We start from the raw sequence: 72,089 nt of genomic DNA, 5'->3' as shown, positions 1-72,089 counted from the left end.
TGAAACTGGTTGAGAGACACCCTGGGGCAGTGAACTGTTAATCTGAATTGAAACTGGTCTGTGAAACCAGAGACTTTATTTTTTAGAGCCATCCAAAATCAAAGACAATATTGGTCATATATGAGTTTTTGGAAGGCTTTTATTTTGTAATGCAACATCAGACAGTCCTGAAACTGATTGAGAGACACCCTGGGGAAGTGAACTGTTAATCTGAATTGAAACTGGTCTGTGAAACCAGAGAGTTTATTTTTTAGAGCCATCCAAAATCAAAGACAATACTGGTCATATATGAGTTTTTGGAGGGCTTTTATTTTGTAATGCAACATCATACAGTCCTGAAACTGGTTGAGAGACACCCTGGGGCAGTGAACTGTTAATCTGAATTGAAACTGGTCTGTGAAACCAGAGACTTTATTTTTTAGAGCCATCCAAAATCAAAGACAATACTGGTCATATATGAGTTTTTGGAAGGCTTTTATTTTGTAATGCAACATCAGATCGTCTTGAAACTGGTTTAGATACACCCTGGGGCAGTGATCTGTTAATCTGAATTGAAACTGGTCTGTGAAACCAGAGAGTTTATTTTTTAGAGCCATCCAAAATCAAAGACGATACTGGTCATATATGAGTTTTTGGAAGGCTTTTATTTTGTAATGCAACATCAGATCGTCTTGAAACTGGTTGAGATACACCCTGGGGCAGTGAACTGTTAATCTGAATTGAAACTGGTCTGTGAAACCAGAGACTTTATTTTTTAGAGCCATCCAAAATCAAAGACAATATTGGTCATATATGAGTTTTTGGAAGGCTTTTATTTTGTAATGCAACATCAGACAGTCCTGAAACTGATTGAGAGACACCCTGGGGAAGTGAACTGTTAATCTGAATTGAAACTGGTCTGTGAAACCAGAGAGTTTATTTTTTAGAGCCATCCAAAATCAAAGACAATACTGGTCATATATGAGTTTTTGGAGGGCTTTTATTTTGTAATGCAACATCATACAGTCCTGAAACTGGTTGAGAGACACCCTGGGGCAGTGAACTGTTAATCTGAATTGAAACTGGTCTGTGAAACCAGAGACTTTATTTTTTAGAGCCATCCAAAATCAAAGACAATACTGGTCATATATGAGTTTTTGGAAGGCTTTTATTTTGTAATGCAACATCAGATCGTCTTGAAACTGGTTTAGATACACCCTGGGGCAGTGATCTGTTAATCTGAATTGAAACTGGTCTGTGAAACCAGAGACTTTATTTTTTAGAGCCATCCAAAATCAAAGACAATACTGGTCATATATGAGTTTTTGGAGGGCTTTTATTTTGTAATGCAACATCATACAGTCCTGAAACTGGTTGAGAGACACCCTGGGGCAGTGAACTGTTAATCTGAATTGAAACTGGTCTGTGAAACCAGAGAGTTTATTTTTTAGAGTCATCCAAAATCAAAGACAATACTGGTCATATGAGTTTTTGGAAGGCTTTTATTTTGTAATGCAACATCAGACAGTCCTGAAACTGATTGAGAGACACCCTGGGGCAGTGAACTGTTAATCTGAATTGAAACTGGTCTGTGAAACCAGAGAGTTTATTTTTTAGAGCCATCCAAAATCAAAGACAATACTGGTCATATATGAGTTTTTGGAGGGCTTTTATTTTGTAATGCAACATCATACAGTCCTGAAACTGGTTGAGAGACACCCTGGGGCAGTGAACTGTTAATCTGAATTGAAACTGGTCTGTGAAACCAGAGACTTTATTTTTAGAGCCATCCAAAATCAAAGACAATACTGGTCATATATGAGTTTTTGGAAGGCTTTTATTTTGTAATGCAACATCAGATCGTCTTGAAACTGGTTTAGATACACCCTGGGGCAGTGATCTGTTAATCTGAATTGAAACTGGTCTGTGAAACCAGAGACTTTATTTTTTAGAGCCATCCAAAATCAAAGAAAATACTGGTCATATATGAGTTTTTGGAAGGCTTTTATTTTGTAATGCAACATCAGATCGTCTTGAAACTGGTTTAGATACACCCTGGGGCAGTGATCTGTTAATCTGAATTGAAACTGGTCTGTGAAACCAGAGAGTTCATTTTTTAGAGCCATCCAAAATCAAAGACAATACTGGTCATATATGAGTTTTTGGAAGGCTTTTATTTTGTAATGCAACATCAGATCGTCTTGAAACTGGTTGAGATACACCCTGGGGCAGTGAACTGTTAATCTGAATTGAAACTGGTCTGTGAAACCAGAGACTTTATTTTTAGAGCCATCCAAAATCAAAGACAATACTGGTCATATATGAGTTTTTGGAGGGCTTTTATTTTGTAATGCAACATCATACAATCCTGAAACTGGTTTAGATACACCCTGGGGCAGTGATCTGTTAATCTGAATTGAAACTGGTCTGTGAAACCAGAGACTTTATTTTTAGAGCCATCCAAAATCAAAGAAAATACTGGTCATATATGAGTTTTTGGAAGGCTTTTATTTTGTAATGCAACATCAGATCGTCTTGAAACTGGTTTAGATACACCCTGGGGCAGTGATCTGTTAATCTGAATTGAAACTGGTCTGTGAAACCAGAGAGTTATTTTTAGAGCCATCCAAAATCAAAGACAATACTGGTCATATATGAGTTTTTGGAAGGCTTTTATTTTGTAATGCAACATCAGATCGTCTTGAAACTGGTTGAGATACACCCTGGGGCAGTGAACTGTTAATCTGAATTGAAACTGGTCTGTGAAACCAGAGACTTTATTTTTTAGAGCCATCCAAAATCAAAGACAATACTGGTCATATATGAGTTTTTGGAGGGCTTTTATTTTGTAATGCAACATCATACAATCCTGAAACTGGTTGAGAGACACCCTGGGGCAGTGAACTGTTAATCTGAATTGAAACTGGTCTGTGAAACCAGAGACTTTATTTTTTAGAGCCATCCAAAATCAAAGACAATACTGGTCATATATGAGTTTTTGGAAGGCTTTTATTTTGTAATGCAACATAAGATCGTCTTGAAACTGGTTTAGATACACCCTGGGGCAGTGATCTGTTAATCTGAATTGAAACTGGTCTGTGAAACCAGAGAGTTTATTTTTTAGAGCCATCCAAAATCAAAGACAATACTGGTCATATATGAGTTTTTGGAGGGCTTTTATTTTGTAATGCAACATCAGATCGTCTTGAAACTGGTTGAGATACACCATGGGGCAGTGAACTGTTAATCTGAATTGAAACTGGTCTGTGAAACCAGAGAGTTTATTTTTTAGAGCCATCCAAAATGAAATAGAATATTAGGCATATATGAGTTTTTGGAAGGCTTTTATTTTGTAATGCAACATCAGACAGTCCTGAAACTGATTGAGAGACACCCTGGGGCAGTGAACTGTTAATCTGAATTGAAACTGGTCTGTGAAACCAGAGAGTTTATTTTTTAGAGCCATCCAAAATCACAGGCAGAACAGGTAGAATATGAGTTTTTGGAGGGCTTTTATTATGTAATGCATCATCAGACAGTCCTGAAACTGGATTGAAACTGGTGTGTGGAAACAGGGAGTTTTCTTTTCATAACTATTTGAATATACAGATAAATGTGGTTATATGCAAGTTTTGAAAGGCTTTTGTTTTTTATTTTGTTGTTTCTCATCAGAGAGGTATTTTCATATTATTTGGAAATTCTACATTTAATATTACTCAACGTTTTCGTTTTATCAGACCGTTTTTTAAACATTTGTATTATTTTAAATGAATTGATTTCATTTATTTGTTCATTTATATATTCGTTCATTCGTTTTTCATTATTGACAGAAACTGGCTCAATAAATGAATGCCAGATATTTTTACACGCTATTACCGCAACGCCTTGTATATGCGCGCAACACAAAATAACATGGCGGCTAGAATGACCGTGTTTTTCAAAGTGGAGGCTGGCTTGACCGCAGTGTCCAGGAAGGGTGCGTAGAGGGACATCGCGCCACCGGAGATGTGAGCTGCAGAACCCGCGGTCCGGGAGAACGCCGCACCCGTATTACGGCCGTCGGGCCAGGATGCCGGGCCGATCAAGTCCCGCCAAAGGCCGAGGAAGAAGAGGAAGAGCCGCCGCTCAGAAGAAGCCGCCGCCTCAGAACCGGACCAGAGCGGGAGCGCTGCGGCCACCGGACTCCGCCCCTTCCCTGGACCCTTCCCCTTTTGAACACTGCCCTCCTTCACGAGCCCCGCAGCACAACGAGGACACCAGATGTGTCTGTCGTTGGCTCCTCCTGTCACAATATATATTTATTATTTATATTTTTTTATGCAAACTTCATAACAACATTAGGCAAAACACTTTTCCTTTGTTAAGACATTTATATAAATGTTATTACACAGAAACTGCCTTTTCGATATGCACCTAAAATCATTTTAAAAGGACTTATGAGCAACTAATCATTTCTATGCATAACTCCATATTATGTATATAACCCACACATTTGACTATCATGTTCTAATCACTCATTGTGTATGTCCTTTTAATAAATATTGAATAGCTTAAGGGTTTATATTCATGTTTGGTATGTATGAGCGTGAAAAATCATGCTTTAAACGGTTCTATCAATCAATTCTTTGTCAAATGTATCATATTCTGGTTATAGAAATCATGTCCAAAATTATACTCTGCAAGAGCGGGAAAGTTCAGACCATGTGACTGATAAGATAACAGATGTGTTCGACTTGAAGCGGCGCTGCGCAGAATGATTAGTGTATGACATCAAAGTACCGCGAGAGCTTTTCGAAAGCATAAGGATCCATCTGCTCTCTTATCGCTCTCGCGGTACTTTGATGTCATACACTGATCCTTTCTGCGCAGCGCCGCTTCAAGTCGAACACACCTTACATCATAGATTTACGTATTGGGAGGAGAAGTGAGTTTTTGCTTGAAACAAGCAAAATAATCTGCCAATGGGATAAGAAAAATAATCTTGTTTTCTGTTTGACATGAGATTATTTTTCTTACCCCATTGGCAGATTATTTTGCTTGTTTCAAGCAAAAACTCACTTAATTTTGGCTAGTTTTTTCTGAAAACAAGACAATAATTTTTACTTGTCTAGAAAATCCTTCTTGATTTAAGAATTTTTAGATATTTTGGCTGGAAACAAGACACAAAATCTAAGTAAGAAAAACTTTTTTTTGCAGTGTATGCAATAGCACATATTGCTATAAACTTGGGATTTGGGGCCTCTTTCTAGGAATATTCATCCATTTGCAAAAAACCTGGGTGTATTTTTTGACTCAGAGCTGAATTTTATCAAACAAGTAAATACTGTGGTGAAAACTAGTTTTTACTATTTAAGGTTAATATCTAAGATTAAACCAATGCTCTCATTTAGAAATCTGGAGACAATCATCCATGCTTTTATATCATCAAGAGTGGATTATTGTAATGTTTTGTATTTAGGAATTTCTCAGTCTTTGATAAATCGATTACAGCTTGTCCAAAATGCTGCTGCCAGACTATTGACTGGTAGGAGAAAGAGGGATAGAATAACTCCAATTTTAGCATCCTTGTATTGGTTACCTGTTAGACACCGGATTGATTTTAAGGCCTTAGTAATAATTTTCAAAATTTTAAACGGTCTCACACCTGTGTATTTGTCAGATCTGGTTAATTTGCATAAACCTGTGAAAAATTTGCGATCTGCTGACAAACAATTGCTCCAGGTACCGCGGTCCCGATTTAAGCGGAAAGGGGATCGGGCCTTTTCGATTGCCGGTCCTCGGCTATGGAATAATCTACCTCTAGACATTCGGGATGCCCCCTCAGTGTTCGCTTTTAAAACGGGTTTGAAGAAGCATTTTTATGTTATGGTGTTTGAATCCGACTTAGGAGAGACGTAATATATGTTTTCTTTTTAAGATGTTGTGTTTGTCATTGTTATGTGTTTGGTTTTGCTGGAATGCATTGTACAGCACTTTGGGCTGCTCAAAAGGCAGTAGAAATGTGCTATATAAGAAAATAAACTAAACTAAACTAAACTAAACTAAACTAATTTCACATTTTCATTCTCTTAAACTTATCTTAAACTGAGACATATCCCCAGTGAAGACCTTGACTAAAATACAATAAAATTAAAAATATAACTAAATAACTAAAAATACCTAACTACATAATACTATTATTGTTAGAAATTGCAACAATATAAAAATAGAAATATAATACATTTATACATTTAAAATTTTAATTAAAACATAATAATATACAAATATGAAAAAATGAATAAATACATTCTACAATAATAAATAGTATAAAAAAAATATATATATATATATATAGAACTGGCCCCCCGACTGAGCCTGGTTTCTACCAAGGTTTTTTTTTTTTCTCCATTCTGTCACAGAGGGAGTTTTGGTTCCTTGCCGCTGTCGCCTCTGGCTTGCTCAGTTGGGGACACTTAATTTCTAGCGATTATCGTCGATTTGATTGCACAGATACTATTTAAACTAAACTGAGCTAGACAATGACATCTCTGAATTCAATAATGAAATGCCTTTAACTGAAAATTGAGTGTTTAATCTTATCATTATACATTACTGACACTCTATCCTCCAATTTGATACTGTTAAGTGCTTTGACACAATCTGTATTGTTAAAAGCGCTATATAAATAAAGGTGACTTTACTTAAACTCATCCTATCCAGTGCAGAGTTGATGTTGTACTGGATGTTGTACTGAATCGCTGGCCGACTCAGTGATCAGCCATAAAACTCAGCACCGCCGCCGAGCCATTGGTTCGATTTCATAGCGCTGTACGAACCAATGGACGTGCAGTTTCACTGCGTGATTGAAAAGGCTTCAGTTGAAGAGGAAAAAAGGAGTTTTTCCCATACAGCGTCTCACAGACGCAGTACTCGTTCCCATATCACAGGGAACCGAGGTTACGATAGTAACCGAGCACATTTCCATTAATTGGGCTCCTTTTATTATTAATAGTTTATTTTCTTTGGCAGCTGTGACAGTGTGTTTTACACATTTGCAGTACATGATAGTTTGCTGTTGATGGTTTCACAGTTTTTGCGTAATGAATCCATTTGAATCATTTGAATCCCAAAGCACTGTAATTTAATGCTTTTACATTACAAACTCTGTGTTACTGCAACTTGAGTCGCAACATCGGTTTGAAGATTAAAAAAATAAAAAAATAGTGAAAAGCACTGACACACACAGATGTCAGCAATCAGCATATGAATCTAAACAATGGTGACAAAATATTAAATCGGATCAATTCTGGACATCACAAAAAGCTGCTAAAAGACACAACAAAAAGCAGCAAGGGCTGTGGTTTAAGCCAGTTGTAGTTCTTGAGTTTCTTTTTTTCTGTTCTCTTCTTTCCTTCAGTGATTTTGCTTGTTAACAAGCTTAGACAAGCTGAGAGGACTCTATAAATACTATATGAAAATTTGGGGCTCAGATAAGGTCCAGTGGGATTTATTTCTTTGCTCTTGACTGACATGTGGCATTGCTATGGCCTGCTTTTGGCCCAGATCTGGCAAACAGGAGCGGCCCACCCAAGTGCCATTATTCCACGCTACATGTGGTCCAGATCATCATTCCACATGTGCCAGATGTGGGCTGGATCTGGGCAGACAATATGTTGCTATCTGGGTAAGTACCCATTTAACCACTATTCCAGATATATTAGAGTTGTCCAACTGATGTACATACTTTCACTTAGGTCTAAATCACCTGTAGACCTAAGGCATCATAGAACAATTTTAAAACATCCAGAAAGACAGTGTTGCATCTGCTTAGGATCAGCGATGATCTTGGGGCTTTATGTTGTAGAGACCCTTTTAGCCTTTTGACATTTGCATATAAATTACTGACCTGGCCCCATATTCTACAGTTATATGGGTGCTAAATTACCAATGGTTTCCCCCCCATTATCAAGAAGATGCTAAACAGATCAACTCTCTTGTCTCCCCATCGGACTTCAAACACATTCCAAAGAGAAGTAAATGACCCCCAGTTCCAGGCACCAATGGCCTGGCTGACTAGTGGACTACCCCTATGATTGCAATACACATATCACACACACATAAAGACATTTTCTTTATTTAGACTATAATTAATCAGTAACAAATGTATCTGGTATATGCATGTGTTGTTGGTATGTTTCCCTATTATATTAGCCTAGTTACCACTCGTTATTTGTATTAGTTAAGCTCTAAATGCTTATATTCAGGTGTATGAATTTATCTCTGGTTTAATATCTTCTAGATGTTTCTACGATTCTTGGTATCAAAATGATCTGCTCTTTATCCCTCAAACAATGATGTACACTATGTGATCGTAAAATGCATCATACTATTTGTACTATATTCTGGGTAAAACTGCACAAGCCATAAATGGAGACAAAGAAAACTTCTCTCACTAAAAAATTCACGCCTGGTATTGGCGGGTGTGCCTAGGAACTATTAAAAGTCCCTAACTCAGACTAATCATTGCTCAAAACCCTTCTTCTTGAGACGGACACTCTCCAAGATTCTTCAAAAGTCTCCCCTTGAGTTTGATTTTCCAGCTGTTTTTTTGTCTTCAAGTAACTTTGTCGATTCGTTGTGGACTTTCCTATCATCAGAAGAACCAGAGGAAAACCTCCAGCTCACTCCTAAAGAACTCACCAAGAACCTCTTTTGTCTACCGCATAAGGACTCTTGATCAGCAACAAACCAATGCAAGTAACCGTTTATCACTATTTAGATGCGTGTTTAAGTTTGAGCCCCTTTTTAAGGTGATTTTTGATTCTCTGATAATTGTCATTAGGTTGTGGTTAATTGATGTGAAATATTGCTTTTGTTCTTCTCTCTTTCTTTCCTTTCTTTCCTTCATTCTGTATATATGTGTTTTGCTTAGTTTAGTTGTATTTTAGCTATAGTTTCATTTATTAAATCCCTTATATTCACAATTGATTGTCTCTGTGTGCTGCTCACAATTCGAAGTCACTGAATGTTTATCCTTTCTACATGCTAAACTACTGCTAGTACTGCATAAAGTAGGAAAGCTATTCTTCCTTGGCCAGGAAAATAATCTTTTCTAGAATTGATAAAATATTATATTGTCTGCTCGGTGGACGGACAGATCAAATAATTGTAATATCGATTCTGCTACAGTTAATTCTAAGATCTAATCTAAATATTTATGTAACGTCTGTTTAGGATCAGTGATGGCTGATTACACTTTGTTTTAAAAAACCCTTTTAGCCTTTTTACATTTGCATATAAATTACTGACCTGGCCTCAGCGTTTACATTTATATGGGTACTAAATTGCAGATGGTCTTTATCACTATCAAAAGGATGCTAAACAGATCGACTCTAGGTGTCTTTATCAAGCTTCAAACACATTCCACAGAAGGGGGGATGACCCCCCGTGCCAGGCACTAGACCAGTTGTCTGTCTCCACAATTTCCAATACACGTCACACACACACCTAAAGACATTTTCTCTATTTAGGCCATAGTAAGCAGTTATAAATGTATCTGCTATATGCATGTGTTGTATGTATATTCCCCTATTATATTAACTTAGTTAAAACCCTTTACTTGTATTAGTTAGACGTTAAATGCCTATATTCAAGTGTATGAGTGTATCTCTGCTTTAATATCGTCTGGAGGTTACCTTCTTGGTATCAAAATGATCTTCTCTTTACTTCTCACACAATAATGTACACTATATGATCGTGAAATGCATCAAACAATTCTTACTATGTTTTGAATTAAAAGCTGCACTAGCGGTCCAGATCAGCAATAAAATGCGAATGGACCATAAACGGAGACAAAGGATGTCTCTCCCGCTCAAAATGCATGCCTCTGATTGGCCACTCCACCCACCAAATGGGTGCGGCAATGAACTATTAAAAGTTCCGAACGCAGACTAATCATTGCTCAAAAAACTCTTCTTCTTGAGACAAACACACTCCAAAACTCTCCTCTTGAGTTTAACCTTCTGGCAGTGTTTACCTTCAAGTAACTTTGTGGATTTGCTGTGGACTTCTTCAACTCACTCCTAAAGAAATCGTTGAGAACCTTGTCTACCGCATCAAGACTCTTATTCAGCAACAAACCAATGCTAGTAACCATTTACAACTGATTAGATGCGTGTTTAAGTTTGAACCCCTTTTAAGGTGAATTATGCCTCTGATGATTCTCATTTAGGTTGTGGTTAATTGATGCGAAATACTGCCATTCTTTGCTCTTCTCTCTCTTTTCCTTACTTTCCTTCATTCTATATATGTATGTTTTGCTTAGTTTGTTTGTATGTTAGTTATAGTTTCATTTATTAAATCCCTTATATTCACAATTGATTGTCTCTGTGTTCCGCTCACAATTCAATGTCACTGAATGTTGCTCCTTGCGGAGTCGGATTTGTAACGGATTTGTAGGTGGAGGGAGTGAATGACCAGCACCTTCTTCCACCTTCAATACCATGACTGAGGTGAGACGCTTGAGCAAGGCACCGAACCCCCAACTTCCCCCCAGGTGCCACAGCAAAAATGGCTGCTTACTGCTCCATGTGCGTGTGCATTTGAATGGGTTAAATGTAGTGCACAAATTCTGAGTATGGGACACTATACTTGGCTACATGTCATGTCACCGTCATATAATGAGCACACCCGCACCTTAAAAACAACAGTCCAGCTGGAAGAAAACAAAACTAGAGGTGTTTCATATTGCATGGCTGTAAAATATTTGTGTTTATAGAAAAGCTAAAAAAAAAAAATCCTAGATCTGCTTTTTGTCTCTCTTAGAAGAAAACAAATAATCCAGGCATTTATTCAATACAGTGGATAAATAAACAAAAAATAAAGCATCAATAGATGCAGACAGCACTGCAGTAATGACTTTATGAACTTGTTTACTTCCAAGATCGATACTATTAGAGTATTACTATTAGGATACTATTCGTTTTTGATGTGTGTCATGGTGATGTTTCGTGGTGATAGATATGGAATGCGAATGCACAATTTACGTGATTGAAAAAGCACAAAAATCTGACTAAATCTCCTGTGACAACTTGCAGTGTTATCATCGAGGCTGAGAAAAGAACAAAACCCTACAGACAACAGACAAATGCAGTTATCGATGTTTTCCATGTTCGTGAAGTAAATTTACATGGCTTTTTTTAAAAAGGGCAGGTTTTATATGCGTTTGGCCAATCAGCGTGCACTTACGCAACTGGTAGTTCCTGTAGAACTGTTTTAGACTGAAGTAGGAGCTAATTTAGTTCCCCCAAACAGAGTTATTACAACTTGCAGTCCTATTTCCTGTGGTGCGAACATGCCAAAAAGCGGGAATTTCCACCAATAGTTCTAGGAACTATGAAATGTTTCCTCCTCTGCAAAAGTGCCTTAAGATGCTAAAAGAGTTGCTTCCAGAAGTCATACATCCTATTCTGCCTATTATTAATTCATTAATGGCATTAGGATATGTCCCAAATACCTTCAAATTGGCTGTTATTAAGCCGCTCATGAATCCTAGAGAATTAGTTAGTTACAGATCTCAAATCTCCCTTTTCTCTCAAAAATACTAGAAAAGGCTATGCTCAGCTATGTTCCTTCTTAAAGAGAAATGTATCTGTGAGGATTTCCAGTCAGGATTTAGATATCCCCCAAATAAGTCGGCTACAGTTTGAAATTGTGACTACTACTCTTACCAAAGGATGGATGTTCTCTGTTTATTTCAAACAAAAACAGAGAATGATAATAAAAATAATTTATTTAAAAATGTTAATAATTAGGAAGTGATTGAATTGGTTAACAATTATGAGCTCAGGTTTGTGTCAGTTCAGTATGCCTTCGACTCCAAAAGACCTACCTTTAGTGACAGTAGGCTGGGGAGGACTTTTCTTGAATATAAATAATGATGTTCTCTTGACAAAAGCAATTCACATCCTTAATAAAGGCATCGACTGCTTTTATATTGTGTTAAGCACAAAACTGCATATTCCAGATACTTATTTTAACTTATTAACTTACTTAGTAATTTTAAAGAGTGGTTAAGGTGTTTTTCACTTAAAATAATGGTGCAGATCACTAGTAGTTCCTGCAAGCTGACAAGGTAACGTTTCAGTAATTAGTGAGGGGTTAATGTATTTTTCACTTCAAAGCTAAAGTGCTACTAAGGAACTACTAGTGATCTGGACCATTATTTTAAAGTGAAAAACATGTTAACCCCTCAGTAATTACTCACACATAAATTAATAAGTTATTTAATGTTTTATATCTGACACATGATGTAGAGTCATACAATTGTGTGAGGCACTAATGATATTTTACCAGTAGGTCATTTGGAGTGGGATACATATTGAACTGACATAAAACAGAGTTCATAATTGTGAACTTATTCAATCATGATCTTGTCAGCATCACTTCCTAATTATTAAAATTTTTATGTGAATTGTCGTTTTTATTATTATTCTCTGTTGTTGATTGAAATAAACAGAGAACATCCATCCTTTGGTAAGAGTAGTAGTCACAGTTTTAAACTGTAGCCGACTTATTTGGGGGATATCATATTCATAAATTAGTTTCGACAAAGAACCCAATTATTCACTTTTAAGACGTTACTGTTGTGATTAGTAATTAATTGGTTATTCTTTATTAATTGGTTATAGTTTGCAAGTAGTTCTCAATGAGGGAGATTTTTATTTAATAATTATCACATATCTAATAAGGAACTACCTTTGTCCTAAAATTGCTTAGTTAATCTTGCTTCTCTATTAGTTAATAGTATTACGTTAAGTGTTAATGTAGTACTACCTATTACTTCCTGCATAGTTACTTGTTAACAAAGGACCATTATTCTAAAGTGTTACCAGTATTTCTTCTGGACTTCCGGTCTACGTCTTTTAGAAAATGGCCGCATAATTCATTCACCGCATAAGTCGGTGCTCCAGAGCCAGATATTAGCAACTTTTAAGTGCTGACAGAGTTATGGATGGGGCAACTATGGAGAAAAGGGGAAGACCAAGAAAAAACACTACAAAAGACGATGAAAACAACCCAAACGTACTTGAGCAAATTAGTGCGAGCGGCAACAGAGCACATGAGGGAGAGCAAATTATCCTGGCGAAGATTCTTAACGAGATTAAGGACTTTCGACAAGACAGCCATAAACAACTTTATGATATAAAAGAAGAACTGAACAAGTCTAATAAAAGAATCGAAGAGGCTGAAAATAGAATTGATGAAGCGGAAATCCAAAACCCAAATCCAAAACACTGAAGAAGTGCTGGAAGAGATGCTACAGCTAACTGAACAAATTGAAGCCAGGATAAATGACCAAGAGGGTCGAGCCAGGCGGTCAAACATCAGGATTTACGGTTTACTGGAAAAAGCTGAGGAAATCTCTTCTGACATGATTTCTTTCCTGGAGGATTTTCTTAAATCGACCCTGGATCTGAACCCACTAGTGGACCTCCAGATTCAACAGGCTCACAGAGCAACCTGATCTCACAGAATTCCGTGTAATGTTCACGGACTTAATTAACCCCGAATCTGTGGTGGCATCACGGAATCGCCGAAAATTCCGTGATGGGCTCACAGAAGGCATCAGCCGTGGTCCATGCACGGATTCACTGGTTCAACACCAGCGCTGCATCGGACCACGTAAAAAGAGTGACTTCGATGCAGTTATACTTTCACTGGAGTACCTGACCCCACCCCTACCCTAACCCTACACAGTTCTGAACAATAACGATGACGATAAATTCCCCAGTATCGCGTCGGCATATTGATGCTAACGGTTTCCGTGCATGGAGCACGTCTGATGCCTGTCAATGACTTACATTGGTATCACTTCTGTGAGCCCATCACGGAATTTTTTCTGTGAGCCCATCACGGAATTTTCGGCGATTCCGTGATGCCACCACAGATTCGGAGGTTAATTAAGTCCGTGAACATTACACGGAATTCTGTGAGATCATGTTGCACAGAGCCCTCGCGCCTAATCCATCAACCGCAGCTAAACCACGCTCGATAATCAAATGGAAAGGTAACAGGATTTTTTTCGATCATGACTACGCCCCCAATGTGCTGTGGAAACGGAGGAAATAAAGCAATATCCAGGCTTAAAACAAATAAGTCACCGGGTCCAGACGGTTTTTCATCCGAATGGTATAAGGTATTTAAACAACAACTTATCCCTATTTTATTACCAGCTTTTAATTATGTTTTACATGGAGGAAAGTTGCCACCCTCGTGGCGAGAAGCCATAAAATCAAACAAGACTGTACAGCTTAAAGACCAATCTCTGTCTTGAATATGGATTACAAGTTGTTTGTCTCAGTCCTTGCTAAAAGGCTTGAATTGATAATGCCAGAACTAATTAACGCTGATCAAACTGGCTTCATACGGGGTAGGCAAACGCAAGACAACATCAGACGGACTCTCCAAATTATCAATTATATCCAAGATTCTAATTTACAAGCTGTCCTCCTAAGCCTCGATGCCGAAAAGGCTTTTGATGGGGTGTCCAGGGGTGTCCTCTGTCCCCTCTGCTCTTTGCATTGTTTAGCGAACCCCTGGGGCAGTGGATCAGGGAAAGCTCAAAAATAAAAGTTATTAACATTAAAGATGACGAACATAAAATAGCACTACTTGCTGACGACATATTAGTTTATCTAAAGGATCCAACCGAGTTGTTGGTTGAGCTATTGGAAACATTACAAACCTTCGGGTCTTTTTCAGGATTTAAATTGAATATTCTAAAAGCACAGGTATTGACCTTTAATTATAACCCCCCAAATGAAATTAAAAAAGATAATTCCTTAAAATGGGATCTTAAATTTATGAAATATTTAGGAATAAATATCCCCAAGGATATGAACAATTTAGAAATGCTTAATTTTAATTAATAAAAAAATAAAACTTGACATTGCAAGATGGAATCTTCTACCATTTTTCAACATGAGATCTAGGATAGATTCAGTCAAGCAAAACATACTTCTGAGATTGCTCTTTCTGTTCCAGTTGTTACCAGTTTACTTGCCTAAAAAGCAATTCTCAGAGTGGGATAAACTGTTTTCCAGATTCATATGGCAAGGCAAGAAGCCATAAGGGTAAAATTTAAAACCTTGCAACTGAGTAAAGAAAAAGGAGGGGTGGCCCTTCCATGTTTACAAAAATATTTCTGGGCAGCACAGATTAATTGTGTGTTGGTGCAACCCAGAATATCAAGCAAGATGGAAGGACATAGAGATTGGTTGGTTTGACGAGATCCCTATTCAAGCGATCATTACAGATGAAAATTTAATCAAAAATAAAAAAGGAAATCAATGGATTAAGGTAACTTTTAAAAATTGGTTTGAGATTATTAAGGATTATTATTTAAAGGATTATGTGAATGTATTGAAATGGGCTTCATATGATTCGGATTTTAAACCAAATACTTTAGACATGCTGTTTAGACTATGGGCTAAGAAAGGGATCACTGCTTATTGTTCGATCGATGGCTAATATTCTAGTAATATGCATGCTAATAAGCAACTAATAGGTGTAACCGTAAAATAAAGTGCTACCAAATATTCTCTTTAGTTTACAAGGCTGAACCAATGTTAAAGACTATTACTAAACTATATAGAGCATTGATGGATTTATAAGGAGATTAATCTCTGTACATTAAGGAGAGATGGGAGAAAGAAAGTGGTATTACCATCTCAACTGAGTACTGGGAAAATATATGTAAACTACAATGGGCAACTTCTCGTTCTTCTAATTGGAGAGAATTTTGCTGGAGAAATACTATTCGGTTTTTCCTTACTCCAAAACAGAAAAATACATTTCTAGGCAACTCAAATTGTTGGAGACGTTGCGGCTCACAGGATGCTAACCATTTTCACACATTTTGGGGTTGTCCTAATATCAGAAGTTTTTTGAAAGATATACATGATGTATTAGAAAAGATTTTAGACATTTCAGTTGATTTCAGTTTTGAGTTACTTTCATGGGAAGGTGTCAATGGTTTCCTGGGAAAGGAAAAACAAATATATGTATAGAATAATTCTTGCTTCAAGTAAAAAAGCTATTACTTGTTATATACTTGTTATAAGCTATAAAAGTATTTTTATTATGGAGAAAATTACATTATGTATAAATAACCAAAAAGATATGTTTGTTGACTTTTGGTCCAAATGGATAGTTTATAACTCCTTTTGAACCAAATGTTTTTTTTTTTTTTGTTTTTTTTGTTATAGAACATATGTTTTGTGTTTATATATAAATATTGTGCCTACATCCCCTTTCTTTTGTAAATAGTTTTTGCTATAATTGGAATATAATTTAAAGAGATATATTTATCTGTTTTTGTCATGAAGAACTTTTTAAACAGGGACAGTAGTAGGAAAGGCAGAAAACGAGCAAATTTTTAACGAAAAAAATCCCCCAGAGTTTTGACCTTACATTGTGATAATGGAAGTCATAGAGAGAGAGAATGTGAACGTAGAAAATGCGCTCATAGTCAAAGGCCTTACGTTGACCGAGGCAGACGATGAGCTGGTAACCTTCTTGCAAAAGTATGGTTCAATTAGACGTAATTTGATAATTGATGATCAAACTTCTGAGTTCCATTAGCAGGCTATTGTGGAATATGTTCACAGCTCTGCGATGCTGAATTTAACGCCAATGTTACCCTTAACCCTGGGAAGCCTCTTGAACCCAAGTGTTACATTCCAAGTACGAGCTCTGGCTAGCATCTGTAACCGGACGGCTAGTGATGAAGTTACTGAGGGGGATATTGGAAAATTGAAGGCCCTTGCTAAAGAGAGTGATGTTCTTCAGGAGGAGTTTTGAAAAACTCCAAGAAGCTCACTCTGCTAACTATACTCCAGAAAGAGCACAAAATGCGAACTTTGATTCCCGTAGTGCAGAGGCGTGTTGTTCCTCGAACTCAGTGTCAACCAATGCAGAAACAGTAGGAATGCGAACCCCAGAATCTAAAGACCCAACCAAGAGACGGATGGCCCCTATGGCCTTCCCAAATCCAGAAACCACTGTTGATGGTGTTACAGTGACTACTAGCTCTGGTTTCCCTGTGAACGTTGCAGACCCACCGGCTATTCAAAGAATGGTAGTAGAGCACATAGTGAAGACAGCTGATGCTGCAATAGTACAGCAAACCTCAGTTCGCCTTAGGATTTTCTCAGGGAGGTGCCCGCGCCCTCCAAATGAACCTGATTTTGATACATGGCGAGCAAGTGTTGACCTCCTGCTAAGTGATCCGGCTGTTTCAGATTTGCATAGAGTACGCAGGATCTTAGACAGCTTGTTGCCTCCCGCTGCAGACGTAGTGAAGCATGTGCGACCTCCAGCCTTGCCTGCGGTATACCTTGAGTTACTAGAGTCAGTGTATGGTTCTGTAGAGGATGGTGATGAACTGTTGGCCAAGTTCATGGGCACCTTACAGAACCAGGGTGAAAAGTCATCAGATTTCTTGCACCGGTTGCAAGTTCCTTTGAGTTCAACAATCAGGAGGGGAGGCATCGCGGAGAGAGATCGTGACCGTTGCCTCTTGAAACAGTTTATGAGAGGGTGTTGGGACAATGGTCTCATTGACAGCCTTCAGTTAGGAAAGAGTGAGGCGCAGCCACCCACTTTTGCTGAATTGGTTGTGTTAATTCGAACAGAGGAGGGTAAGCGTGCCTCCAAGGAAGAGCGGATGAAAAAGCACCTTGGGCTGTCAAAAGCTCCTATTGCTTATCCGAGACCACGAGCTGCCACTCAGCAAGTGTCTGTCTATTCACATGAGATGCCAAATTCTGACACTTCTGAAACTGACATTCTAAGGAAACAACTTGCAGAAGTGCAGGCCCAAGTTGCTACTTTAGGTCAAACGCCAGGCCAGAAGCGCCTAAGTGGGTGCTCTGAGAAAGCAGAGTTGAACACTTTGAGGAAAGTAGTGGAGGAGTTGCGCACTCAGGTAGCCACTATGAAAGCATCCATGTCCCAAGAAGTGAAGTGCGAAAATTCTAATGACTCAGAGGTCGCTAAGCTGCGACGACAAGTTGCTGAACTGCAAGCTCAGAGTGCTGCTCAAAGGAGTTATAGAGACTACTCCCGGGAGACTGCTAGTCCCCGAGTTTTTCCGCCTCAGAATTTGTTTGAGACTGACACTGGTAGAGGTGCTAGAAGGGCCCAAACAATGGCCAATCGGCCTCGCCCTGGATATTGTTTCCGATGTGGAGAGGATGGCCATTTGGCTGTGTCCTGCGATAATCCTACAAACCCCCCAAAAGTTGAGGAAAAGCGCCGAAAGTTGAGGGAGCAACAGGCCCAGTGGGACTCTGTGCATGGGAATTCCTCCTTGTCTTTAAACTAAGGGATGTCTCTGTTGCGGGGCATACGGATACAAGGTGTAAAAGTAGTCGCCCTAAATGTTATAGACAAGTGCCTGTCATGAGCAATCATCATAAGTCACCCTTAAGAGATCTGCCGAAGGGGTTAGTAGGAGTAAAGTGCACTGCACAGATCATTATCGGCGGAAAAGAGGTGGGTTGTCTCCTAGACACAGGGTCTCAGGTTACTACGGTCCCCCAGTCGTTTTACGAGGCACATCTGTCTGATCACCCGCTGAAGTCATTAGAAAATTTGTTGGAGGTGGAGGGAGCCAATGGGCAAGCCGTTCCATATCTGGGTTACATTGAGTTAGTCTTGAGGTTTCCTAAAGAGTTTGTAGGCGTTGAAGTCGAAGTCCCCACTTTAGCTTTAGTAGTTCCGGATCTAAAGAGTTTGTCACAAGTTCTTGTTGGTACCAACTCCCTGGATGTGCTTTACGGCCACTGCATTAGGGAGAATCGGGGTAACCCTTGTTCGAGCCTCCATGGATATCAGGCAGTGCTTAAAGTCCTTGAGGCAAGATGGAGGCAAACTAGCAGTGAAGCACTGGGGCACGTGAAGCTGATGGGGAATTTCCCTGAGGTTGTGCCCGCCGGGAACACAGTGGTCCTGAATGGCTATGTTCAGCTTAGGGAACCTTGTTTGGAGAAGTGGGTGACTCTCGAGCCACCATCTGCCCCATTCCCAAGCGGTCTCCTAGTTGCAAGCTGTGTTCACACATTGCCTTCTAGACGACCTTCTCAGCTGTCAGTTTTGCTTAAAAATGATACTCAATCAGATATAACAATCCCTCCTAAAGCTGTACTGGCTGAGATTCATGCTATACAGAGGGTTATAGAGAAAACAGCCCAGAATTCGAGGGAAGTTGAATCACCAGCACCTACCCATGCCAACCTTAACTTTGATTTCGGAGAATCCCCTTTATCTTCAGACTGGAGGGAGCGGATATCAAACCTGTTAAATTCCATGCCTGAGGTCTTCTCTTTACACGATCTTGATTATGGCTGTACAGGTCAGGTGAAACATCAAATCAGACTAACTGACGAGACACCCTTTAAGCATAGGGCGCGTCCGATTCACCCCCAAGACATTGATGCTGTTCAAAATCATCTTCATGAACTAATGACTGCTGGAGTTATTCGTGAGTCTGAGTCCCCCTTTTCTTCGCCCATAGTGGTAGTCCGAAAGAAAGATGGCTCGGTACGGCTCTGTATCGACTTTCGGAAGTTGAATTCCCAGACGATCAAAGACGCATACTCTCTGCCCAATCTAGAAGAAGTCTTTACTGTACTTACAGGCTCAAAATGGTTCTCAGTGCTTGATTTAAAGTCTGGTTTCTACCAGATTGAGATGGATGAGGCCGATAAGTGCAAGACTGCTTTCGTATGCCCTCTTGGATTCTGGGAATTCAATAGAATGCCGCAGGGAATCACGAATGCGCCAAGTACGTTCCAAAGGTTAATGGAGCGGTGTATGGGTGATCTCCACAGGAAACAGGTACTAGTCTTTATTGACGACTTGATAGTCTTTTCAAAGACCTTGGAAGAGCACGAGTCGCGGTTAGTACAGGTCCTCAATCGACTTAAAGAGTACGGGTTGAAGTTGGCGCCTGAAAAATGCCGTTTCTTTCAGACATCGGTCAAATATTTGGGGCATGTTGTCTCGAGGGATGGGGTAAAGACTGACCCAGCTAAGATTGAAGCTCTAAAAACTTGGCCAAGGCCCACAAATTTGAAAGAGCTGAGAGCTTTCTTAGGCTGCGGGGTACTACAGAAGGTTTGTGTGTGACTACTCGAAGATAGTCAAACCTCTCACGGGACACACTGAAGGGTACCCTCCGCTTCGTAGGGGCCGCAGTGGGAAACAAGAGGGGGGTGAGTACTTCAATACCAAAGAGCAGTTCGGTGATCGGTGGACTATTGCATGTCAGGATGCCTTTGATGTTATAATTTCTAAGCTGACCTCTGCTCCTGTCCTGGGGTTTGCTGACCCCAAGCTCCCGTATACGCTTCGCACTGATGCCAGTACTACGGGGCTTGGTGCAGCATTGTACCAGGAGCAGGACGGGCAGATGCGGGTAATAGCGTTCGCCAGCAGGGGATTGACAAAGAGTGAGGCAAAATACCCTGCACATAAGCTTGAATTTTTGGCATTAAAGTGGGCTGTCACAGCCAAGTTCAGCGATTATTTGTATGGCACAGACTTCACTGTTGTAACGGACAGTAATCCCCTGACGTATGTTTTGACTTCCGCGAAGCTTGATGCTACCAGCTACCGCTGGTTGTCTAGCTTGTCGACTTACACCTTTAAGCTCCAATATAGGGCTGGGAGTCAAAATCAGGACGCAGACGGTCTTTCTCGGCGCCCACATGGTGAGCCCTTGGATGATCTAATCTCTCAGAAGGAAAGAGAAAGGATCAAGCAGTTTACACTTCACCACCTTGCGGAGCCTGGAAACGAGTCTGATGTTCTTATGGCGGACTTACTGAAAGCCATTTGTGAGAGGCATCAGGTGATTGGTTTGCCCGAAGGTCCTGGTTTGGCACACTCTCCAATTACATTGGTTGAGTCCCTCACTCATTGTGTTGATGCTTTGCCGAATGAGTTGCAACACGAGGCTGAGCATGGTCTACCTGATCTCCCTAATCTCTCTGAAACCACATTAGCAGAATGGCAAGGGAAAGATCCAGAGCTTGAAGTAATAATTGAGTGGATGAGGAATGGGACTAGGCCAGGGACTCTGAGGGGCCAGCCACCTGACATAGCATTGTGGTTAAGGGAGTGGAGACAACTTGAGCTGAAGAATGGGGTGCTGTATAGGAGGCGGCAGGAGCATGGGGTTTCTCACTATCAGCTAGTGTTACCAGTTGGGCTAAGGGAAGTTGTGTTGCGCAGTCTCCACGATGACATGGGGCACTTGGGTATTGAGAGAACCCTGGACATATTGGTTATCACAGACCATTTCACGAAATACGCCGTGGCGATACCGACTCAGAACCAAACAGCTCGTTCCTGCAAAATGTCTGTGGGAAAATTTCTTGGTACACTATGGGTTTCCTGAGAAGCTACATAGTGACCAAGAGCCTGATTTTGAATCCCACACGATCAAGGAGTTGTGTCATGTTGCGGGTATTCGTAAGATTCGTACCACGCCTTACCACCCCAGAGGTAACCCGGTAGAGCGTTTCAACCGGACACTTCTCCAAGTGCTGGGAACGTTAGAGAACGAGAAAAAGTCCAAGTGGAAGGAGTTTGTGAAGCCCTTAGTACACGCATACAATTGTACGCCCAACAATACAACTGGGTATGCTCCTTATGAGCTCATGTTTGGGCGGCTGCCCCGCTTGCCAGTGGATTTGGCTTTTGGTTTGCCAGCAGAAGCTTCGGCTAAGTCTCACTCCCAATACGTGAAGGATTTGAAAGATCGGTTGCGAGAGAGCTACGCGATAGCTAAGAAGAACTCCGTTAAATTAGCAGAACGTAACAAAGGAAGGTTCGATAAACTCGTGGTTGTTTCTACTTTGGAGGAGGGTGACAGAGTCCTGGTGCGCAATGTTAGGTTGCGAGGAAAGCATAAGCTTGCTGACAAGTGGGAGCAAGGCATCCACGTAGTAGTCAAGAGAGCGGGAGACTTACCGGTGTACACTGTCCGACCAGTTGGGCAGAGTGGTCCCCTCAGGACGTTACATCGTGACTTGTTGTTGCCCTGTGGATTTTTGCAGTCGGATCGATACGAGCAGCAGCCTAAGCAAAGAGTTCGCAGGCCCAGAACTAGAGCCTGTGCAGATAATGATGATTCACAAGAGCCAGAGTCTGGGAGTGAGTATGAGTCTGAGGTTGATCAGTTCTTTAGTCCTGCACTTGGGGATACGCTGGACTTAGAAACTCGAGTTCTGGTGAGTCCTGGGCAATTACCCTGCCCGAACCCTCAGAATGTCCCAATTGACTTACCTGTTGTTGAACCTGCAAGAGAGAGCATACCTACCTGTGAGTTCTCAGAGGAGAATCCAGAGGAACCTTTAAGGGAAAGCTTACCTGAGTCTGGAGAAGTAGAAATCCCTTCTGTTGAGCTGGAATCTGGTCATACTGGTTCAGGGGTTCCAGTGAGGGAAGAGCCAGGATTGGATCTCTGTTCTAAGTCTGTAGATGAGTTTCCTTCTCAAGAGGCAGAAGTTGATTGTGAGGTTGAGGACAGAAGTGAAGAGAATCCAGTTCTGAGTGAAACTATGAATACTAGAGGTGATCAGAGTGAACGAAAGAAAGACGCTGAGTTCGAGGAAGGAGTTATTCCCAGGCGCTCGCAAAGAGAGCGACGGCCTGCAAAAAGGCTTGAGTATCCCCAGTTAGGGAATCCACTTACCGTAGTGATTCAATCGCTGTTACAAGGTCTAAGTGTGGCATTCAGTACTTCTTTGGAGGAGGTGAATGTTTCTCCTATTGATGATATGCCTGTGGTTGTGATGCAACCCCAAAAATATGCAGATGCAGCAGGACGTGCATGTATTCAAGAGGGGAGGGTGTAACCCAGGTCACTAAAGAAATCCTGTAGATGTTAGAAAATAAAAAAAATGAAAATACTAACACTCATGAATATATATATAAAAAAGTTATTTTATGAATAGCTGTAAAGAGAAAATTAGAAAATGCATAATTAAAAACCATAAAACTCATTTAGAAAAAATGATTCAATTTAATAAGATGAAGATTGGTCCAATTAGATGAGTGAATATAGGCCCGCCTAAATGGGTGGAGTCAAAAAAACGCAGATGATGCAACACTCCTTGCGAGAGAGAGAAGCAGCTAGCGCGATCCTAAAAAGAGAATAAAAAATAGAATTAGAACGAACAACTAACAGTTGTATCAGAGAAATAACAGAGAGACTTTGAGATAAAAGTGTGGATTGAAGTTCATCAGTCAATGAGTACGGGTGAATGTGTGATTACACGAATGCTACAGAGAAAATACAGGCCTAAAGTTGGGAGTTTTGCCTTTTTGAAACTTCATAATTGAGAAAATCGAATTCTCTTGGTAAGTGAAGTTAATACATTTTATTACTGAGGTTCTTTTTGTGTAAAAGTTTGATAAATGGTGTTAAAATGCTAAATGCTGATGTGTGCAGTTGTGTGTAAAAGACGCATAAGAGTTTAATCTGTTTTAAAATGTGAAGATTTTTGCGTGAATGTGTTAAATAACTGTTTCAGAGGTAAAGAGATACTCTGAGCGTTAACAGATGTTAATTCAATGGTTTTGGTCGTGTATTCGAGCTATGAGTTAATGGCCGATCATGACGCACATGTGATACGGGCAGATGAGGCCTAAGTGCGTCATTTAAAAAGTTTTTCCTTTTTGCACATCTAAGTAAATTCAATGTGCCAAAGTTAGACAAAAATAAAGGCAAAATGTTTAATGTTGTTTACATGCAGACTGACTGTTGTAATGATGTATATTTTTGAAAGGAATGTCTAATTGTGTTTTTGGCCTTGTCTTTTGCAAGGTTGGGTCTTTTTCTTTCTTTCTTTTTTCCCTTTTTCTTGTTTTTTTTTCCCCTTTCTTTTCTTTTTTCATAATTTCCTGAGTCGTATGCTGTACGTTTTCTCGACTGGACGATTTCCGAAGATTTTGAACGTCCCTGCTTCACATCGAAAAGCTATTGCGAGCAGGAACTGGTGAGCCATGCCCATATAAGGACCGAGATTTGTGGATTGAGAAACGAACCGAGTTGGTAGGATTTTGCGTATGTTTTTCCTCAATTTCTGACTGAACTGTGTTCAAACTGTCTTAATTTCTAGCGATTATCGCCGATTTGATTGCACAGATACTATTTAAACTAAACTGAGCTAGACAATGACATCTCTGAATTCAATAATGAAATGCCTTTAACTGAAAATTGAGTGTTTAATCTTATCATTATACATTACTGACACTCTATCCTCCAATTTGATACTGTTAAGTGCTTTGACACAATCTGTCTTGACTTGACTTGACTTAGCTCAGTGCTAAAGCATGCTAGTAATGCACTGAAACAGGAAGTTGCTGTAACTCAGGCATGCAGTGTTCAATCTGCCCCAAATTTCACATGTTTGATTACAGTCCTGGCCTGAAGACATCTACATGCTCACATTCGGTTATAGTGATAGCGCAACCTACTGACAACAGGAAGTGACATGTTTTACACTGTGATGCACTATTAGCAACACAGTAAAACATGCTATTGTGTGCTAAACATGCTCAAACATGTTAGCAACACTTAGCTAAGTGCTAAAGTATGTTATTAATACCATGACACAGGAAGTTGTTGTAACTCATGCATACAATGTCTTATCTGCCCCAAACTTCACACCTTTCATAATAATCCTGGCCTAAACACATCAAAAGGCCAATATTCAGTTAAAATTATAGCGCCACCTGCTGGTGACAGGAAATGACTTGTTTCACACTAACTTAAACACGCAATGTCTGATCTGCCCCAAACTTGACATATTTGATGAGTCCTGGCCTTAACACATCTGAAGGCCAATATTCAGTTATAATCATACTGCCACCTTCTGGCAACAGTAAATTACTTGTTTTACACTAACTTAAATATGCAATGTCCGGTCTGCCCCAAACTTCACATGTTTGGTAAGAGTCCTGGCCTGAACACATCTTAAGGCCAATATTCATTCATAGTGATAGTGCCACCTGTTGGCAACAGGAAATGACTTGTTTTAAACTAACTTAAACATGCAATGTTCAATCTGCACCAAACTTCATATGTTTGATAAATGTGCTGGCCTGAAGATATCTACATGCCAATTTCCAGTTATAGACATAGCGCCACCAGCTGGCAGCATGAATCTACTTGTTTCACACTAACTTAAACATGCAATGTCCGATCTGTCCCAAACTTCACACGTTTTATAAGAGTCCTGATCTTAATACATCTTAAGGCCAATATTCAGTTATAAACATACCGCCACCTGCTGGCAATAGGAAATGACTTGATTTACACTAACTTAAACATGCAATGTCCAATCTGCACCAAACTTCATATGTTTGATAAGAGCCCTGGTCTGAAGCATCAAAAGGCCAATATTCAGTTATAATTATAGTGCCACCTGTTGGCAACAGAATACGTCATGCTTTGCACTAACTCAAACATACCATGTTCAATCTGCACCAAACTTCATATATTTGATAAAAGTACTGGTCTGAAGACATCTACAGGCCAATGTTAAGTTATAGACATAGCGCCACCAGAAGGTTTGGCACATATAAATGACTTTAACATTTTCCTCTATATTTGGCTTTTTAAATGCATATTGCTCACCGTTCCCTGTCTTTCTGAAGCCACCGTTGGCGGTGAGCCCGGGTGCGAGGGCCCGTTTATCGCTGCTTTCAACTTTAATTAGGGCCCGAGCACCGAGGTGCGAGTGAATCGCATTTTGGAGGGCCTAAACATGCTCCAAAACTCATGAAACTTTGTACACGGGTCAGAACTGGCGAAAATTTACATCTGATATGGGTTTCAGAAGTGGGTGTGGCAAAATGGCTCGATAGCGCCACCTATAATATTTCAAAAGAGTGCGCCTCGAGCTACGTTTTATGTACATGCACGAAAATCGGTACACACGTGTAACACACCATTACCTACAAAAAAGCCTCTTGGTACAAAATCCAAAACCCAACAGGAAGTATGTTATTTTGAATTTCCTGTTCGATTTTTGTGCAGTTTTTGCAATTTCCAGGCTTCGTACTTTGACGAACTCCTCCTACAGTTTTAATCGGATCGTCTTCAAATTTGCTGAGTGTAATCATAAGGCTTTTGCGATGTTAAATTGCGAAGATCTAGAGTTTTCGTCAAGGGGCGTGTCCCTGGCGGCCTGACAAAGTTTGATGTTTCGCCATGAAACAGGAAGTTGCTGTAACTCAGGCAAGCAATGTCCGATCTGCCCGAAACTTCACACGTTTCATAGGAGTTCAGTCCTGAACACATCTACATGCTCATATTCAGATATAGTCATAGCGCCACCTGCTGGCAACAGGAAGTGACATGTTTAACACTGTAATGGACTCCTAGATGCCTATTAAAAAGTGTCAACAAGTGATAAATAGGCTGGCAGCATGCTACAAGCATACTAAAACATGCTAGCAACACTTAGCTAAGTGCTAAAGCATGCTAGTAATGCGGTGAAACGGGAAGTTGCTGTAACTCAGGCATGCAGTGTCCAATCTGCTCCAAATTTTACAAGTTTGATAAGAGGCCTGTCCTGAACACATATACATTCCCGTATTTGGTTAAGTCATAGCGCCACCTGCTGGCAACAGGAAGTGACATGTTTAACACTGTAATGGACTCCTAGGTGCATATTAAAAAGTGTCAACAAGTGATAAATAGGCTTGCAGCATGCTACAAGCATACTAAAACATGCTAGCAACACTTAGCTAAGTGCTAAAGCATGCTAGTAATGCGGTGAAACAGGAAGTTGCTGTAACTCAGGCATGCTGTGTTCAATCTGCCCCAAATTTAACAAGTTTGATAAGAGGCCTGTCCTGAACACATCTACATTCCCGTATTCGGGTATAGTCATTGCGCCACCTGCTGGCAACAGGAAGAGACATGTTTTAGACCGTGATGCACTATTAGCAACACAGTAAAATATGCCATTGTGTGCTAAACATGTTAGCAACACTTAGCTAAGTGCTAAAGTATGCTACTAACTCCATCAAACAGGAAGTTGTTGTAACTCAGGCATACAATGTCCAATCTGCCTTCAACTTCACATGTTTGATTACAGTCCTGGCCTGAAGACATCTACATGCTCACATTCGGTTATAGTGATAGCGCCACCTACTGACAACAGGAAGTGACATGTTTTACACTGTGATGCACTATTAGCAACACAGTAAAACATGCTATTGTGTGCTAAACATGCTCAAACATGTTAGCAACACTTAGCTAAGTGCTAAAGTATGTTATTAATACCATGACACAGGAAGTTGTTGTAACTCATGCATACAATGTCTTATCTGCCCCAAACTTCACACCTTTCATAATAATCCTGGCCTAAACACATCAAAAGGCCAATATTCAGTTAAAATTATAGCGCCACCTGCTGGTGACAGGAAATGACTTGTTTCACACTAACTTAAACACGCAATGTCTGATCTGCCCCAAACTTGACATATTTGATGAGTCCTGGCCTTAACACATCTGAAGGCCAATATTCAGTTATAATCATACTGCCACCTTCTGGCAACAGTAAATTACTTGTTTTACACTAACTTAAATATGCAATGTCCGGTCTGCCCCAAACTTCACATGTTTGGTAAGAGTCCTGGCCTGAACACATCTTAAGGCCAATATTCATTTATAGTGATAGTGCCACCTGTTGGCAACAGGAAATGACTTGTTTTAAACTAACTTAAACATGCAATGTTCAATCTGCACCAAACTTCATATGTTTGATAAATGTGCTGGCCTGAAGACATCTACATGCCAATTTCCAGTTATATACATAGCGCCACCAGCTGGCAGCATGAAATTACTTGTTTCACACTAACTTAAACATGCAATGTCCGATCTGTCCCAAACTTCACACGTTTTATAAGAGTAATGGTCTTAACACATCTTAAGGCCAATATTCAGTTATAAACATACCGCCACCTGCTGGCAATAGGAAATGACTTGTTTTACACTAACTTAAATATGCAATGTCCAATCTGCACAAAACTTCACAAGTTCGATAAGAGTCCGGGCCTGAACACATCTAAAGGCCAAAATCCCATTATAATCATAGCGCCACCTGCTGGCAACAGGAAATGGCTTGTTTTACACTAACTTAAACATGCAATGTCCAATCTGCATCAAACTTCATATGTTTGATAAAAGTGCTGCCCTGAAGACATCTACATGCCAATATTCAGTTATAGACATAGCGCCACCAGCTGGCAGCAGGTTTGGCACATATAAATAACTTTGACATATTCCTCTATGTTTTCCTTTTTAAATGCATATTGCTCACCGTTCCCTCTCTCCCCGAAGCAACCGGTCGGCGGTGAGCCCGGGTGCCAGGGCCCATTCATCGCTGCTTGCAGCTTTAATTAGGGCCTGAGCACCGAGGTGCGAGGACCCTCTTGGAATTGCTCCGTTTATTCTTCTTCTTCTTCTTCTTCTTCTCTAAAGTGAATCGCATTTTGGAGGGCCTAAACATGCTCCAAAACTCATGAAACTTTGCACACGGGTCAGAACTGGCGAAAATTTACATCTGATATGGGTTTCAGAAGTGGGTGTGTTAAAATGGCTCGATAGCGCCACCTATAATATTTCAAAAGAGTGCGCCTCGAGCTACGTTTTATGTACATGCACGAAAATCGGTACACACGTGTAACACAACATTACCTACAAAAAAGCCTCTTGGTACAAAATCCAAAACCCAACAGGAAGTACGTTATTTTGAATTTCCTGTTCGATTTTTGTGCAGTTTTTGCAATTTCCAGGCTTCGTACTTTGACGAACTCCTCCTACAGTTTTAATCGGATCGTCTTCAAATTTGCTGAGTGTAATCATAAGGCCTTTGCGATGTTAAATTGCGAAGATCTAGAGTTTTCGTCAAGGGGCGTGTCCCTGGGGGCCTGACAAAGTTTGATGTTTCGCCATGAAACAGGAAGTTGCTGTAACTCAGGCAAGCAATGTCCGATCTGCCCCAAACTTCACACGTTTCATAGGAGTTCAGTCCTGAACACATCTGCATGCTCATATTCAGATATAGTCATAGCGCCACCTGCTGGCAACAGGAAGTGACATGTTTAACACTGTAATGGACTCCTAGGTGCATATTAAAAAGTGTCAACAAGTGATAAATATGCTGGCAGCATGCTACAAGCATACTAAAACATGCTAGCAACACTTAGCTAAGGGCTAAAGCATGCTAGTAAGGCAGTGAAACAGGAAGTTGCTGTAACTCAGGCATGCTGTGTTCAATCTGCCCCAAATTTTACAAGTTTGATAAGAGGCCTGTCCTGAACACATCTACATTCCCGTATTCGGGTACAGTCATAGCGCCACCTGCTGGCAACAGGAAGAGACATGTTTAACACTGTAATGGACTCCTAGGTGCATATTAAAAAGTGTCAACAAGTGATAAATAGGCTGGCAGCATGCTACAAGCATACTAAAACATGCTAGCAACACTTAGCTAAGTGCTAAAGCATGCTAGTAATGCAGTGAAACAGGAAGTTGCTGTAACTCAGACATGCAGTGTCCAATCTGCCCCAAATTTTACAAGTTTGATAAGAGGCCTGTCCTGAACACATATACATTCCCGTATTTGGTTATAGTCATAGCGCCACCTGCTGGCAACAGGAAGTGACATGTTTTAGACTGTGATGCACTATTAGCAACACATTAAAATATGCCATTGTGTGCTAAACATGTTAGCAACACTTAGCTAAGTGTTAAAGTATGCTACTAACTCCATCAAAAAGGAAGTTGTTGTAACTCAGGCATACAATGTCCAATCTGCCTCCAACTTCACATGTTTGATTACAGTCCTGGCCTGAAGACATCTACATGCTCACATTCGGTTATAGTGATAGCGCCACCTACTGACAACAGGAAGTGACATGTTTTACACAGTGATGCACTTTTAGCAACACTGTAAATTATGCCATTGTGTGCTAAACATGCTAGAATAATGGTCAAACATGCTAGCAACACTTACTAAGTACTAAAGCATGTTATTAATACCATGACACAGGAAGTTGTTGTAACTCATGCATACAATGTCTTATGTGCCCCAAACTTCACAGCTTTCATAATAGTCCTGTCCTAAACACATCAAAAGGCCAATATTCAGTTAAAATTATAGCGCCACCTGCTGGTGACAGGAAATGACTTGTTTCACACTAACTTAAACACGCAATGTCTGATCTGCCCCAAACTTGACATATTTGATGAGTCCTGGCCTTAACACATCTGAAGGCCAATATTCAGTTATAATCATACTGCCACCTTCTGGCAACAGTAAATTACTTGTTTTACACTAACTTAAATATGCAATGTCCGGTCTGCCCCAAACTTCACATGTTTGGTAAGAGTCCTGGCCTGAAGACATCTACATGCCAATTTCCAGTTAAATACATAGCGCCACCAGCTGGCAGCATGAAATTACTTGTTTCACACTAACTTAAACATGCAATGTCCAATCTGCACCAAACTTCACATGTTTGGTAAGAGTCATGGCCTGAAGACACCTAAAGGCCAATATTCAGATATAATCATAGCACCACCTGTTGATAACAGGACATGTCATGCTTTACTCTAACTCAAGCATACCATGTTCAATCTGTATCAAACTTCATAAGTTTGATAAAAGTGCTACCCTGAAGACATCTACATGCCAATATTCAGTTATAGACATAGTGCCACCAGCTGGCAGCAGGTTTGGCACATATAAATAACTTTGACATATTCCTCTATGTTTGCCTTTTTAAATGCATATTGCTCACCATTCCCTCTCTCCCTGAAGCAACCGGTCGGCGGTGAGCCCGGGTGCGAGGGCCCATTAATCGCTGCTAGCAGCTTTAATGTGATTTTATTTTCCTTGCTGTCAATTTTCTACTTTCAAATTCTATTGAATTTTATTTCATTTAATTATTTGGTTATGTATATATATATTTTTTCTCTTTCCTTTTTTTTTTGGTAGAACAAGAGTGAAAAAAAGGGTACTTCAAAGGGTTATCATTTGGAAGAATTGTATTCAAATTTAAAATTATTCTCTACGTTAAATAAGCCAATTAGAAACAATTTGAATAAATAGGTCAAAATAAATAGTATACATATATTAATAGAAAAGGGTAATTTTATTAGCTTGAATCTAAATAGGTCACACACACACAAAAAAAAGAGAAACAATTAATAATAGTGATAAACTAAATAAGAAATATAAACTTATAAGGGTTATAAAAAGGTCACTTTCATTTGTTTGGAACGAGTCTTTACTGCTTTTGTAATTATTTTCTTTTGTTTTATGTGATGATGTTTTGAATTTCACTTTATTTTATTTTTTATATATTTTGTTTTCCCATTTTCTCAAATACATCTTACCTGTTTCTAACGCAGCTAGGTGTTGTCACCATTTCCTTCTCCCTTTGTTGCCGACACAGTCTCTTGAGCGAGTCTTATCTTCTGGTCACTGGTCCGAAATCTAGAACGGTGCACTCCCTTCACCCTCATTTCTGTTTGAGAGTGAATGCATGCACTTCCGCCGCGACGCGGGTTACATCTAGGTGACACCAGTAGCCTCACTTTTTTTCTGTATAAGACAGGAAGCGGTAGAGTAAGAAGCAGATTCTGTTTGAATCCCTCATGGCTTCTTGGTTGAACAAACAATCCTGGTCTGAGAAAGGTTTAGTTTGCTGCTCAACCGTATATTTACTGTTCCTATTTTCACACCTTGCTGTCTATATGTAATTTGTGGGCAGTACATTAATTGGAGTTTACTGTTTAATGTTTTTGTGTATTATTTTTGTTTGGTTACTGTATGGACTCTGATTAGTTGTTATCTTTTCTAGAGGATTTTAGTTTGTTCCAATTCATGCTAATGTGGCATGCTAACATCTATGAGGAGTGGAAAAACAACTTTGTTGTTCCTTTGAGTTCATGATTGCACCTGTCCAAGGATTATACTCAAAGCTTCCCGGCCTACCTCTGCAAGGATTTCTGGTAACACTTTAGAATAGGGAACACTTATTAACTATTAACTACGACTTTTCCCTCAATAAATTCCTAATTTGCTGCTCATTAATATTTAGTAAGGTAGTTGTTAAGTTTAGGTATTGGGTAGGATTAGGGATGTAGAATAGGGTCATGTAGAATAAGTCATTAATATGTGCTTAATTACTACTAATAAATGGCTAATATTCTATTAATATGCATGCTAATTAGCAACTAGTTAAGAGATCTTAAAATAAAGTGTTACCAGATTTCTACATTGCATCCGTCGTCTCATCAACAGATAAGACTGTTAAACTGCTCATGAACTGCAGTAATTTACAAAACCGGCACAAAATGTCATCAGCATATCTGGACATTCCACACTGATAAAAATGATAAATACTACATAAAAACAAATGTAATTTCTACATGAAATTATTTAGTTCAGGCAAGAATAAAAAAAAAAAAGGAGTAAAATCTATATTAGTACTCAATTTATGCTTGTAGAAATTAAAATTTGAACTTATAAGTATATTTTACCTGAAATTGTTTATGTTTACAAGGATTCTTTAAGTAAATACCAAAGTTATGATACCGTTTTTCCCATCATGCACTGGGACATGAATAATTAAAAAGGTTACACTTTTCACTGTTTTTGAGTTGTATTTACACTGTTTTATGGTAGCTTTTGAGGTTAGGTTTAGTAACTTACTATTTTGTGACATATGGAGTTCATTTTCTACTCAAAATGACCCATTCATACTCAAACAATAACCACTGATTGTTACCATCATTGTGTATGGTGTACTACAATAATTCTATTGAGTGGACCTATTATCTTAGAAAGGATAACAAGCTGTCTACTTGTTTGTTTATATGTGCGTAAATTAACCACATGCTTTAATAGCATGGTTATATTTAGTGCTATGTTGTTTGAGTAAAGTTTATAAACCGTGACTAAGTGAAATGTACTTGAAAATGGCCGATTTAACTTAAAATAATTACGTAGAAATTACTCATCAAACTCTAACTGGCAATGTTAAATTTACTTATTTTCTTTGGTAATTTTAAATAAGATAACTAGGATTATTGTGTAGTAAAATATATAAACAAACAGTCAATACAATTTACTGGGAAATTCCAAGTAAACTTTACTTGAGATTTTCTAATTAAAGCTACAGTTCTTTGTGTTTAGTTTTTACTTGGGAATTCTACTGAAATTACTCACATTTTCTAAGTGAAAAAACTTTCCTAACTTTTTTCAAGTAAATCCTACTCCAAATTTTTTTCAGTGCATATTCAAAACCCTGCTCATTTATTCTGGACATTGTGTTTTGTTTTGTTTTGTTTTTGTGACTGTTTGCTGGGGGAATTTGTATATTTGTGAAGCATTTAATATGGTGTTTGTGAATATTGGTTTGGATAGTTTAATACAGTTTGGAAAAGGGATATCCCCTGTCTTTGTCCTTTTATTTATTTAATTATTTTTTTGCATTAATCAAAACTTTATTACACTGTAACCTATAGGACCTCTTGCAAAACTGATCCCCCCTTTACACCTATAACAGGCCCGGTTTAAAATAGTCGGGACAGTTATACCAGCAACTTCCCAACACCACCAAATAACTTTGCATGATATACCTCAAGGTTCAGTGCAGCTTAAAACAAGCTTACCTCTTTCCAGTTTTTCGCAGAAAAAATACATGCTACATTTGTAAAAAAAAAAAAAAAAAAAAAGTAGAGGGTTTAATTTGGCTATCAAACAATTAAATTAAAACTAGTGCAATATTTTTCTCTGTAATTACTCTGCAAATATACACTTTGTCTGTGTTTGTCAATCTTGTTCCTCCCTTGTTCCATGTAGTTACAGTGTAAATACAACACAGGCAGGCTGTAAATTAAAGTGGTGCTTGTTACCTCCTTATTCCATGTAGTTACAGTGTAAATACAACAGTTGCGGGCTGTAAATTAGTGGTGCTTGTTACCTCCATATTCCATGTAGTTACAGGGTAAGTGGCTACAACAAATTGCTCTGAAACAATTATTTATACAGTAGGTCATACATACATACTAGTACTGTCAAACGATTAATCGTGATTAATCACATCCAAAATAAGTTTTTGTTTACATTGTATATGTGTGTGTACTGTGTGTATTTATTATGTGTATATAAATACACACCCATGCATGTATATATTTAAGAAACATTTTAGGTCTATATATTAAATATATTAATATATAATATAAATTATATGAATATAAATACTGTATATACAAGTAAATAAATGCAAATATTTTCAAAATATATACTGTATGTGTGTATATATATTAGACACAGATATATTATGTAAATAAAAACTTTTATTTTGCATGCGATTAATCGCAATATATCATTTGACAGCACTAATACATACATTATATATCAGGTGATATATCAATAAACATGGTGACTGTTTTATTTAATTCAAATATTGTTTGAAATTTACTATAGGCTTGCCTGCTGGGTTGAATGAACCCAAAATGGGTTTTTAAATTAAAATCACACACAATATGACAACAGTAACAGTACTAAAAGTTACTTATTACAGTTCAGCAAAAAGCAAAGCAATTCCATACTTATACAGCTTATACAGTTAAAACAAATACTTTTGAAAAGCTTGTTTAAGAACAAATTTAAGATTTTGCTCATGTTTTTCACCCACTGACGAAGTTAAACAATTATGGCCAAACCATCACGCCAATAAACAGTAATAAACACTGAGTCAAGATTAAACGGCATTAGAGCGAACTGACAGGATTTTTACCGTCTTCGATTTTACCGTTTTGATCCACGTCCTCAAGCACCATTTTGAGTTCAGTTCCCGGCTTTACGCTCATCAGTCACCACTCAATGTTGAGAGAACATACTCAGACAAAACCCTCCAGTGTTAAAAGAACACTTTCCAGTTAGTTTAAAAAATCTCTCTCCTCTTCGTTTCGATTAGTTTTCTTGTATTTTCGATACATATTCCTATCATGAGCACCGCAAACACTGACTCAATCGTCTCAAGCGCCATTCCAGCTGTTTCCAGTTCACACTCACCACATTCACTGGTCCAGTTTTAAACGAACACACTCCATACAGTTTCAAAGTTGTCCCTCGTCTGTGCTTCGATTAGTCCACACATGTTGCCATCTTAAGCACCGCAGACATGGATTTCGTCGCATACAGAACCACTCACGTTTGAACTTTGCATGACTTGCTGCATCCTCCACATTTCTAACCCAGCACCGTTGGGTTACTTATTACTGATATCAACCTAAATTGAGTCAAATCAAGTCAGCTTCCTAGTCTCAATCGAGCGTTTGGATTGAAACAATTACCAGCATGTTTTATATGTGTATTTCCTACCGTAAATATATCAAAACTTAATTTCTGATTAGTAATATGCATTGCTAAGAACTTCATTTGGACAACTTAAAAGCGATTTTTCTAAATATTTTGATTTTTTTTTGCATCCTCAGATTCCAGATTTTCAAACAATTGTATTTCGACCAACTGTTATCTTATCATAACAAAGCATACATCAATGGAAAACTTATTTATTCAGCTTTCGAAAGATATCTAAAACTCAATTTCAGAAAATTTACCCTTATGACTGGTTTTGTGGTAACGGGTTACATATGATGACTAAACCATCATCAAGCAACCAACTTCATCTGATCAAAATTTTGATATATTTGATATGTTTGATAACAGCCGGAGAAAAGCTAATATGAAAAAGTCAAGGGTCAAGAGCCCAGCTTGTCTCCACAACGGTGACTACAAACTTTAGGTTTTTTTTGTTTGTTTTTTTTCTTTGCACACAAAAAGTATTCTCATTACGGTTGAATCACTGATGTCATATGGATTATTTTAACAATGTCCTTACTACATTTCCAGACCTTGATTGTGTTAGGATCCTTGCTGTTTATGGCAAGATCAGAGAGCACTCAGAATTCATCAAACAATCTTAATTTGTGTTCTGAAGATGAACAAAGGTCTTACAGGCTTGGAACGTCATGAGTAATTAATGACAGAATTTTCATTTTTGGGTGAACTATCCCTTTAACCTTGTTTTCTGCAATATCCCTGTTTGTACTATCACAGCCATGAGGGGTGTGCCTGAATTTTTTGTGTTCCCTGTTATGACTAAGGAGTCACAACCTGTCACAGCTCCACCAGCCGTCCATCGAAGTGGTCTCTATGTCCACTAAGAAGAGGTCATGTCTCCAGGACCTCTTCCACATCATGATCCTGGCCATCTTTCCCTCTCCTGCTCTCCATTGCCACCACCCCCGTACACTTCTTTATTCTTTTAGTTTTATGTGTATGTGTGCTTTTGGCTCAGGTGGAGGCTATGTAACAATGTCCCTGCCCCTAGTTCTTGTTTTGTATATGGACATTTAGTTTGTAATGTTATTATTTTTCTTGTTCCCATTTGTATTTTTACCCTGACCGTTATAACCCATTTCTTATTATCTTGATTATTCCTTGAGTTTTTAAGCCTTTTGTGTGTGTGTGTGTGTGTGTGTGTCAGGAATTGTCCTTACATGGATGGGATGTTTTGCCTGCTTGCTCAGTTTGTCTTCTGTGTCTCTTGCATTTTCTCTTGTTAGTATTTCTATTTAATTAAAGGTGATTTCATCCTGCTGTCCTTCGTGTTTCAGTTCACCCAAACATTACAGTTGGCTCTTAAGAGAAGAGTAAGGGTATAAAGATACTGAGAGAAAAAAGTGTATTTGTATTGTTAATTTTCTTTACTGTAAGTTTATGTTTATATCTGCAATGTTGAAATTCGCTGTTTTCATTTTCATTCCTAAATTAAATCATTAACTGTAAGAACATCTGTTTTTACTTAATTTCTTAAATTGAATAATTAATTAATATTTTATTGGTATTACTTCTATTATTTCTTTATCAGATTGAGTTTATGGCCACCCTATGACCCATATAAAATGATTATGTAAATACCAAAGATTTGATAAAGAAAACAATAACTGTATATATAAATATATACATATATACATACATATATATATATATATGCAAGTGTCTAAAGTATAAGCAGAGATATATAGCTGTTTATATACAACAAATAGCACCTTATGCAGTAAAAATGTTTTTTATTGGTACTTCACTGTCATTGCTTATTAAATACAATAATAAGATAGATCGTAACACTCAGCATTTTCTTTAAAGAACACTATTCTAAATTAGTTACTTACAAAACAAAAAGAGGGAACCACAGCAGCTTGGGCAAATATTTTGTGGACATAACACTAATAATCTTGATAATTTCTCTTGGCAAAGTTTAGCTACTTAGTGTCTTGGTACAAGGATGTGAAATCATTCTACTGAAGAAATCCCTTATGAATGGAATAGGAATGTCAATATTCAATTCTGTGTCGTTCAGTCTCACATAGGGCTGAATATTCTTGGCATCCTTGAGGATCTTAATAATTTGGTTCATGAGAACTTCCAGACGGGTCATAGTAGATTCAATCCAAGCCTGGGTGTCTTCAATCAGCTGCTCAAGGGTCATCTCAGCAAAAATGTCCTGGGCTTTGGCTTTGACAGTTTTATAATAGTCTTCAATAATTCTCCTAGTCTTCTCAGCCTGCTCAGCTTTTTCGATCAGGATGTTGGAGTTGACAGCATCAGAGAAAACTTTACTAATCCAGGATGAGAGCTTTCCCAGATCTTGAAATTTGATAGAACTAATAAGCTCCTCTGCTTTTTCCGCAATTAATTTCAGGATTTCAGGCAGGTCTTTCAGACAGTGATCAATGGTACTTTCTAGCTTCTCGTACTTATTGCTGATGTCATTGTAAAGTGTTGTGATGAAATATGTTACCGTGTCTTTCAAATCCTTTAATGAAGCAACTTTCTTCTTCAGCCACAAAAGAATTTGACCAGGGAGCTCCTTGTTCCACTGTGTCTGGAAGCTTAGTCTGTTTGGGTCCTTTATTGCAATGTCAACCTTTAGAATGTCCATGTAATCCTCAGACTGAAATAAAAAATAGATAATGTTACTATCATGTCTACTTGTATACTGAATGTTCAAAGTATTAATATATTAATTGATATGTGTAATAAATAAATTGTAATATTTTTTTAAATTCTTACTGGGTTTGCACCAAAAAGTCTTCCTGTATGGTGGGATAAGCTCTTGCTCTGCAGCTGAAGACCAAGGAGTCCAGCAGATGGGGATGATACAGAAACAGTAAGACCTTCTTCTGTATTTCCAGTTAAATTTTGGTAAAGCATAAATTTCACTTCTGGAAGATTTACTTTGGCAACGTTTGAAATAACAGCCTTTGAGACTTCTGTGTTGAACTCAAGAACTCCATTATAGTTGTTCTCAAAATATTTATGCTCCACAATTAGATTGGTAAACAATTTCATCCCTGAATTCATGTTGAAAGTGGCAGAGCCACTGGTTTTGCCATTGAGTACACCAAACTCAGAGCTAACCTGAGTTTCAAACTGGGCAGCAATTTCATCCTGATTAAGGATCTCAGCCTTGGTATTCATAATGATCATAGCTGTTTTCACAGAGAAGTCATAGGTTAGGTCTCCCATGACAGGGATCATAATTGATTCCTTAATATTGGGAAGAGTGATCTTGGCAAAATAAGGACAATCATATGTATCGGATGTGGTTTTGGCAGTTGCGAAAATGGGTATTTTAATTTTCTTAATAATAGAATTGAGGACTGGTTGCATGTTGAACATTTCAGGGTTCTTCACATACTTAAACTTTGCATCCATATCAAAAGTCTGCTGAGGTGTGATCAAGATTTTTTTAAGGCCTGTGTCCTCCCATAAAGAAAATTTCTCTACATACGGTGTTCCTTTGTTAATAAATGGGATGGTCAATTTAGGAATGTTAATCGGCAAGGTCAGCACATTAAAGTCAGCCTCACCATTGACTGATGCAGAGAACTGAATTTCCTTCTCATCATTAGCCATACTAATGTAATGAGAATACTTATATTGATTGAACCTAGCAAGACTGGTCCAGCTGGCCTGCTGCACAGAGGGATTCAAAGTTAAAGCCATATCGTTCTGCAAATCAACTTTACTGGACAACCTAAATGGAAGCATTACTTTAATGTTTTTTTTGTTCTTGGTGTCAAAGATCATTTCAAAAGGTGCAGCCTTGAAGTTAACTGAGTTGGCAATGGTGCCTTCAACTTTGCCAATCAGTTCAGCATCATGAGACCCACTCAGCTCAACCATGGGTTCCTTCAAACGAATCTGCCCTTTCACTGCTGCAGTGCTTCTCTTGATGAAAGGAGTTTCTGTTTCTGCATGTGCATTAAACTTGATCTGAGTCAAACCTCTAGTCTCAGCATCAACTTTCTGCTTCATCTTCAGAAGACTGCTGTCAGTGTCACCATCAAAAGTCAGTTTTATGGACTCCATGTTCATCAGAATCTCCAAGTTACTCTTATGGGTTCCTTCATCAGAATAATCAAAGACAGACAATTTTCCTTTGCCATTATTTCCAAGGGTGAGGGTGATTATGCCAGATTTCAGCTGAGCAGCAGCTTTTTGTGTCATTGTGGCTTCACTGAAGATGTTGGCCACTGGCATGTTCAGACTGTGGATGTAAGAGGTCTCCAAAGTACCTGAGAAGCCATTCTCCGTGCTCAGAAATGCATTGTTCACTAAGTCAGCCCTGTATGGTTCTGTCGTTGCCTTAGCTGTGGTCTTGGAAGATACCTGGGCAATAGGGCCATTGATGGACATGAATCCCTCGTGATCAAGTGAGAAAGCCATGTGATTTGCTTTCGCTGTCTCAATCAGAGACAGCTCTTTCATTCTGGGGATTCTAAGGTGAGCAGTGGCATCAAAGGTGTACGCCAAGAGATCAATAGGAGTCTGAAACTGAGAATTCAGGTTAGCAGTGAATTTGTCTGTTGAGTTATTAAGTTCAGCACTGGTCTTCAGAGTGTGCTCCGAGGATTTGATTTCAATTTCACCATGCAGCATTCCAAAGCAGGGGACCCTAATGAGGTCAGTGACCATCTGCTTTACTTCATCAGCCAAGGTGTCAAAATCATAAGCCATCATTTCATTGACTTTGGTATTTAGTAGTTTTGTCAGCTCATTCATTTGTTCAAAGATTCTATCAAATACTGGTTTTATGTCAAGAGAGTTTAGGTAACCTGCAGCTGATTGCATAGTTTCCCTTAGTTCATATTGTTTCATTAAATCCACAGCATCATCGATGATTTTCTCAACCACTGCCTCAATCTCATTTTCTGCCAAAACCTCATCAATTTTGTTGAGAATTTCATTTATCTTGGTGATAATGCCAGTTTTTTGGCCCAAACTGTCAATCAAGTCCCTGATGGGTTCTAGGGTTTTGCCCATTTCCATTACTACAGCTTTCATATCAGAGGCAAAATGTCTCACATCATCCAAGAACATGTCCACATCAAAATTTACAATTACCTGTGAAAGTTCATTTCCTTTGCTTTTAAAAGTGGCTGTAATGTCATATTTAGTATCAATGCCGTCAAGCAGGTCAATGCTACGGTCTTTCATGGTGAGCATTGCAATTTTGACCTCCTCTACGAGAAAAGGCAGCTTATCAATGAAAGGCAGGTAAATAAAATGACTATCACTGTTCTTCTCATATTTCAGAGCACTTATGATGCCAAATTCTTGATTGTAATTGGCTTTGTTCAAGAGGTTGGTGGACACGGTGCCTTTCAGTGTAATACCCATGTTATTTGGAGTGTTGAAGATTTCCAGGGAGTGGTCAAAGGCATGGTGATTCAGCATAGACTCCATATCTAAGTTAAAATTTTGCTGCTGAGGCGTGATAGCGCTGGTTATTTTATGCTGGAAGTTAGTTTTAATGGAATTTACATTGTTCAGCTGGTGAGAAGTTGAGGCCTTCCATTCATGCTTGTACGAGTAAGACTTAGGTTCAGCTTGAAGGAGCAGCATGCTTTTCACCTGGCCACTGTGTTTTCCATACATGTTAAGTGCTCCATCAGAGTTGAAGGAGCTCTCAAGATTCACACTGAAAGGTTCTGCTTTAGTTAGGATGTTGCTTTCCAGTTGGAGAGAGGGAGAGTTGAAGTGCACCTCATTGCTGAACTTTGTGGAAAATCCAATGATCTCAAACTCGGAGCTTTGAGTCATTTGACTGCCCAAGAGTTTTCCATTGGTGCTGCACTTTGCAGTGGCTGTCTGGTCAACATATGTGATCTCATATGTATGCCTCAGTTCCTCTTCACCAAATATCCCCTTCAGAGTTCCAGTAACTTCCATCTTGTAGGGCTCTGCCTTCATCTGGGCCTCGTTGCTGAAGAGGACACCAATTACTTTAAGATCATTTTCAGCCTTTAAAGATGCTGTAAATTCATGCATGTCAACCGCAATGTCGTGCTTGTAGAAGTTGTTCTCATTCAGAAAGCTGTTGGATTTAGAATGCATGGCCAAAGATTTGAGGGTAACTATCAGTGAGTCTGTGTTTTCTATTTTAATCTCTTGAAGTGATGCAATCAAGTTGTTGTAGAGGTTTAGACCATCTTCATTCAGCTTGAGAGTGATCATGTTTCTGGTGTTGGCATTGAAAATGTCACCTTTGTACATGCTGTTTATGTATACTTCTGAACTTGCAAGTCTTCCTTCAACTTTGAGTTCAGCACTGTTCTCATAGACTGTTCCCTTGCTGGAGACAGACACTGTAGTACCTGTAGTTGTAATTACACCATGGAAAATGTTTTCAAAGGTCACAGAGCTGATCTGAGCACTGGTGGTACAGCTAGTGGTCAGGCCATCTTTGGTGAATGACAGCGTGCCTTTGTTAGAGGCATGGTTGGCAGCAAAGTTGATCGTGGCATCACTATTGAGCTCCAGTCCCTGGGTGCTTAGGGACCCAGTAAGCTGCAAGAAAGCTCGGTTTGTGTTGTCATCAGCCTGGGACTCAATCCTGATAGTGACCTCCTTCATAGTTGCAGAGAAATCTACCTGGTTTTGAAGCTTGGTCTCATAAGCTCTGGTGACAGAATCAGACTTAATGGTAAACTTAGCTTCCTTGAGTTCAATGTTGAACTTCGTGGTGTGGTGGACTTGGTCATTGTCTATGTCATTGTTCAACTCAAATGAAAGTTCTCCACTGGCCGCTGTAGCTTTAATCTGGTTTAGTATTTGGAAATTGGGACAGTTTAAACTGAAAGTGGATTCAGCTCTTGCCTCTCTGGATTTGGGTTGAAGTAAAAAGGTTTGTGTGGCAGTAGTTCTAGCAGACATTGATCCTAATTTTAGTGATCCATCTAAACTGCCATCCCCTGTGATTTCAGAAGAAACCGATGCCTTGGTTGTGTATACCAGTGACATCTGCATACCCAGAGGGCTGAAGGCCTCAATCTTGTAATTTCCTGTTGCTTTCACTTCATCTGTGATTTTGGCTGTTTCCATTAGACTGAAGCGTGCATCTATGAGCTTATGTTTCAGGGAAGAAATTATGTCGAACTTCGCAATGTCCTCTGTAATGTCAGCAATTTGTGCAGATCCTGCATGTAACAAATATGGTCATTAATTCTAGAAATTACAACAACAAAAAAAAAATCCCACCCAAAGACCCATATCAATTATTAAAACTAAAATCATGTATCATGTATACTGCATGCATATGTTTACCTTCCACAGTAAAAGCAAGAAGTTCCACAGGACTGTTTGCAACAACTTTGTAGCTTGTAATGTAGCTGGGCTCACTGACAGTGTTGTTGCCACCAGAAAAAACTGCCTCTATATCATAAAAGTTAGTGTTCACTTTGGCTGATACCTCTACCATTCCTAGAAGAGGCATTGAGAGGTCATAGCTAGAAGGAATGGAGAAGGTCGGTAGATTGAACCTTTTAGAGGGCAGCATTACACTAATTTGTGGCATAACTAGTTCTGGGGTGGCCATGGTGTGAGGGATTCTCAGGTCCTCAGATGTTTTTCCACCAAGAGGCAAAGGAATGGTGAAGGTGACATGATCTTTGTTGAATTTGTATTTGAAATTGCTCTCTCTACAAACAGAATAAAATTTATTTGAAGTTTAATGGAAAATCACATTTGTAGTTGGATTTAAAACATTAGCATTAATCTTACGTGTTCATGAACACCCTCTCAGGCAAAGATGGAATAACCAGTTCTGGAATGCTCTCTCTTAGTGTCTGAAGGTAGGGCACATCAGAAGCAATCTTGTCCATCCAAATGAGGTAAGCCTATCATATCAATAAACATATTGGTTATGGTCCAAATATTTTTCATGTCTATAATAAAAACGGTTGTAAATTTTATACAGTCATACCTCCCAGAGTTTTGCGTAAATGTGACGGAGTTTCATGTCAGTCTTTACAACTTTATGTTCCATGATGTTATCAAAGGCCTGATATAGGTGACTCTGAAGAGGTGCTGTGTTAGGCATCAACTTCTGGATCTCTGAGTCTATGTCAGACTTCATCTCAATCTTCATCTCATCTTTAGCTGTTTTAAAAGCAAATTATCACTTGTTATATTTGACATAAGACCCAAAATAATTATTTACTTATTTAAGACTGACTTAAATAAAGATTTTAAAATAAAAAGTGTGAAAACAGTGACAGGAAAAGTATCCAATACCATATTGTAAGGTAATCTTCTGCACAGAGTTGGTCTCTGGGAGCTTGATGTTACTCTTGAGTTCCAGAGTCAAATCTTCAGCACAGTTCATGGTAGCAGTAAGAGTGGCCTCAGTGTTAAGTGAGGGCATAATCAACTGAGTTTCCAACAAGCCATCTTTCATGGCCTCAAGCCTGTAATTAGCAGAAACATGTCGTTTAGATGAAGGAACTTGCCCATGCAAGTGTTTCAAAAAGTTATTTACATCTCTACTTACTTTGCACGACCAATGAGAGAAAACTGGTTAATATTTTTGTTGGAGATATCAATGGTGAACTTCTTTCCTTTAGCAAGGCTGTCAGTGACACCAACTTTGATTCCGGCCTCAATATCATAGTCAGGAATTTCAATGCTGGTCATGAGAATATTCTTGTTCCTGTTGTACTTAATAGTGGCAGTTGCCTCTGTGGCCTTAGTACCTTATGGTAAGAAAAGAGGGAAAAAGTAATCCCTAAAACCCACAGCATCAAACACTGTAGGAATGTTTTTATATTATAACAGAATGGTCATAATTTCAAATTCACTATTGTTAAGTATACATGCCTTCTGCTTTCAAAATCATTTTCAGAGAATCAACCTTCTGGCGGCCTTCCTTGCCCTCATTCAAGAGTTCATAGGCAAAGGCTGCCGTGTACTCAGTGATGTCACCGGTGGGTTGGATACCCAAAACAAAACTGTGAGCACATAATAATTAAGGTACAGCACATAGAAAAATATTTATAAATTTTTTTTTTTTTTTTTATTATTATTATTTCAAAGTTTGATTCTTACCTGGACTCTCCATTGAGAGGAAAGTATGGAGAATTTCTCTCAGCTTTAGAGTTGAGTATGGTGGTGCAGTAATTGATTCCAGAAATAAGGGGGCTGCAGTTCATTATGGCAGTTCTGTCACCTGTCTCAGGAACAATTGTGACTGGAGTTTTGGACACCATTACTAACTTGTTGCTGTTTGTGAAAAATGACGAAAGGTTAGGTTAGGGACAGGTTTGGTGGTATGGGTAGGTTTAAGGGTGGGTTAAGGTGTAAGGATGGGTCAACAGTGTAATTATACAGAATTAATTAAAAAGATAATTACAGAAATTAAGTACAGATGTAATTACATATAGGTATTTTAAAAAATATAAGTACAATGTAAAAACATGTATGTACACAATAAGTGCATTGTACCAAATGATTATTTTAAATGTAAGTACATAGTAGTTAAGGTCACCTAATATAAAGTGAGACCCAATTTCTTTATGTACATTTTCTTTAATAGTATAAAGAGCATACATTTAACATGTAGCATATAGAACAAAAGCTACCTGACTCTGAAGAGTTCGATAGTGTTCTTGGGTGGCAGGATTGACAGCTTTATTTGGCCATCACCCCTAGTGATCTTGGCATTGAAAGAGCTCTCATGGAACATATTAGTGTGCATTTCCACAGCAGAGACAACAAATTTGGGGATGTGGACTCCCATACGGGTAACAAATTCTACTGCCATGGAGGGTGAAAAAGACAGTTCACCCTGTGAAAAGAAATAGGGATACATTAGTAATAACCATGACAATAAAAAGATGAAATGAAAATAATTTGTTATACGTTTTTTTGTACATAATCTGGATATTGAACAAAAAGCAATCAAGGGCAATATTTAATACCCTGCCAGGTTCCATACGCAGACCACCCTCAACACCAGGTGCAAAGGTCCCAGACAAAGCAAACTTAAGGGGAAATCCAGAGGCAGTTGGAAGGGAGAACTCATTATCCATAAAGATGTAGTGAGCAAAGATGCTCTGATCTCCAGACATCAAGGCCTTTGTAATCTATTGAAACAGGAATATGTAGAAATTTGCATTTATAGTGCCTCAAAAACAACTTTTCTTGTCAGATAGAAAATCTTGAGCTAGCAAAAACAGATAGCAAAAAATACTGTATAAATTAACTCAGTGTTGTCTGATATATGATAGAGCTAATATAGATATGTTTTATGTAAAATGCAGCATATTGTGTATACATACCCAAGCAGGTAAGTACTTGAAGGCCTGAATATATGTGGCCATCCTGTCAACAACAGCTGACAGGTCACTGGTGCTCTTGATGTATCCCAACTCATTCCCCATGATCCTTAAGTAAGCAATAGCCTCTGGGGAGTCCTGGTTGTATAGATCCTTTGCAAGCTTGTTGAAATTCCGCACCATTTCCCTAATAATATTCTCAGGAACCTGTCAAAGAGACAATTCTGATATTATCTAGGCTTGGATACTTGCATGAAAAATTAAATCCTATGAATAATCACATTGCTATGTTTGGAATAAGCAATGGATATCAGTACCTGTCTTTTAGTTTTTTCTGTTCTCAGGGGTTCAATCCATTCTTGCAGAACTTCATTGATTTTGTTTGGCATTTTGTCCCCAACCCAGTACATTGCCTTGGAAATCGAATCAGGGAAGAAGCCATTGCTTCCAAAGAGAGTCTCAACAGTTGGCTCAAATCCTTTGCCCTCCATGCCAAACTTGGTGACCACAAAATAAATAAACAAATAAATAAATTCTAAAAGTCATAGTCAAATCAAATGCAACAAGTCCATAAAAATCAAGGGTAAGTACAAGCAATACATAATAATTGAATCATATAACAATTGAATTTTGCAACTAATTAAATACAAGTACATAACACATTAAGATTCCTACCTCAATGAAGTCAAGGTTGTAACCGAAGGCTTTCAGGGTTGTCTCAAGCATAACCTCTCTGGGCAACTGGCTGCTGGGATCAAAAATTATGCTTCCCTGCACATTGGAGCCCATGATATCCTTGCCTGGCATAAATACATCCATCTTATAGTTATGAGAGAGCTGAGTGTAGTTTGAGTGGGTAAGCACCTCATCATCCTGCATGACCTTGACTATTGTTTTGCCCAACCTTGAAAGAAAAAAGTTATAGTATTTATAGTGTTATAGTAGATAAAGAGCAAAATAAATGGTAGACAGCAGTTGATGTGTTTTGCAAACAGTCTAGAGAAAACTGACAAACTGAGTAACATACTCTTTAATTTCAGGATCCCTGGAATGAATAATGTTGTAGACATGAGAAGCCACAAAAGACTTGACTTGCACATTCTGGTCCTGGGTAAGGATCTTCCTCACAACCTCCAGGTCACTTGCCTCTGGCTTTTTCATCAAGAAAAGATATGCAGCAAGTCTCTTTTGAACAGCACCTTTGGCATAAAGGGCCACTCGCTGAATGTTGGAACGGACCTGAACATTTAAAAATAAAAATAGAGAGATTGGAGTGTGAAATTGGTTTTCTTAGTAGGATAATTACATACATAAGACACACATTTGATTCTGAATAAATACAAATTGTTCAACAAAAATTGCAACACTTACATCAGGAGTCACAGACATTCGTCTGAAAGCCTGGATGGCAGACATCTGGACTGACAGGGTGGTGGCAGGCTGTCTCATACACTTAAGCAGAGTGGTCTTTATGTTGGGATCAGCTGCTTCCATAACCTCGCCCATGTTTCCAATCACCTAACCAGGACAGATTATTATAAAATAAGTTGTTTTCCCAGTGTGAAAATATCCAAAAATATAGATGTTAAAACACACACCCTTAAGGTCAAGTAGGTCAGATCTTTCTCGCCAGCACAGTCAGCACCAAGAATGGAGGTAATGAAGTTAGACACCTCAAGGATCTCAGAGGTGAGCTGACCCTCAGCTTGGAAGTGCCTGAAGAGATATATTATTAATGCTCAGCTACAGTGGAAATATACTGACAAATACTTTAGGTAAAGGAAGATAGCATAGGTGATCACCAGCATATGTTGTGCTTTGGATTACAGTGTGCTGATGTTTTACAAAGCACGATTACTTTGGTGGACCAGTTTCACTAGAAAGACCATATAAATCATAGTCTTCACCAACCATGTTTTGCATTTGACAGCATGGTGATGCTGGCAGCACTTAATTAACATGAACCAGCTTAGATGAGCTAGAAAATTCAAGATATTCTATGCTGGTCTTTTCAGAGAAGAATTGATAGGACTTAAGCAGTCTAGAAATGGAAAATAATTTGCGTACCTCCTTACAACATTGCTGAGAGCATACATTATTGGCTTGCTCTTCTTGGTCTGCGCAATCTCCAGTATGTCTTTCACCAAGAGGCCAGTAGGTCTGTGCATCATTCCTAGAGCAAAGACTGCAGCATCTACCTCAATGGCATCAGCGTCAAAGGTCTTCAGAATACTAAACATGGCGCTGCCACACTCTGGGGTGCCACACTGAATCAGGGCCTGCCAAGTCAAAAACTTGTCATCCGCCACCATCTGAATGATATTCTGTTGCAGAACCTCATGCTCGAGTCCACGGAGTTCAGACACCAAACTCTGGAAAGTGCTGGCCCTCAGCTGCCGATCTGGTTTTTCGTTCATGGATTTCAGCTCCCTGAAGATGAACAGCAGAACCTCAGAGGTCTGGGATGGGGCTTTATCCCCCATTGCCTCTAGAGCCAAGTGTTTGGGGTGAGTAGAACCTGTATTTTGGAGAGCGGGATGATATGTGAGTGAAAGGCTACATAGTCACAACCAAGGAAAACATGAAGTCAACATATTCTCAGCAGTTCTATCACTTTTATCCAGACAAATCAAATTCAAAGTTCTCAAATCTATTTGAGATATAACAGTGAAACTGGGAACACTCACGATAATCAAAAACTCTGTCATTAATCTTGCTGGTTCCCTCAAGAGTTAGGATTTGTTTAACAAGAGAAGAGATACCATACGTATTTCTGCAAAGAAAATTAAATGCGTGTGAATGAATTAGAATATGAAGTTTAATTTATGCACACATATCATTAAGAAATGTAGCAAGTGATGTGATGTCAGTGTCACTCACTGGTAAGAGAAAGGAAGGAATATGTGTTTCTCTGTGCACGTGGCAGAGGTCATGTGCTTCTTCTGGTTTTCGAACTTATAGTTGCAGGTCTGGGTACTGCCAATCAGCTTGGACAGAGGGTATTGCTGTTGACAAATAAATATATATTTAATACATTATCTGTTTCTTGAAAAAATAATTTCAAGAAATTATCACCTGTAGTTGGCTCAGTCTGTATGATATCATGCTTTTGTCAGTATTGGTTAAGGTTTACTTAATTATTACCTGTACCTTAAACATATGGTAATTAGTCAATTGCACTAACAATGATGATTAATGGAACATAATTGAATTGAATTAAAAGTAAAAATAATCTAAGAAGCAATTATTTCAAGCTTCAACCATCAGAGGGTATGATATATAAAAAAATAAAAAATAAATAAATAAAAAGTGATTGTCTCACCAAACCAGTGATGATTGCAAGAGGGCTGGTGTGGCTTCTTTGGGTTTTGAAAGTATCACATCCTGACAGGTCCCTAGTGAGAGTGACATCAGTGGCAATATCTTCCTTGCTGTTGACCTTGATATCAGTGGCACAGATTCCATGGACAGTAACCTAGATTAAATAAGGTTATCAAATCAATGCAAAAAAAATGCTTGTGTACAATTGTGATTGTTTAAAGTGTAAGGTGCCCCACTGTGGGCGGGGGTGGGAGTGGGCACACAGGTACTGTCCTTCATGTCAGAAGTAGTGCATGCTTGCAGAAAGTTTAGATTTGCTTTTAGTTGCGTTGCACCACACATGTCCGCTGTAGACATGGTGAAAGTGAACCAGCTGCAGGTGTTTTTCATTGCAGGTTTTTCAATTACAAATATCTTTCAATTTTCAGAATTTTTTGTGAAATTCTTTGTTAGTCTGAGACGGGGTGGGGTAAAGGATCCCTATTTATTTTCAGTCAGTGGATTGGTACAAAATGTGGAAAACATTTTCTGGCAGCATGTACTGACATAAATAAAGAAAAAAATAATCTACTGATAACTCACTGTTTTGAGTAATTATTGTTTCCCAACTCTTATTTTGATTTATTAATTTACCAAGCCATATGTGGCCAATGTTGTATGGCCAAAAATTATATTTTTTAAATACAATCAATTGCAATAATTTTATTACTACTAATAAATACAGACAAGCTACTTTAAGGTAATATACAGTAATGGTGTAGTGATGATTGGGGGTTCTGTTGGATCAAGGCTATTTTGGATATTGATATATTCATTGCTTTGTAATGATAATAATAATAAATATTAACACTAAGCAAAAATGAAAAAGCTGGCCTCGATGTTTTTCAGTAAATCCTGAGATTACTGAAATAATTGTTTCAAACCTATCATGAGGTTTATGAGGATGTAGAGGCAATATCATGAATATCATGAATATCATGAAATAGTCTCCTATCAGTTGACTGCGTGGGTCAAGATTAACTTGCACCTTCATTGGAATTTATTATTCCAGATAAGAAGATTAAGATCTTATCTGTTTAGTTGTTAAGTGAGTGTTCATAACAGCATTGCTTAAATTAATTTAATCTAACAAGTTCAACATACAATAAAAGGCAATTCATATCTTTACAGATTAAGGCCTTAAGGAAGAAGAAAACATGTTTATGTACCATGTCTTTGCTCTCCTCTTTCTCCATGACAGGAACAATCAGAGTAGAGATGATACCCCTCTTGAAGTTCAGAATGTTGGTTTCATCTCCCTCAGGATAGAGTGTCACACCTGTCTCACCCTCCACTACAAACTTCAGCACATTCCTGTGAAAAGAGAAGGAATAGCTGTAGAATCACTTGTTGAAAATTTTCTGATCAATTTTAAAATCAGTTTATTATAAACTGGAAACCAGTCTTATAATGTATAGTTTATGAGGTAGTTTTTATTTTCCATTGGCTGTTGGTATATTTTAGCAATACTGGCTGTGCTCATTTTGAATATTTGCAGACCTAATATTATTTGATCCATTTTCTCTAAAGGGAAGGGAAACATACTTTTCTATGGCTGCTTGAAAGGCTTGGGCCTCAGCAGCAGGTGCATAAATGGGCGCCCCATTTGCATCCGTTCTGACCACCTCAGTTAGGGAGCACTCACTGGTACGGAGCTCAAAGCTACATGCCACAGGCACATCAATTTCGACCTATGGAAAGAAGGGTGTTAATGACTTAATGACTGAGCAAAACAACAGGAAAGGCATATTGAGAAACTGAATTGTTACATGATTTTTCAAATGTACCTTGCAGGAGATTTTGGGACCATTCGTGAGAGGGGAGGTCCCAGTAACCATATTCTGGATCTCAGCTTCATACCGATATGTATATTTTTTGTAGATCTTAAATCTTTTAGATACTGTGAATGAAATAAACACTAGGTCAATTCAAAAATGAAATTTTCGAAAGAATAATCACACACTGCGGGGGAAAAAAAAAAATCTTAGTACATTTATTTTTCAGTGAATTTTGTGTAATATAAAATATAAATATAATAATATAAATATAAAAAATATTTCAACAGAAATGTAGGACATACCATATATAGGATTATAGCATATGTCATATATATATATATATATATATATATATATATAAGATATATATCTTAAATATACATTCTGAATACACATTTTGTCTTTTGGCACTGGTAGACTTTCCCACTCATTTTCTTAAAGGTAATTTTTTTAGGTAAATTGAACAAAATATCCTTATGTTGTTTACATATTATTAGTTTACATATTATTTCAGGAAAACAAGACAAATAAAATAATTAAAACATGTTTTTTTTGCAGTACAGTATTATATATATAACATTATAACATTTATATTACTTTGTTTAAATTTCATTACATTACATTGTTTTATCTAATCAAGACCAGCAATAAGAAATCTGGACTCTGACATACTGACTCAAGCACTGTCTGTTGTAGATAAAGAGTACATGGCTACGTTAGAATGATGATGTCATTTATTGAGGGTTCAAAGTAAGTGACAACAACAATAGGTACAGTGAGTCCAATAGGTAAAAGATAAGGATAAATTAAACTGATACTTTAACATGCATGAGTCCTAGACACCTCGAATACAAATAACATTTCATCAAAGGATAAAAATAAGAAAAATAAGAAAAATACTTACAGTGACATTCTGGATGAGAATTTGACTCAGTTTCTTGCTCTAGTGAGAAAGTCATTATGGGAAAATATGTAAACAAAACTAAAAATGCATATTGAAAGGTAAATCAAAGATTAAATTTGCAAAAAAAAAAAAAATCAAATTTAGATGAATTTAGTTCACACAACTTAATAGACTTTACAGAATATGAAATGCTAAAAATATGATATCTTCCTATAGCCTATAGCTTCATAGGATGAAGCAAAATAAATCAAATATTTCCGGTGCATGAAATGCATTAATGAAGTAACATTAATACACCAGAATGCAAAGGAACATTATACTCACGGGCTGTAGCATAAGTGCCAAGTAGCAGCAATAGGCAGAGCTTCATATTCCCCATGCTGGGTCAAAAGAAGCTCAGAAGCCCTGTGATTACAGCGAGTCTTCCTCCGAATGGAGACTGGCGGTGATCATCTGGCTCGCATCTTTTATACGCTGATCTATTCAGTTCACTTAGGGGGTTAAACAAGGGTTGCAACAGGTCCAAAGTTCCATCAGCCAGTGTGGCAGGCCAAAGGCAAAAGCTGTTTCATAAACACCACCCAAGACTTGCATGTCAGCAATGGAACTGATGGAACTCACTGATTGCATTAGCCAACGGTAACCAAGTCAAGTCAAGTCACCTTTATTTATATAGCGCTTTTAACAATACAGATTGTGTCAAAGCACTTAACAGTAACAAATTGGAGGATAGAGTGTCAGTAATGTATAATGATAAGATTTTCACTCAATTTTCAGTTAATGGCATTTCATTATTGAATTCAGTGTCTAGCTCAGTTTAGTTTAAATAATATCTGTGAAATCAAATTGACGATGATTGCTAGAAATTAAGTGTCCCCAACTGATCAAGCCAGCGATGACAGCGGTAAGGAACCAAAACTCCCTCTGTGACAGAATGGAGAAAAAAACCTTGGGAGAAAACCAGGCTCAGTTGGGGGGCCATTTCTCCTCTGGCCAGACGAAACCCGCAGTTAAATTCCGACCCCAGCCATGTCAGATTGTGCAAATGGCTTATCTGATTCTGTGGTCTTGTCCCGATGGGGCATTTTAATTTGTAATTTAATGTATTTGTTATATTTGTGTTTTATTCATTATTTGAAGTTTTTAATTTATATGATTTATTCATTTGCTATAATTGTAATGTATAGTTTAATGCATTTATTGTTTCTCGGTCTATTTTTATAATATATATTTGTTTGTTTATTATAATTTTAATTTATAATAACCACAGGTTTTAGACTACCTTGATTGATTTTCTTTTATTTCATGTGAAATCTTACATAGGCCAAATGTTGTTTTTGGGGAGAAAGACCAAACTAGTACCACAATGTTCATGTTAAGTAAAAATTGTAAAATTTAAAATTGTAATAAAAGGGCTAAAGGGTGTTGAAGGGCCTTTAACTTCTTTGGCTGTCATTATATGTACTTAATATTACTTACAGTTAAAACATACTAAAATATTTCAGATATAAACTTTCAACAAAATATTATTCTGTTATAGGCAAATGCAATACAAATGCCACAAATGCCATTATTCCACTAGACAATAGTGGAGTAGTTACCCAGCAGAATCCCAGTAGTTACAACCAAATACCATTTTCTCTAGTGACGTATGTGAGTCATGTCCTAATCAGTTATTTTCAAGCAACATGCCCTCTCCCAATTTACAACCCTTATCTTTAAAACCAAGTCAGTGTGCAAAAGTTCAGAGAACATTTAAACTATTTAAAATCCCTAATGTGTTCGGAATTATCTACTCTAAATTATCTACAGTATCATTAGCACAGGGCCTGGAAAGGAAAGAAACAACAAGTGTTATCAACGTGAGTCTAAAATCTTAAATTTTAATTTTGTTTTATTTTATCATGCTAAACTTTTCATGTTTCAATGTTCATGGTTTTATACTACCTTTAAAATCAGAACATTTCTGTTAACATGTCTTGTCTCATTAGTCATGCCTGCTTCAGTCAAATTGGCAACATGCTGGTCTGTTTAGAAGCAAACATAACAGCCTTGTTTAATTCGATACAGTTAATCATTGCGATTTCAGAGCTTTTGTTCTCATCATTTTGTGTGAGGCAAATGAAGTGATAACCTAATCTGAGAGAAGCACATCAAGATAAGTTACATAACTTATTCCATGCCACTGTTGAATTTTGGTTTGCTCACTGGGCTATTTAGAGGCTATTTACACTAAGTGCAAATAGCAGGGGTGCACTGTAAAAAAAAAAAAAAAAAAAAAAGTTGAGCCAACTTAAAATTTTATTTTATTTTTTTACCAGCTTCAGCAGATTTTTGAGTTTTCTCAACTTGTCATTTAAAGTTTATACAACATAAATTTGAGAATCTCCAACAAAAAAAAGTTGAGCAAACTCAAAAATCTGCTGAAGCTGGTAAAAAAAAGAATAAAATAACTGTTTTTTTTTTTTTTTTTACAGTGTGTGGACTCGAGTCACATACTAACTACACTGTAAACCCCAACAGTTAGGGTAACTCAAACCGTTTGAGTAAACCGATTGCTTAAAAACCTGACACATTAGGTTAACTCAAACCGTTTGAGGAAACTTATTGTCTTAAAACATTTAAGTTTTTTTTAAAACTAATAGTTATGAGTACTCTGAACTTATTTCAGTTGAGTTCACTAAATAAGATATATGCCCAACAAGTCACGGTAACTCAAACCGTTTGAGTAAACCGATTGCCTTAAAAACCCAAGTTAGGTTAACTCAAACCGTTTGAGGAAACTTATTGCCTTAAAATATTTAAGTTTTTAAAACTAATAGTTATGAGTACTCTGAACTTATTTCAGTTGAGTTCACTAAAATAAGATATACATTGCAGTTAAGTAATTAAGTGATTAATTAAGTGTTGATTGAGCATTAGTGATGAACACCTGCTGTTAACAAACAGAATCACGGACAGAAAGAGAAACACAAGAACAACAACTGACTTTAGACACATGCTTAGATGAAATCAACTGAAATAAAATACATTAAATCTCAAGATCTGATTAAACAACCCCACAAACAGCATCACCATCTCCACTTATTAATAACCAGACTGACTTTATTTCTGTCAGACATCTACAGAAGATCTTATTGAGAATTAACTAAGGTTTACATGTTGATTTATTGTTTCAATTGAAGTAACCATGTTAGAGATCAGTATCTGCTTTAGTTGGGATCTTGACCCTTGACTTCTGTGTTAGTAGTTTTTTTTTTTTTTTTTCCTCCCTGGCTGTTGTAACCATGTGTTCTTCAAACATATTTGTTACAACTCAAAAGCTCAAAGAAAGTGGTCAGTAGTTGGTTGTTATATATAGTGACAATCATCTGTAAGTGAACTGATCTCATTGAGAGTGAATGTAGACTCTTTGTATGTCTAGTCTCTGATTAAGTGAATGTATTGATTATAGTAAAAGTGATTGTAAGAGCCATTGGTTCTGTGACAGTCAGTTAATAGAAAGGACTTTCCAAACAGTTTGTCCAAAAAAAAACTTTCATCTACATCAGCAATTAGATTCACACAGACATCAAGAATCAGCTTGTGAACCTCAACAATGGTGACCATTAAAAAAATAAAATAATAAAAAATCATGCAGCAATGCATGCTGGGAGCCATGGATGAGTTTTGTACTATGCTAGTACCCAGCATGCATTGCAGCATGAATTTTTTATTTTTTTTAATGGTCACCATTGGTGCCTTACCATTAAGGCCACTGAAACTGATGTCAAGGAAACGTCTTTTTGTAGTGTTGACTATTCCAACCACACGTTGGTGGGCGGAGTTAGTTTAAATAGCCTTTGCCAACAAGGCGGGCTATTTGCACTTAGTAATTTTTTACAATCATTCTTTACAGTAAATTTGAAAAATTTGTTAACTCAACAGTTAAAGGGGAAAAAAATCTTTGCAAAATTCATGAAAACACATGAAAAATGTAGTTTATCATATTATAATAATGGAGTGTCTATTTACACTAAGTGCAAATAGACCGCCTTGTTGGCAAAGGCTATTTACACTAACTCCGCCCACCAATGTGTGATTGGGATAGTCAACACTACAAAAAGACATATGTTTAACATCAGTTTCTGAAGGCGTGTACTTTTTGATGCGATCGAACAAGTGCGAACCTGCCTTTTGACGAACTTTTTTTCTCCCTTTTCAAATCTCATATTGCATCGGAAAGGCATTTATTTTCAATAAACATGAAGGAAATAATCAAAAAGTTGAAAATAAAGTATCGGGTAGGGTTAGGGTAGGTGTAGGGAGGGCTTTATTGTCCCAATAAGGTGGCATCCATTTATTAGCCTAATTTGAATTAAAACTATAATTTACACTCAATACATTATTATTGCGTACTGTTTTGTAATGTACTACAATACTGAGGTGCAGATAATTGCCACTATTTTCAATAAGTAGTATAAATAGCAGAAAATCTTGCTATTTTAACATAGAGTAAATAGAATCTATAGCTGTTTGCACTTAGTGTAAATAGCATATCGTTAAAAAATACTGCTATTTTCACTTAATGTAGATAGAATCCATTGCTATTTGCACTTAGTGTAACTAGCATCTATTGCTATTTTCACTTAGTGCAAATAGCATCTCTTGTTAAAAATATGCTATTTGCACTTAGTGTAAATAGAATCTAATTGCCATTTACACTTAGTGCAAATAGCCGCTGCCAAGAAAATATGCTATTTGCACTGTGTAAACAGAATCTAATTGCTATTTACACTTTGTATAAATAGTATTTATTGCTATTTGCACTAAGTGTAAATAGCCTCTATCGCTATTTACACTTAGTGCAAATAGCCACTGCCTTTTTTTTTTTTTTAACAATGTATCACACTGTGGTGGTAAAGCAATGAGCTGCGCAGGGTTAGAATTAAGGTAAATGCAACTCTGAGTGGTTAAGAACAGTCACCAGTAAAATTATGCCTTAATGATAATAACTTAATTCATAGATTATTTATAACTTAATTAAAATTCTATTGTACCTTTATCATTTTTGTTATCTGATGAATTGTTTGTGTTTCACAAACAAATGGCTTTACTGTAGATACTTGTTAAGGTCCTTGCACACTGAGTCTGAAATGTCCGTATGCGTTTTTCGTTTTTTTTTCGTATTCAAATGCTTATCAAAATGCTTGCTGTGGATGTGACAATGCAGAAAATCGAACCTGAACCGATTTTTTTATGACGGACGAAAGTTTTGGAGGCAATGTGTAAACGTGATTGACACAACGTAAGGTCGTATTTATTTATTAACGTGTGAAAATTTCGGACTCAGTGTGCAATGACCTCTACTGTAGAAAATGTGACAGTAAGACTTGCCTGGTCTTTACTCTATGTTAGGGAACAGATCTTATCAAGTACCTTATCAACAGAAGCCTGTCTTGCTCCTTATTGATGAGTTTATTGCCTTGCAAAGATTAGTTGACCCGTGCTTGGTTTTATTTAAAAACACACTTTTATTAAAAACAAAACTGTTTTTCCAAACTAGGTTTCACTTTATTTTGATGGTCCCTTTAACACATTCTATTGACTATAAGTAATGTTGCACCTACATTTCTACTAACTCTCATTAGAGTGGTAGTAGTGTATTAGTTGACTGGTAGGGTTAGGGTTAGATTTAGTTGGCACGTTCTTGCAAAGTTACTTATAGTCAATAGAATATCTGTTGGGAGACCAACACAATAAGGAGTTAGTAGATATGAAGCGAACAGTCCACTAATACTCTTATGAGAGTTTGTTGACATGTAGTTGCAACATTACTTAGTGTCAACAGAATGTTCAAAAGGGACCATCAAAATAAAGTGTTACCCTATTTTTGAACTATTTTCAAACTATAAAAATACAAAGCTGAAGTGAGCTTTTTTATGTTAAAATACTTTCTCCTACTCCAGTTTACAATTTTTTTTAATTGCTAACAAGCATTGTTCAATACTGAAGCCACATTTTCAAAACTGTTCACACATTCAGCGATACAGAAGTCTATGTGGACCAAACTGTAAATCATTTTTCATTGCTTTCAGACATTTTTCAAAATCCACAAACACTTTTATCATTCATACTCCACAACCTGCAAAAAAAAAAACACTGTACATTTTCAGCACATTTTTAAGATGCTAACACACTGCTTTCAAAACTGATAAAAGCACATTCAAATTGAAACTATGGCAAACTGTCCATTTCTGCAGGAATTATATTGAAATATAAAATCTTAGCAGAATATTTATTATGAAACTGAATAATAATTATTCTAAACACAACTAAATGCAATTTCAGCTGAAAGCCAAGCCAAATGTCCTATTTTTAGTCTTCTTCTTCTTTCTTTCTTTCTTTCTTTCTTTTTTGGTTATCTTTTGATACATGCATGGCTTTGGAATGATTTTATTTGGAAACATGGATCAGGGAGGGCACATTGTTGGGGGAAAAAAGAGTGGCAGAGAGGGGGAGGACTAGAACCCTCACAGTACTGAACATCCATCCATCTATTCCATACATTTTCCCTAGCGCTTGTCCTATGTAGGGTCATGAGGCTGGAGCCTTTCATGGGTCATAGGCAGGAAAACCCCCTGGACAGATGTCCAGTTCATCACACACATTCATATTCACACTCACTTATAGTCTCCAGTTCACCTGTCCTGTATGTCTTTGGATTGTGGGAGAAACCCAGAGGAAACCAACATCAACATGGAGAGAACATACAAACTAAACATTCAAAAGTCTTCTGGGACTCCAATACTGCACATACCAACCTGGTCGCATGGCATAAACGTACCTGGGGGCACTTTTTAGAGAGACCGTTTTTATGTACCTTACTGCACGTTTTGCCACAGTTTCAAAGAGAAATGTCCACTGAGTGGTGCTAAAACAGGGGTTCAATAGATTATTTTGAAAATCTTAGCAGAATATTTCATTTTAAATTGCATAATAATTATTCCAAACACAACTAAATGCAATTTCAGCTGAAAGCCAAGCCAAATGTCCTATTTTTAGTATTCTTCTTCTTCTTGCTTCTTTCTTTTTGGTTATCTTTTGATAAATGGATGGCTTAGGAATGATTTGTTTTGGAAACATGGATCAGGGAAGACACATTGGTGGGGAAAAAAGAGTGGCAGAGAGAGGGAGGACTAGAACCCTCACAGTACTGAACATCCATCCATCTATTCCATACATTTTCCCTAGCGCTTGTCCTATGTAGGGTCATGAGGCTGGAGCCTTTCATGGGTCATAGGCAGAAAACCCCCTGGACAGATGTCCAGTCCATCACACACATTCATATTCACACTCAGTACAGTCTCCAGTTCACCTGTCCTGTATGTCTCTGGATTGTGGGAGAAACCCAGAGGAAACCAACGTCAACATGGAAAACTCCACACAGAAAGACTCCTGCAGCAGCTGGGACTCAAATACTGCACATACAGCACCTCATTACACTAGACTGCTGATGTTTTTTTTTTGTTGTTGTTTTGTTTTGCTTTTTTGGTAATTATTGCTTCAGTATTTATTATTAATGCAGACTGCGTGAACAGTTTTGAAAATGTGGATTCAGTATTGAATAATGCTTGTTAGCGATTGAAAACAACTGTAATTGTTAGCATTTTGACAGTCTACGCACTATAATTGACATGTTCTTGTTGGATAGAAAACCAGTGTTAATGTTTTGACCGAATTACTCAATTTTGAATCGGGCTTGCTGTGTTTTGATAGAGTTAGTATATGAAGAAAAAGGTATTCAGCATTTTGAAATGTAGAGTTTGTATTTACAGTTTTTTACAATTGCTATGACATTTTTTCCAATACTTCTAACAATTTTCCTAAACTCTTAACGCACCAACACACCTACAACACACAGTTGACAAAACAGTTAATTTCATGTTCAAAATCACACACTGCAAACTAAACTCTAACACTAATTTTCAAAATACAATAATATACTAACACAATACACTACATCTACCTAAACACTGCAAACATGTCTCAAAATCAAATTGTTATTCCAAAACACTAACACATGTTCTCTTCCAACAGGAACATTTAGTCAATCATAGCACAATATCATAAAAACACTAACATCAAATGGAATTACAGAAACTGTATTATTTTAGGTGTCAGGTCTGACCTTACAGTAATACAGTATATTGCATTGATCATATATTGTATTTTACACTACAGTTTGTTTTTCTTTTTGGGTTTAGTAAATGCATGTATTTTGTCTTATTGCTGCAGAAATTCAATACAAAATTTGAATGACCCATCTCAGAGTAGCTTTATAGAATGAACGGTTTATGGGAGAAAAAGAGACTGAGACATAATTGCTGCAGTAAAGGCTTTATTTGCAACAGGACATTAGAAAAACAAGAAAGAAAACAAGAATGCATGAACACAAAAGATATGCAATATTCTGTCATTTACAGTTTTTTACAGACGCTAGGACACATTTCTCAATACTTAGGTCACTTTTGCAAAACTCTTCACACAGTTCTCCTAACCAACTTTCAGCTTGGCAAAGCAGTTCATTTCACATTCAAAATGCACTACAACTACCAAAACACTTTATTCAGGTCTCAAATCAACTCATTCTTCCAGAACACTAGCAAAGGTTGACAGCCGACAAACACACTTTGTCACCCACAAAACAATGACCTAAAAAACACTAACAACATGTAGCATTATACAATGTTTTCTTGTGTAAAACAAGGACACATCTCTGTTTATAATTCACTGCAATATATGTTACTGGAATGAATCAGACATGATGCAGAATTCGTCAATATTTTATGTCGTTTATTTATTTTATAAGTAATTTAGTAATTTCAAAATACAACAATTTGTATACACACCATCCACTGATACAGATACAATAGTAACGCTAATCTACTCAGTCTTCTCCATTTGGCCACAGGTTCTCATCCACATCACATCTTATGTCATCTAGGGCAATACACCTAGGAAAGAATCTTCTGCCATGCCTGATCCATCCCTGGCAATCTTCTGCTGATATGTCCAGGCATCCAGCATTCATTGCGTCCAGGAGGGACATTTGATCATGTGGATGGTGGTCATAAACCTTCCACCTCCATGAGGAAAATAATTCCTCTATGGGGTTGAGGAATGGAGAGTAAGGTGGGAGGAAAAGTGACTCCATTCTGGGATGGGCCGCAAACCACTCGGTGACTGCATGGGAGTGGTGAAATGCCACATTGTCCCATACAATTATAAATGTTGGCTGATTCCTTCTCTCTGCATCCCTTTCCTCACCTAGCACAACCCTTCCATAGAGATCATGCAGGAACGCAAGGAGACGTTCAGTGTTGTATGGCCCAATTAGCGGTTTGTGTAACAGCAGTCCATCAGTGGATATTGCTGCGCACATTGTGATGTTGGCACCCCTCTGGCCCGGGACATTCACTATGGCTCTCTTCCCAATCACATTCCTCCCTCGTCGCCGTGTTTTGGCCAAGTTGAAACCCGCCTCATCCACAAAGATGAAAATGTGGGGTGTTTGCCTGCCTTCAATCTCCATGACTCTCTAAAATAAATCCACAAGGCAACATAAGCTGTTACAGTAGTAAATTTGTAAAAAATGTTCTTTGTGTGTGTTTGGTTTTGTTCAAAAACAGTTCTGTATTTTATTGTGATCTTACCTGGACATATTGGTTCCTGAGTTGCTTGACATGTTCAGAGTTCCTCTCAAAAGGCACAGTGTACAACTGTTTCATCCTGACCTGATGTTTTTTCAGGACTCTAGAAATTGTTGTTATGCTTACACTGTGAATATTTGCGAAAGTAACATTGTCTGCCAAGACTCTGTCTCGAATCTCAGTGAGTTTTATCCCATTGTTTCTGATGACCATATCAACAATGGCAGTTTCCTGCACATCAGTGAGCATCCTCCCTCTCCCACCTGTGTGAGGTAACCGTTGAGTCCTAAGCAGAAATGCAATTGAATTTTTGAATGAGAATTGCTCCCAGTGTTATGATGAAACAAGCTTATTTTGAGACCTATATGAAGTGTTTTGTTGGTCTGAGTGAGTTTTGGAGGTGAGATCTACTGTTTGGCCATCCTCTGTGTCTGGTCTACATAACGTAACAGAAGATCGGACCAATTACAGTATCGCACAAGATGAGAAGGACGGATCCCTTCCAGGAGCTCGTGGACAATCTTCGCCGTGTCCTCACCGTTGCTCACCCACCAGCACCGACCGTCACATCAGGATCCACCATTACCACTTCATCTTCGCCGTTAACCGCCAGTCCCATGGCCACACCAGCGCCGTTCTCTGGCGTGGCGGAGGAGTGCAACGGCTTTCTACTTCAATGCTCGCTCTATATAGAGAACCAGCCTCACCTCTATCCCACAGGAATTTCAAAGATCTCATTTCTTATTTCACTCCTACAAGGCAAGGCTTTACAATGGGCGGAAACCATCTGGTCGCAAGCCGGCAATGTTACCCAATCTTTCAGGAACTTTGTATCTCATTTCAGAGAGGTATTCGGACGGCCACTTGGAGATCCCACTGCCAGCGATCAACTCTATTGCCTCTATTGATCTCAGCCGATAAAGGAATACGCCCTGCAGTTTCGTACACTCGCCGCTGCCAGCGGCTGGAACGAACGCTCATTGATAACGGCCTATCGCCAGGGGTTGGAACCCAAACTTCGCCTGCAGATGGCAGGCTATGATGACAGCTTCGGTTTGGAAAAGATGATCCAGCACTCTATTCGATGCTCCTCCCATATGCAAGCCTGTGTTGAGGATCATAACTACCGGAGCCGTTGCACTCTCTCTCTCCGCCATCCAGCCACCCAGTTTCCTCCAGAACCAGACTCAGAACCCATGCAAACTGACACCATGCGGTTGACCTTCGCTGAGCGGCAGAGGCGACTATCAAAGGGGCTGTGTCTTTATTGTGGCGGCGGAGGGCATGTGATATCTGCATGTCCTATTCGGCCACCTCGACTATTGGTGAGTTCCATCCACTCTGTTCCCCAGAATATGTCTCCTCTAACCATTTCCGTGACGCTGATCACCCCATGCATTTCTATTCCAGTCCTTGCCCTCCTTGACTCGGGATCAGCTGGGAATCTCCCGGAGCCTCTGCCGCCAGCTCAAGATCCCCACTACGATTAACCCCAAAACTTACCAAATCCAATCCATAACGGGAAGAACTCTCAGTCACCATCAAGTAAAACACCTGGCGGGACCAATAACTCTCCGAGTGGGTCTCTTCCATGAGGAAACCATCCAACTTCTGGTTCTGGAGGAAACCAACATGGACATTATTCTGGGTCGCCCATGGCTCACCGTACACGAACCCCAGATGGCCTGGCACATCGGAGACGTCCTGAAGTAGGGTAACCAATGCTTCCCAGATTGTTTTCCTCAACTACCTCAGCCTCCTCGATCCAGCAAAAGCATTCTCCCGTTGAACACCACTTCCATAGAAAGTCCCATCCACCAACAATCTGTAGATATCCCCGAGGAATATACCCACTTCAGAGACGTCTTTTGTCTGAAGAAGGCCTCACAACTACCTCCTCACCGGCCATGGGACTGCGCGATAGATCTGCTTCCCGGTGAACCAGTGCCCAAAGGCAAGATTTATCCACTGTCAATCCCTGAACAGAAGGCCATGGAGGAGTATATAGAAGAGGCCCTCCAACAGGGCTACATCCGACCGTCCACCTCCCCTGCTGCTTCCAGCTTCTTTTTCGTGGCCAAGAAGGACGGAGGCTTGCGGCCCTGTATTGATTATCGGTCACTCAATAACATAAGTCAAATTCCGATACCCACTTCCCCTCATCCCTGCTGCTCTGGAACATCTCCATGGTGCCACTATCTTCACCAAGTTGGACCTCCACAGCACGTACAACCTCATCAGAATACGTGAGGGGGACGAGTGGAAGACCGCCTTTGTAACACCAACTGGACACTACGAGTACTTGGTACTCCAACACCTCAGACAGTTCAATCTCTTCCTCAAAGCCGAAAAGTGCTCATTCCATAAACCATCCATACAGTTCTTGGGTTACCACATCGATAGTAATGGCATCCGGATGGACAAGGGGAAAGTGGAGGCTATTAAGACCTGGCCACAACCTACCACCATTAAAGAGCTCCAACGCTTCCTAGGTTTCTCCAATTTCTACCGCAGATTCATCAAGAACTACAGTACCCTAACCAGTCCGCTCACAAACCTCCTCCGCAATAAGCCCAAGTCTCTGTCCTGGTCCGAAACGGCCCAAGAAGCATTCGAGAAGCTGAAGACATCCTTCACCCAGGCCCCCATCCTTGTACATCCAGACCCTGAAAAACCCTTCGTCGTAGAAGTGGATGCCTCCACCACGGGCGTGGGGGCCATTCTTTCCCAGCAGCAGGGGCACCCTTCTAAACTCCATCCATGTGCCTTCTTCTCCCGTAAACTCAGCCCGGTGGAACGAAACTATGATATCGGCGACAGGGAACTCTTGGCTATCAAACTGGCCCTCGAGGAGTGGAGACACTGGCTTGAGGGAGCCAAACACCCATTTACAGTACTCACAGACCATAAGAATCTGCAATATCTCAAAGAAGCAAAAAGACTCCATCCCCGCCAAGCTTGTTGGGCGTTATTCTTCACCCGGTTCCATTTCAAGGTCACATACAACCCCGGTCCCAAAAATGTCAAAGCTGATGCCCTATCTAGATTATATACACCCAAAGAAACAGAGGACAACCCCGATCCCATCATCCCCGAAGACAAAATCCCATCGTAAATCCCATCCAGTGGAACCCGGATTCTACTCCCTCTTCCAATGTCTCCACGGCAACTCCGCCAGGCTGCCCTCCGGACGCACAGTACGTTCCCAGACTTCAACGCACCCAACTTATCCAAACAACACATTCCTCACTGGGCACTGGTCACCCTGGGGCCAACGCTACCCTCTCGCTCCTAAAAGACCGTTACTGGTGGCCAAATATGGCCAGGGATGTGAAGGTTCGTCCAGGGTTGTGAAGAGTGCGCCATATTGAAAAGTCCTCACCACCTTCCTGCCGGCAAACTTCTCCCGCTGCCTGTACCCAACCTGGGAGTAGACTTCGTCACCGACTTGCCCGAGTCAGAAGGTAACACCTGTATCCTGGTCATAGTGGACAGATTCTCCAAATCTTGTCGTTTAATCCCCCTAAGGAACCTACCCACAGCCATGGAAATGGCAGAAATCATGTTTAACCACGTGTTCAGATACTTTGGCATCCCGGAGGACATCGTTTCTGACCGTGGTCCTCAATTCATCTCCAGAGTCTGGAAGAACTTCCTAAAGCTCCTAGGTGTGACCGTCAGTCTCTCGTCTGGTTACCACCCGCAGACCAACGGGCAGACGGAGAGAAAGATCCAAGAAATCGGACGTTTTCTACGAACCTTCTGCCACGGCCACCAGCACTCTTGGAACCAGTTCATTGGCTGGGCCGAGTACGCCCAGAACTCCCTTCGCCAACAAACTACTGGACTCACTCCCTTCCATTGCGTACTCGGTTTCCAGCCACCTCTATTCCCCTGGAACGGGGAACCCTCGGATGTACCTACGGTAGATCACTGGTTCCGAGAGAGCAAGAGGGTCTGGGATGAAGCACACCACCATCTTCGACGAGCCTTGAGTAGACGCAAGTTGACAGCAGACCTTCGACGCTCCGACTCTCCTCCCTACCAACCCGGTCAGAAGGTCTGGCTGTCCACAAGGGACATCAGACTGCGTCTACCCTGTAAGAAGCTCGCTCCCAGATACGTTGGCCCCTTTGTCATCCAGAAGCAGATAAACCCGGTCACATTCCAACTCAAATTACCACCTCAGTACAAGATCCATCCCACCTTTCACATATCATTACTCAAACCTTACCACACTCCTGTTCCTTCCTCCACAGAGCCTGGCCAGACCACCGAACCCCCTCTCCCACTGATTCTGGAGGACGGAGCGGTCTATGAAGTCAGAACCATCCTGTATTCCCGACGCCGTGGTGGTAAACTGGAATATCTCGTCGATTGGGAGGGGTATGGACCAGAAGAGAGGTCATGGATTCCCAAAGACGACATCCTGGATCCCGCTCTAATAGAGGAATTCCACACAAACTTCCCCAACCGTCCAGCACCTAGAGCCAGAGGCAGACCACCACAGTGCCGAGCCGTGGAGAGGGGGGTAATGTCACGGATCAGCCAGGCTCCTCCACCAATCCCACGCAAAGATCACAATCACCTGAATACTGATCACAACCACCTGCACCTCATCAACATTCAGCCCAAGCCACACTACATAAGCACACACCTCACTCCAGTCAGCGTCCGATCTCGATCACACGAAGTGGACTCATTCCCTACCTTCTAGATTGACTTACCTCGCTATACTTACCTCCTCGTCCAGATCGTCTGTGTCTCCCTGTGTCTCCTCCATTCGTCTGTCCTCGCCTGTCGTCCCAGCTCGGAAACCATCATTCCCCGAGGTGTGTGCGCCTCCCATCTGCCACGAGCTCCTGGCATCTCCACCTTGGCAAGATATCCTTTATCAGTCATTATCATCACAGTATCTACATTCTGCATTACTTACCCACCTACGCATTTCAATAAACCTGTGTTATACTCATCATCCTCTGTGTCTGGTCTACATAATGTAACAAGTGTGGCGTAGAGGCCAATGCTTGAAATATTGATTAATTACTAAAAATTAAATAAATAATATTAATTAAATTAATTAATTAAATTAAATAATGTGAAAGTGTAAAATATTGCACCAAATAAATTATTATCAGGCTATATTATGGAGGCATACATCAAGTCCCTAGTGAAAAATAAATATACTTAATTGTATTTAAAATATATTTATTTCATGATAAGAATTCTAAAAATAGATTGACATGTCTAAACTAACTGAAAATACTTTCTGAATGTAGTTATTTCATGCTTTCATCAAGCACAAACTTAGTGCACTACAAATTCATTTAAATTAAGTCGTGACGTATTGTCAAGTATGGTGACCCATACTCAAAATTGGTGCTCTGCATTTAACCCATCCAAGCACACACACACAGAGCAGTGGGCAGCCATTAGGGGTTTGGTGCCTTGCTCAAGGGCACCTTAGTCATGGTATCAAAGGTGGACAGAGTGCTGTTCATTCACAATCCCCACCTTCAATTCCTGCCGGCACGAGAATCGAGCTGGCAACCTGCAGGTTTCAAGCCCGACTCCCTAACCATTAGGCCACGACTACCCCTAAAACAGTTGCGCTGTGGGACGCCAGTAATGAGCACACTGATAAATACTATACTTTTTACAAATGCATTTGGGGAAGGATGAACTATATATATTCATCTTTAATTCCATCTACAACATGTTTGAAACTTGAGTGATTTTTCACACATACATACCCATATAAACTGGACGGAACCTTTGAAAGAGGACTCCACTTCATAACCCCAATGACATGTCCATGCTCACTCAGCCCAACAATTAGTGTCGATAAGGGATGAATGAAGCAACTTATGATCCTGTAGCTGTATGAAGGCCATATAATGTATGTCTGTGGGGATTGTATTGTATGTTGTCATATCATTTAAGTAAACAAGGCCGCTGTATGAGTTCTCACCTAAGACTATGGCACAAGAGACAATATCACATTCTGTGTGTTGATATTTGTTTGTTCCTTCACCCCTTAAAAGTGTCTTAAGTATTTTAATAATGTGATTTCAACATTGGCCTAAATATAGGCTACAGTATGTTCAGTGAAGGGGACTTGATAAGTCAGTCTCTCCTCACCTAACTTTCATGACCTGTGAAATTCACCAACAATCGGTTTTGCTGTACTTTTGCTAAACATCTGAACTCAGTGGAGTGCACACTATTGGGAATCTGTGTTGCGGATTTGGCATATTTGTCAGAAGAAACCTTCAGAGTCAAACTGAAATTGCAGCTAAAGACACAAGTCTCACTATTTATTTAAAATCTGAGAATGATGAAATTATTTTAAGATGATGCTGTGTAATTTTTTAAGATGAGAATTTCTTTTTGGCAAACCAAAGAAAATGTGAGGTATGAATTGAAACATCCAGTATTTTTCTGCTAACAGGTGCTGTAAGAGTTTCCAAACACAACTTTTGCCTACAGTACAAATGTAATAATGGGGGATTTGCAAATAAAACAATTGTGGATCCCTTCCCTGAAAGGCTGTGACATCGAGACCGACCAGGCTCATCGCGTGTATGACGGAAGGAAAAACTCTAAAACGTCCGTCAGGTCACTTTCACTAAAATGGCTATAACTCCTGAACGGAATGAGATATCTTCACCAAACTCGAAACACATGTGTAGGAGCTCAATCTTTGGTCAAATAAAAAAATAGCGCAGCTCTGCCACTTGGTGGTGCTATAAAACAAAAAAAAAAAATCATTAAAATGATGATAACTACGCAACCGTTGGTCCGATCGACTTGAAAATTGGTATACAGTGTCTTTGTCCAATGTGCCATAAGGATCTATGAGGACATTGGCGTATCTAAAAAAACATGGCAGCCATCGGCCAATGAAGTTTGAGCACTTATTAGACAAAGTTAACGGAGGTCGATCGGAACGAAACTCAGTGGGCATGTTCAACTCATGGCCCTAAAGGCCTGTAATAATTTTGAAAGAAATCGGCCACTAGTTGTTGCTAACGCGATTTTATGGCTCTGTAATCACGTGGTATTTCACCCATCCACACAATATGCATATCATTTGATAGGTCTCCTCATAATGAACAATTTTGCCTCAAGAACCATTGCTGTCAATCATATCGTTCATTAAATATTCACAAATATGTGAAAAACCTACTTTTGCGAACTAGTCCCTGGTTTTTCGCCCGATCGGAACCAAACCACTGCAGTAATAATCTCTTGACTCTCTAGATTAATAATTATTAAAAAAAATTGAATTTTATCCTTTGGTTAGCTATAACGGGGAGTGGAAAAAATACCCCAAAGCCTATAAAACCTAAACGAAAACTCGAAACTTGGTGAAAACATGTGTCAGGTGACTCTTAACAAGTATGCAAAGTTTCATGAAGATCAGATCATAGGTAGCGCTATAAGAGTCAAAAAGGCCTCAAAAACACCAAATTTCTATAGAATATGACCTCAAATTGTAGAACATGTTCATATATTCACACAAACACTATATCTTCATATCATATGATAGATCTCCTCATTCTGAACAACTTTGCCTCTAGGATCACTGCTGTCAATCAAACTGTTCTTTAAGTATTTGAGATTATTTTAAAAAACTACTTTTGTGAACTAGCCCTCGGTTTTTAACTCAAAATAAATAAAATCACTGCAGTACTATTTTCTAGACTCTCTAGGTCAATTATTATCAAAAAATGTTCAACATTTGCATTTGAACAACTGTAAACCGGTCATTTTATAATATGTTCTTTACATAATGTACCCAAAGGCCTATAATTCCAAAAAGAAAGCCTAAAACTTCTCTCAGAACTGTGTAAAATGATGCATAATTTCATTCTAAACAAACAAGCAAAATTTAAGAGAGATTAGGCAAAAAAACAACACTACAATAGTTATAAAGGTTAAAACAGTGTTGTATGAGAAATTGATATTTATAACCACTAGATGGCAGCGGAAGACCACTAATGGGCTTATTAAACTTTAAAACAGTACTGTTCATGTTTACTTATGAATTCATACATTATGAAATCACTGTTATAACATTTTAAATCTCATTGAGTCAAAGTTTACCATTTTGTTCATACAGAAATATCAGTTTTTACAATTTTGCCAGATTATGATCACAGAGAAATCTGAAAATGACTATATAAACTCTTAAAAAGAGAAGACTTGCAAAAAGTATTGTCACCTGTCATTTATTTAAAATATCTATATCTGCAACAAAATGTGTGTGTATGTATCAGGGGCGTAAATTTCATCTGACAGTAGGGGGGGACAATAAACGTAAAATTTCTCAAGAGCAATTTTTGAAGGGGACACAAATAATACAGCCAAAATTGTACTTGCAAGGATAGATATGTGTACACAGCATGTGTGCATAGCATGGAGACCGTGTTTAAATGAGTTTATGGTTCACCACGCGGTCATATTATAATTATTATTTTGCGTCATCCATAGTATTTTAGGTTTCGTCTCTTTCGCATTAATTCAACCGCATTAAACCCACTGATCTGCCACTTAACATCATAGTGAACCAAACCCAACACATAGGTCTACAATATTAGCCTAATATCAGTTCACACACAGGCTTATCGCCATGTTAGTTGTAGTGGGTGACAAGCTACGGTATTAAGCTTGTCAAATTTATAATCCCTCATAGAAAATACATCGGATGTCATAATTTTTTTTGTCATGACTAATTTATTAATGATCCAGCATCATCTGTATTAAAGATAAAGAATCATTTCACTGGATGTTTAAAGAGAATAAAATAGCCTTGACAGCCTACTTACACATAACTAACTTGCTTTCTCTCACCGGACTCGTGTGTGTGTATCGGTAAAGAAGGAAAGCAGGCAGTGGACCAAACCACTGTGAGGAAAGGGAGGGGGGAATCAAAACATTTCTGAATTTAAAACGTTTTTTTGCGTTTATTTTGTTTTACTAATCACACAATTATTTTAAGTATATGTCTATTATATTATTTTCAATACACAGAGTCACTTGTAATGATATTTTTAGGGGGGACAAGCCTCAGATAGGGGGGGTCCTGTCCCCCCCGTCCCCCCGGGATTTACGCCTATGGTATGTATATCCGTGTATGAGTGTGCCTGAGTGTGTGTGTGTGTAAGCAAGCTTAAAGATTATTAATATGATAGTTTAACCATTTAATTTCTATTTGTGTGTGTTTCTATGAGCCTATTTTCCATTTTCGATGTGTTTCACTGTCAGCTATACATCTAAGTTGGCCTAGACCCTAAAAGCATACCACCTTAGGCCTTAAAATGCTTGAACCCCGGTGATTGCTGCTTGCAGCTATATTTATTATTGTTATTATTATTATTCGGGCTGATGGAGCGCAGGTTCAATCACTATGCTTTTGGCTCAGTGGGCCTTTGGGGACATACTCAGCTCTATATTTCTTCGTGGGCCGGCGAAATAACAGAGGTGTTAATTATCGGATCTAAAACCCCCATATGTAAAAACACTGTCTAACACCTGATGGCTGCTCTGTAAATTCTCCGTCATCAGTTAGGAACCTAGGTGTGCTATTTGATAGCAATCTTTCCTTTGACAGCCACGTTTCTAGCATTTGTAAAACTGCATTTTTTCATCTTAAAAATATATCTAAATTAAGACCTATGCTCTCAAAGTCAAATGCAGAAATGTTAATTCATGCATTTATGACCTCAAGGTTAGATTATTGTAATGCTTTATTGGGTGGTTGTTCTGCACGCTTAATCAACAAACTACAGATGGTCCAAAATGCAGCAGCTAGAGTTCTTACTAGAACCAGGAAGTATGACCACATTAGCCCGGTTCTGTCAACACTGCACTGGCTCCCTACTAAACATTGTATAGATTTTAAAATCTTGTTAATTACTTATAAAGCCCTGAATGGTTTAGCTCCTCAGTATTTGAGCGAGCTCTTATCGCATTATAGTCCTCCACGTCCACTGCGTTCTCAAAACTCTGGCCATTTGATAATAGCTAGAATATCAAAATCAACTGCAGGCAGCAGAACCTTTAGCGCCAAAACTCTGGAACAATCTACCTAACACTGTTCCGGAGGCAGACACACTCTGTCAGTTTAAATCTAGATTAAAGACCCATCTTTTTAACCTGGTTTATACATAATACAGTAATACGATTCTAATAGCTGTAGCTGGTGTGTGGTGGGCATTCTGGCGCACTATGGCTGCCGTCGCATCATCCAGGTGGATGCTGCACACTGGTGGTGGATGAGGAGACCCCCCCCCCCCCCTCACAATGTAAAGCGCTTTGAGTGCCTAGAAAAGCGCTATATAAATGTAAGGAATTATTATTATTATTATTAATATTCAAATCCGTTAAAGGATTGTTAGGCTGCATTAATTAGGTCAACCAGAACTGGGAACACTTCCCATAACACCCGATGTGGCATCTACGCTAATATTAGTCTGTTTCTTTCTTATTCCGAGATCACCGTTGCCACCCGATCCAGTCCGTATCCAGATCAGATGGTCACTGCAGTCACCAGGATCCATGTACAGATCAGATGGTGGGTCAGCACCTAGAAACGA

The 72,089-nt window shown here is 38.8% G+C and overlaps 1 protein-coding gene across 1 annotated transcript; it reads right to left on the bottom strand.

Annotated features, from left to right (window-relative positions):
* Positions 1-37,323: 37,323 nt before the first annotated feature.
* LOC131527133 (apolipoprotein B-100-like) lies at positions 37,324-61,737 on the bottom strand. The gene is made up of 26 exons (XM_058755996.1): positions 61,492-61,737; positions 61,106-61,376; positions 50,902-51,014; positions 50,660-50,805; positions 50,284-50,428; positions 49,077-49,229; positions 48,635-48,759; positions 48,442-48,527; positions 47,822-48,272; positions 47,353-47,470; positions 47,126-47,272; positions 46,782-46,993; positions 46,430-46,658; positions 46,072-46,251; positions 45,758-45,961; positions 45,398-45,562; positions 45,059-45,264; positions 44,526-44,699; positions 44,298-44,428; positions 43,972-44,173; positions 43,716-43,888; positions 43,405-43,574; positions 43,203-43,318; positions 42,747-43,120; positions 38,208-42,619; positions 37,324-38,088 (listed from the first exon to the last, which is right to left on the bottom strand). The coding sequence occupies exons 1-26, from the start codon at positions 61,735-61,737 to the stop codon at positions 37,393-37,395; spliced, it is 9,645 nt and encodes a 3,214-aa protein (XP_058611979.1). The 3' UTR covers positions 37,324-37,392.
* Between the last annotated feature and the right edge of the window lie 10,352 nt (positions 61,738-72,089).

Source organism: Onychostoma macrolepis, chromosome 20 (genome assembly GCF_012432095.1).
Source record: "Onychostoma macrolepis isolate SWU-2019 chromosome 20, ASM1243209v1, whole genome shotgun sequence".
NCBI lineage: Eukaryota > Metazoa > Chordata > Actinopteri > Cypriniformes > Cyprinidae > Onychostoma > Onychostoma macrolepis.
This window is presented reverse-complemented; position numbering and strand designations above follow the sequence as displayed.

What these genes read in the sequence shown, in the direction of transcription:
- LOC131527133 (XM_058755996.1), bottom strand. Translation starts at nt 61,737, where the DNA reads ATGCTCACTGATGTGCAGGAAACTGCCATTGTTGATATGGTCATCAGA. An exon ending in GAATGTCTGTGACTCCTGAT is followed by an intron (nt 46,994 to 47,125) that starts GTAAGTGTTGCA and finishes TTAAATGTTCAG; the next exon opens with GTCCGTTCCAACATTCAGCG. An exon ending in ATCGAACTCTTCAGAGTCAG is followed by an intron (nt 44,700 to 45,058) that starts GTAGCTTTTGTT and finishes TTTCACAAACAG; the next exon opens with CAACAAGTTAGTAATGGTGT.